The sequence below is a fragment of the Pelmatolapia mariae genome, linkage group LG7 (genome assembly GCF_036321145.2).
Source record: "Pelmatolapia mariae isolate MD_Pm_ZW linkage group LG7, Pm_UMD_F_2, whole genome shotgun sequence".
In the NCBI taxonomy this organism is placed as follows: domain Eukaryota; kingdom Metazoa; phylum Chordata; class Actinopteri; order Cichliformes; family Cichlidae; genus Pelmatolapia; species Pelmatolapia mariae.
The window spans coordinates 16,659,908-16,730,268 of record NC_086233.1 but is presented as its reverse complement, the minus strand read 5'-3'; the positions used below and the strand labels follow the sequence as shown (position 1 = coordinate 16,730,268).

The 70,361-nt window shown below is 40.4% G+C and overlaps 5 protein-coding genes across 8 annotated transcripts; 3 read left to right on the top strand and 2 right to left on the bottom strand.

The window, feature by feature from the left end:
* The first annotated feature begins 9,647 nt into the window (after positions 1-9,647).
* Positions 9,648-14,660, top strand: tor1 (torsin family 1). 2 transcript variants are annotated; one of them, XM_063478153.1, is made up of 5 exons: positions 9,648-9,979; positions 11,513-11,778; positions 11,869-12,044; positions 12,376-12,503; positions 12,584-14,660. In XM_063478153.1, the coding sequence occupies exons 1-5, from the start codon at positions 9,781-9,783 to the stop codon at positions 12,826-12,828; spliced, it is 1,014 nt and encodes a 337-aa protein (XP_063334223.1). In that variant the 5' UTR covers positions 9,648-9,780; the 3' UTR covers positions 12,829-14,660. The 2 variants fall into 2 exon arrangements, with proteins under 2 accessions (XP_063334223.1, XP_063334224.1); XM_063478154.1 differs by lacking the exon at positions 9,648-9,979 and adding an exon at positions 10,266-10,548.
* An 847-nt stretch (positions 14,661-15,507) lies between these two features.
* Positions 15,508-18,507, bottom strand: nsa2 (NSA2 ribosome biogenesis homolog (S. cerevisiae)). The gene is made up of 6 exons (XM_063478155.1): positions 18,369-18,507; positions 16,864-17,051; positions 16,617-16,767; positions 16,300-16,479; positions 15,982-16,174; positions 15,508-15,778 (listed from the first exon to the last, which is right to left on the bottom strand). Exons 1-6 carry the CDS (start codon positions 18,369-18,371, stop codon positions 15,711-15,713), a joined length of 783 nt encoding a protein of 260 aa, XP_063334225.1. The 5' UTR covers positions 18,372-18,507; the 3' UTR covers positions 15,508-15,710.
* Positions 18,508-18,766: 259 nt separating this feature from the next.
* On the top strand, positions 18,767-24,934 carry gfm2 (GTP dependent ribosome recycling factor mitochondrial 2). Of its 2 annotated transcripts, none has more exons than XM_063478148.1 (20): positions 18,767-19,060; positions 19,157-19,241; positions 19,599-19,644; positions 19,726-19,823; positions 19,939-20,064; positions 20,140-20,228; positions 20,321-20,409; positions 20,512-20,572; positions 20,920-21,105; positions 21,198-21,278; positions 21,385-21,533; positions 22,649-22,789; positions 22,909-23,008; positions 23,104-23,290; positions 23,383-23,459; positions 23,541-23,679; positions 23,772-23,957; positions 24,194-24,309; positions 24,391-24,573; positions 24,667-24,934. In XM_063478148.1, the coding sequence occupies exons 1-20, from the start codon at positions 19,019-19,021 to the stop codon at positions 24,793-24,795; spliced, it is 2,310 nt and encodes a 769-aa protein (XP_063334218.1). In that variant the 5' UTR covers positions 18,767-19,018; the 3' UTR covers positions 24,796-24,934. The 2 variants fall into 2 exon arrangements, with proteins under 2 accessions (XP_063334218.1, XP_063334220.1); XM_063478150.1 differs by having other exon boundaries at positions 18,767-19,009; positions 24,667-24,933.
* A 112-nt stretch (positions 24,935-25,046) lies between these two features.
* Positions 25,047-33,730, bottom strand: hexb (hexosaminidase B (beta polypeptide)). Of its 2 annotated transcripts, none has more exons than XM_063478152.1 (14): positions 33,404-33,730; positions 33,113-33,267; positions 30,637-30,702; positions 29,723-29,769; positions 29,488-29,598; positions 29,304-29,405; positions 29,085-29,217; positions 28,818-28,998; positions 28,645-28,731; positions 28,488-28,560; positions 27,535-27,709; positions 26,501-26,591; positions 25,495-25,599; positions 25,047-25,345 (listed from the first exon to the last, which is right to left on the bottom strand). In XM_063478152.1, the coding sequence occupies exons 1-14, from the start codon at positions 33,652-33,654 to the stop codon at positions 25,282-25,284; spliced, it is 1,641 nt and encodes a 546-aa protein (XP_063334222.1). In that variant the 5' UTR covers positions 33,655-33,730; the 3' UTR covers positions 25,047-25,281. The 2 variants fall into 2 exon arrangements, with proteins under 2 accessions (XP_063334222.1, XP_063334221.1); XM_063478151.1 differs by lacking the exon at positions 27,535-27,709 and adding an exon at positions 26,943-27,123.
* Positions 33,731-39,816: 6,086 nt separating this feature from the next.
* On the top strand, positions 39,817-52,293 carry enc1 (ectodermal-neural cortex 1). Its single transcript, XM_063478147.1, has 3 exons — positions 39,817-40,137; positions 44,953-46,768; positions 49,832-52,293. The coding sequence occupies exon 2, from the start codon at positions 44,959-44,961 to the stop codon at positions 46,732-46,734; it is 1,776 nt and encodes a 591-aa protein (XP_063334217.1). The 5' UTR covers positions 39,817-40,137; positions 44,953-44,958; the 3' UTR covers positions 46,735-46,768; positions 49,832-52,293.
* Positions 52,294-70,361: the final 18,068 nt, after the last annotated feature.

The following is a 70,361-nucleotide window of genomic DNA, read 5'->3' as shown; positions in this document are numbered from 1 at the left end:
AGCAAGCATAACTGAATAGACCAGTTACTCTAAAGGTGAAAACAGTCTTTTTGTTCTCAGCAGTCCTCTTGAAGCTCTGAGTTGTTAAGTTTGTATATATGAGCCTAAAGCTCCCAGAAGACTAGATTCATTAAAAGCAATCAAATACATTTATCTGTTTTATCGTTTCCATGTCACATACTGTAGCACTGAAACTTGCTATTGTTTATGTTTTATATGCTTCCAATGTCGTTCCTTGTGTTTTTCTAAGATGGTTATAGCTAAATGATTTATTCGGGCATTTTAAAAATAACAGCACCACCGTTCAGCTCCAGTGCTTCTGCAGATGTTAATGGAGTGAATTGATTGAACCCAGTTTTTGGAGCTGTGTACATCCTGGGATTCAAAGTGAGTAATTTTCTTCCTGTGTGTGATTTTTTTTTTAAATGAAGGTATGCAATGTCCCTTAAATTGAGTTAGAACGTTACATTTATTTCTTTCATTTTTAGTTTTGTTTCTCGTTGGTTTTCTCTTTGGTCGTTCCCATGCACCGTTTACAGGTTTGTTTTAAAACAGTACTAAATTGATGCACGTAGCTCTCCATTCAACCAAGTATGTTTACATTTTTATCAGCTTATTAGTTCCTGGCAGGTTCTCTGGCTCGTTTTCTACATTTGGTCTGTTGTAATCAGCTCCACTGATTACATCTATCCACAGAGGACCTTTCAGCATGACACTGTGGAAAACAACACGGCCACATGTTTTTCACTATACTACAGTACTACACTTTACAAAATAAGATAAACAAACAAACAAAAACAAAACTATGTGGGTCGATGTAGATAAGATATATTTTATTTACGCATATTTTGTAATTTAAAAAGAGCCTAGCAGAAGAGTACTATAGCTCAATATAATAGAAGACAGTATGATAGAAGGTAACAACTACTGTGAAATTGATATACATAAATAAAGTGGAAATATAAATAAAAGAAACCACATCCACATTACAAGGAGCTGCTCAGCCATAGAAACCGATGCCTTATAAAGCATAAAAAATGCATTGTTTAAAATATTTTACCTTTAGAACGGTCCATTTATTTAAATTGTTTATTTTCCTTCTGCAGAGTCACTTGTAGTTTAGATTTTACACACATTTTTTCATCGCTAAGTGACTTTCCATGCACAGCATCAGATAAATGCGTTCATTTGATTTTGCTCTTATTCATTAAAGCAAACAACCTATTGTTCAGATTGTGTACCTCAATTCTTTTGTTCTCTATTATGGCACAATACAAACCATTTCTGTATGCTTTTCGTTTTGTGTTGTCTTACTGGCTAATTTGTAAATCCGAGCAACTAGCTATGCAAAATAAAAAAATAAAAAAAATGTAATATGTTATATAAATACAGAGTCGTACAAATAAATCTTTTTGTTACATTTTTGATTGCTTAATTGACGGCCTTATTTGATGTTTGATATCTGCATGAAGAAAAGAAAACAATGGACTCTCAGGTGTTAATGTTTGATTGTGCTGTTAAAATGTGTTATAAAATGCGTTTATTCTTTATGTGTGTAAACGTAACACAGTGTAAAAAATCAAGGTGTTTATTTTACACATATCACAAATAAAACTAAGAAAGACATTTAGTGGTTTTACTGTTAAATTACATTAGCAAAGACTAACTAGCTCTTCCATCACTCCCTTTCCTTGATCTGAGAGTCCGGGTGCCAGGATCGTTCACCACCTGAAAGAGGAAGGCTGAGGCGGATGTTGGATATGAAATCACTTCCTGCTCGGGGTCTGAATATAGTCGTGATTCGGTAAAGAGAGGATGTTTACATATTGGGCTGCTGGCCTGACACAATAGGAACAACTCAGAGCATCTTTGTGGCATGACGGCAAGCATTGTTGTGCAGAAATGTTCTTTCTCTCTCAGTCTCAGAGTAAAGTCCCACTTAGTCCTTATTGTCCTGCTGCATGCTTGGATATGTGTGTTCCTATTTTGCTGGGAAAAATGTAGCTTTCTGGAGGCTGATGCCTCAGAGGATGAACATTGCCTTTCACTATCTCTGTTTATCTACTTGTAGTGCGCCATGTTTGTCAGAATTTTTCCTTTAGGGTCAACTGTGAGAGGTTTTTGTTTATCTTTAGTGATGTTCATATCTACGCCAGGATAAAGCTAATTTCGGTTTATCATGAAATAATTATTCATTCATTGCAGCTTGAAAATATTTGCAAGCCAACAGAAAACCCAGCTCACTCCTGCAGGGATCCAGAGAATAATGTCACACATATGGTGCAGTAGTACAAACCTGAGAGCAGGTGTTCCATGTTATCTGTGGAGAATTGACTCTGCTCTCCTGGCTCATTCACGTTTCTCTGTGAACTGCTCAGTTTATATATGAACATGAAATGTGGACGGAAGAAGACACACACAGACACAGTTGGTTTGAGTTTGAGTGTTTTGGGTGATTTTTTTTCTCCATATTTTAATGTATCGAGGAAAGCAAAACAAGACCTCAGCAGGTGACTGCCATTCATCACAGGACAAAGGCAAGAGATGTAATCTATAATAACAGTGATGTTAGCATCAGCAAAGGAAGATGTCATGTTAGGTCATTTGATGTTGGCTTTTTTTTTTTTTTTTTAAGGTTTTTTGTTTTTTTTTAAATATGTTATCTGAACTGCTGAAAACATTACAATGTCAAATCTTAAGCAGGTCGACCACTGAAACCAGTGGTTTTAACTGTTAAAAAATCCCAATCCAATTACTCTCTTTCATTTAGTGTACTTGCTAAAAATGTTCAGATTTCATAATTCATTCTTAAAACTGATAATAAAGTGCACTTTCAGTAATGCTTAAGTTTTTTCACATTAAGCAAATCTAATGTTATTACTGCCGTAAATCACCAAAACTATCTTTTCAAACCATCTTTTCATTTATTTTACTTTAGTGTGGACTACTGTAAAGTCAAAGACAAAAAACATACAGGAGATCCTCGGTTATTTAATGTTTTATCTATCGACAAAGGAGGACAGTTTCTGTAACGTCTGTCTTTGTAGGTTGTAAAGTGACGATGACTCAAACGCTTTTGGCAACCAATCTCATGATGCAATCTGTTCTTAAAGATTTAAACGTAACACTTCCTGCTGTAAAATGTACTCACTAATCACCAAATGCTAGCCTGGCTGTGGAGGCCTGTCATGTTCAAGAAAACAGTTTGAGATGATTTGAGTTTTTTGATAGAGTGTGTTATCCTGCTGGAAGGACCCATCAGAAGATGGGTACACCGTGGTCATAAAGGGATGCACAAACACTACTGATTAACTGTCTAAACAGTTTCCAGCTTGTAGTAGAGGGCCAGAAGTGTGCCATAAGAATATCCCCCCATACCACTGCGGTATTAGTTTAGCAGGATGGAGCCATGCTTTCATGTTGTTTATGCCAAATTCTCACCCTACCGTCCAAATGTTAAAGCAGAAAGTAGTTGATCAGTAGTAGCTCATCAGACCAGGCAACATTTTTCCATTCTTCTAGTGCCCATCTTCTGTTAGTCTTTGAGAGTTGTAGCCTCAGTTTAAGCTAACAGTAATGGCACCCAGTGTGCTGTAGCCCATCTGCTTTAAGGTTTGACATGTTGTGTGTTCTGAAATGCTCTTCTGCGTACCTTGGCTGTAATAAAAGGTTATTTGAGCTACTTCTACCGTCCTCACTTCTTTTTTCAGACCATTCTCTGTAAACTCTAGATAATGATGTGGGAAAAATCCCAGGAGATCAGCAGTTTCTGAGTATGCTCGCTCTCTCTTTCTTCACTTTTACTCTCTGCAAAGACATCTAATGGGTCATAAAAGGAGACTTTGGCACAAGTATCTATGATCTGTGCACAGAGTTTGTGTGGCTTAGATTTTTGACTTTTGGCTTATTCTACACTGTTTGCCCATTTTACTTACCAAATTCATCACTGTGTTAAAACTAAATTCAGCTCCCTAAGTAAGGATTAATCGTATTCTTGTAAAATTATTTATTATTTTCGAGATCAGGGTGGATAATCTCAACTTATTTTAAGAGCAAGCAGTGCCATTAATCTTTCCAATAGTAGTGAGTAGAGGTCAGGACCAAGGTATTTGTGCCGGTCCAGGAAAAAGCAGCAAACCCTGCAACAGCACACTAGGAATGAGGAATGTTTAGCCTGTAGAGGGAGCTATAATCTACACAAACTCTCACATACAAGTCTCCAGATAAGCATGTAGTTGATCATTGTGAGCTCCCTCTCCTGCAGCACCACCATCAGGTGGAAGAAACTGCAAAGAGGCAGTCTGCACTCTTTTCAGCATATCAATCAATTTTGTGGAAATTATTTGAAAGAGATGTTTTAATAAATGCTTTGGCATCACCAGCAATACAAAATACAATCCTTCTGAGGATTTTACTTACAATTTAGCCAAAAAGCACGTTCATTAAATTGCATTTTTCCTTGATTAATCAGCAAAAACAGATGATTTTGCTTAACTCTGAGCTCTCATGGAGAACAATAGAATCTTTTGGCAATCAAAATGTGTTACACAGACTTTTAAAATAAACTGTTCTACTTTTGAGTGGATTTATTCCAGTCTCTGATTATCATGATGCAATAAATGCGGCTCTAAGTGCCCACTACACATGACTCATTTTTTTGGTATTCCAGATCCCATGTCTATTTTTGTTTCCCCTTCTGTTTCCCCTCTAGTTTCCATTATCACACACTGCAACATGAAAGCAGTGAACCCCTCGTGGTGGCGGTAAGCCTGATTTTCTCACTGTTCACTTCACAGGAATGTGCTTTCAGCCGGGTTCGATTCTTAAAGTTCAGCCACAGCTATCGCTGTGAGGGGGGTTAAGGCGAGGGTTAGATGAAGTGAAAAGAGAGGGGAGTGGGGGGTCAGTGTGAGGTTGCAGTAGTGCTATTTACAGTGGGATTAGAGGTTGACCCGTCTCCTCTGTTCTCCCCTCTGAAGCTCTGATGCTTTGGGGGACAGAACAACAGCACCCATGAGAAACTGGTGGGAATAAAAGAGGAGAAAGGACTTCTAATCTGTTACTAACTGGTAACAGCAAAGTTATTTTAAAACTAGTCATATATTTTTACTCTGCAAAGTTATTCTTTCCCACTTGATGGCTATTGAGAAGGTGCCCGATTTGTCAAGCGCTGGAGTCAGTAAGGGGAACTCCTGTAGCATAGCAAACATAATGAATACAGTCATAGTTAAAGAAGCCCTATCTAAACTTGGTAAAGTGCTCTCAACCCACCTCCCCCAAGGCCAATCTGCTATTACTTTTAAAGGTATCTTAATCTAAATAGATTTGTTCAGTGGAAGTAGCACAGGTTGACCTCTGGTTAGTTTAGCTTGTTTAGCAATTGTTGCAGTAATAGGAGCACATTTATATCAATTTATGAAAGGCAGCCCTCTCACAGTTGACTACCTTGAAGGACGTTTGCAGCTGATCTACAGAATCAGGGAACTCTTAGTGTTTCCTGTCAAGTTAATTGATAAAAACAAGGAAAGCAGCACAAATATATCGTTGTTACGTGTTAATTTTCCAGCTGTTGTGCTGGTAAACACAAATGATCTATCCACCATAAATCCCACGTGTGGTCCAACTAGACCCCACAGTGGAGCTAGTCCTGGTTTTGCTGGTTAGTTTAACTTTTTGGGATAATTATGTCATTTTTTCTATTTATGCCTATGTATGCACACCCCACAGTGGATTTTAAGTCACATTTTAAAATTTGTCTTAGGGTTTTACAGAGGTATTGCATTTACTGTTTGGGAGTTACACTCGAAATGGCGTAACTGCAGAGCTGCTTGACAGGCAGCTTCAAGGCCACGCGGGGTCTGTTTTCTCATTATTTCATCACAAGCAGATAACAGATCTGGAGAAAGATGTGGAGGTGAATCCAATTGTCAAACTGGAGGCCATTGTTCTGCTTATTTATTTATTTTTTCATTTATTTGTTTTTAAAAAAATATATATAGTGGCTAGTAGTGTCCTACCATTTCTCAAGCATTGCATTGTAGGTTTAAACCATTTCACTTCCTGTCATTTGGGACTTAGTCAAGCCTAATCTGTTCATTATTATAAATACCCTTAATCACTTATGTTTGCACATCTGAAAGCTGCAATAACAATAACGATTCTTAATGTACCAGCAGAGTAAAAACATATTGTGACCATTTTAAAATGAAGCTGCAAAAAATGATCCAGGTTACACTCTTCCCAATCAGGCCTTGCACTAGTTGTCTTAACGTGCTAATAAAAAGTTTATGTCAAGCTGAGGCAGGAGGCGACCTTATAGGACATGAAATTTACATTATCTGCACATTATTATTTAAGCAGGTAAAATCACATCACATAGTCATCACTATGCAGAAATACCAAGAATGGAGTTGTGAACATTGGATCAAATCAAAATTCAGGTTGAAATACTGTCAACAAATTTCTTTTTTTTAAATTATATTTCTTTTTAAAAATAAAGCCAGCCATGTGTGACAGAACTCTTTAGGCTGTAAGTAATGTAGTATGGTGAAAAGTCAGGGCATATTGCTTTCTTTCTCTGATTTAAAAGGGCTTTTAGAGAACAAATACTTCATAAGACCCAACGTCCCTTTTTGCAAATATTCAGGGAAATTATTTTGATCTGTATCAAAATAATTGGGCTTTTTTTAAGCCTGCAAATCTTTGCATGTCATTGCAAAAAGACATAAACAATTCTATCAATCAAGCTGTCGTGTATGTAAATGATCTGTTTGGATCTAATTGTTTGTAAAAATAGTGGCAAATATATGTTAGAATATATATTTATATGATAGGAAAAAAACCCAGTAATGGTGGAAAATAGCTAGTTAACTCATGAATTTCACTTTATGTTATGACATCTAGACACATTTTTCAGACATTTAAAGATAATAAAATAGTTAGGGCTAGGAAGCACCCTAACTGTGGTGTCATCAAATCTTTAGCAAGATTTGAATTCATAATTTAAGCCCATAAACATGTCCTTCGTTGCTTTGTGATATCAGGAAACACAACATCAGAAGAAGGAAACTAAACTGACTGCTTGGAATACGAAAAGACAAACGACTGACAGGGAAGGACAGATGAAAGTATGCAGAACAGAGGTAATCCAGAACTGAGTAACAGAAAAAAAAGTGTAGGATAAAGGAATAATTTTGGAGAGACAGAAAGAGAGAGAGAGAGAGAGAGAGAGAGAGAGAGAGAGAGAGCAAGAGAGAGAGAGAGAGAGCAAGAGAGAGAGAGAGAGAGAGAGAGAGAGAGAGAGAGAGAGACAGAGAGAGAGACAGAGAGAGAGACAGAGATAGAGAGATAGGACAACGAGAGGTTTCAAAAGAAAAGGAAAAAAGAAAAGCACATTTTCCTTAAATTTCCAGAAACTTAGCCAGTTAAAAAAAAAGAAAAGTTAAAACAACATGTTGAGTGTTTTTGTTCCAGCTTCTACTGTTCATACTATTACGAGGTCCTTGTCAGTGTAAGTGATGGTGGAGAAAATCCACAGAGCTGTAGTGCAAATAAGAAACTGGAAAACTAAATCTGGAAAACAACTGGCTTTAAAGTTTCATGATATGTTATTGATTTGACCAAGTCAAAGCAGTGATGCCTCACACAGGTTTAGGATAAACTTTGAAATGGATATTTACACAGAGTGAAAGTTGCTTATATAAACTTTTATTAAAATGGATCTGGAAACCCATCTTTTAACATTTAATGTGAAGAGGTGGCATCAAATTCCTTATCTTTCTGTAGTTCACTGCTCTTCCTGCTCCCAGAATACCTAACAAGCCAATCTAAACATCTATTTAAGCAACATAATTTATATAAATAGAATCATTATTTACAACAGATAAAATACTTAACTTTATTGAACATTATGTCTTTCTCTCCCAAGTCCTTGTTAATAAATAATTTAATATTTATTCTATTTTGACTGTTAATTTGTTGAAGAAAGAATATGTTGGTTTAAAAGATCCATTTCCTACTTAAAAGGAGTAGAACTGGCAACAATCCTTACTGATGAACTAACCTTAGACAGAGATGTAATTGATTGTCTTACCATTATTTGGGCTTATTTTAATTAAAAGGCCAGATAGGTTTAAATTTGTTGTAATTAAACCATTACATAGTCAACCTTTGTTTGATTCAGATGCCTTAGATGGTCATAGACCAATTTCTCACTTTTTTTTAATTGCAAAAATTCACGAGTTGTTTTGAAACAGCTTTGTGATCACATCAATGGTTTATTTGAAGACTTCCAGCCACGGTTTAACATTCTAATTACACGACTGCCTTAACACTGCATTAAATTGATTAATAGACTCAACTGGCCTCTCTCAAATTCTAAATGAGCCCACCCATCATCTTAATCACACTCTCAGTCTTTCATGACACATGGTAGAGAAACGGAACATTTGAAAGTATTTTCTGAAATCCTTCTTCTGTCTAAGAATTTCTTAATAACCTATTATCAGACTTTTCTGAAAACTGTGTGAGATGCTTCTAGTTCATCCAAAACACCACAGCCAGAGCGCTACCCATGACTATCCAGACACTCTGTTTTATAAGATTGTATTTAAAACTTTCTTTTTCCATAAAGTTTTTAGTCAAGGTAGATTAGGTGACCCCTCCTTTAGTTATGCCAGATGCTGTTAAACTGTCTTTTCTCTCCTATAGTTTGTTTTTTGTCCTCTCTATTTCTATGCCCTTCTTTTTCTCCTGCCAGTCTGATCACCATGGTAGTGTGCAGATACTACCATGGTGATCAGACTGGCACTGGAGTGCAGATAAATGCTGAGTGCATAAATGTTGAGGATCAGGATCAAAAAGACATCAGACCACCTTCTTCCTTAGGTCCGCCTGAGGCCTTTGTTTCATTATAGCAGAACCAGAGCTGTCATATTTATACAATTAAAAATAAATATCAGTGCAAAAAAGATTGTTGTATTGTTTCTTTTTTATTTATGTAAAATGTTATATTACGTATACATGAATAGCTTACAATTCATTTTGAAAGTGCCTGAATTAGTAAAAAAAAAGAGAAAAAAAAAAGAGTTTGGATGTTAAACAGATGTTTTTACTGGACAAATGGCTCCGTCAGAAGTTCAGTGAATTTTGCAATAATTTTGAATGGTCTTTCAAAACTGTCATATCCTGATTTAGTCTCCAGCTGAGGTCAGTGATTTTCCTCCATAACTGTTATCCTGTGGGAAATGTTTGTGTTTGGGAATGCTCTCCACCTAAAGACCAGCTTCACAATACACAAGACAACAAAACAATATATAATATATATAAAATATGGCGGCCTCTCCTTGGTCCAATGTGACCTGTGGATATTTGGCTTACTGTAACATATTGTAAATAAAGACCTAATGTGAAACCATGGAGGAGCTTTATGAACACAATTCCAAAGACCATATAGTGTGGAAAAATATTGTAAAACACAAATATTTAAAAAAAGAAAGAAAGAAAGAACGAAAGAACGAAAGAAAGAAAGAAAAAAAGGAGTGCACTGCAACAGTCATTGACTGCAACATCCGGACCTGGGAGAGGCAGAAGCTACGCGCGAATTGTCAATCCTGCCGAAAATAGATAAGGAGAAGAAGACGCAACCTCACCTTTGGACCCATGACAACCGCAGCGCCACCTTCGCCAGCTGACTGTATCGAGTTCACTCACTCCGCTTACAGGCTCCCTGCTTTTGTCTTTTTCCTACTCTGTTTTATGAAGCGGTGACATTTGTGAGAAATGAAGCCGAGTACGCGGCACATCCTGCTGCTGTGGATGCTGGTGTGCTCCGGCACGACGCAGGCGATAGAGCCCATTAGCACCACCATAGCTGTCGGCATGGCTGCGGCTCTCACCGGGATTTTAGCTAGGTATCAGAACCTTTTTTACTATTTCCACGAGTGCTGCCGACCAGAGTGGATTTCTTTCAACAAGACAGGTAGCATACCCACCAAATACACCTGAACCTATTCTGAACTGCACACAAACAACACCCTAACTGTCGCTAACTGCCGCTTTAACGTTAGCTGAGCGGGGGATGTGCTACATGATAAGCTAGCGATACGACTAGTTTATTGGTATAAACATGTATAGTGCTTTTCTTTTATCTTCTTTTCTTGTCTTTTTGCATCTTTAAACTTGATAAACATTGTTTTGCCTGCTGAGCGTAGAGAGACGCATTTGTCACGTGTTCGTGACGAATAAGGAAGTTCCGCGTTGTAGAGCAAGAAGCTAGTTGGTTTACATGTTTAGCGCGGTATCACCGTGGTGCTATGACTATTTTGCCACAGAAAACGACTCATATCCGAAATTAGTTAGTTTTAACGATGAGAGCGAGACACGTATATGTTCTTTTGCATATTTTTTTGACTGTCGGCGTGCTAGTTAACGCATTTGATCCGATCACAACAACAGTGGTTATCGGTATAGGCGCGACTCTGGGGCGGACTATCTACAATTACTTTCGCGAAAGCTGCGATTCCAAATGGATCGCCTTCAATGCGACAGGTGAGCAGGTGCCCCGTGCAGTGTAAACATATTACCTCTGTGCACATGGTTTGTTTGACCTCGATTAAAAGTGCAGGCAGCTGTAACGTTAATTATTTACGTTATCGTACGGCGCCGACGTTACAGTGCTATCGGTGTGGCTTATTTTAACCCTCGAAACTGAAAGCTAACTATCAGAGTAAAAGACTTTTAGATCACCTTTCAGCAGTGAACGTTGTGTAGACCCATCGGGTAACCTGATCTAAGCCAAAGACCGCCATTGCTGCCTCTTTAAATGTGAAAGGACTGAAGGAGCTAACTGTAGATGTGTATAAATGTGCTGTGAATGTTTACATTAACTTTTTATCAGCCTGTAAAATGATGGAGATGTTTGCTTATGTTTGACACCACTGTTCTAGGTAGTCTTGACTGCTCATCTCGTCTGCGTGCAGTGTATGATTAAGAGGGTGTTCTAAATGAAGTTCTTCTAAAAGGCATGACTTTAGCCATTTTTTTATCCTCCAAGCTGGTCAGCATGAGGATCTGGGAGCAGCTTAAAGTACTTTGGTCACATGAACCATAAACCTAGTTGCAGCTGGAGTTTGATTCAGATCTTTTATGGCCATAATACAAATTTAATTATCCATCCGTCTTCACAGCTTATCCAATGGAAAATTGGAGGTTACCCAAGCTGTCAGTGCACTTAATTAAATTTTTTTAAAGTATTTATTTAAATTTTTATCCATTCTGTTTTTTAACCATTTGATCAGTTCCTTTTTCTTGCGCACAAAGTTTGTACTGTCCTGTCAGGTACTTGTTGATATATCTTTCCACTAACTACATGAACATATGAACCTATAAATGGTTTATGATAATGAAGAAGGTGAGACTTTTAGCCGCCCTACTGCTGTGGCTAAGGAATACAAGAAAATTGTTTTAGACTCATACATTTAGCCGTTAATTCCTTTGACATTCTGCTGTGTAGGTCTCCGAAACGACCTGGATACCAAACTCTTTGGGCAGCACATCGCTTCACGCATCATCTTAAAAGCTGTGAGTGGATTCATGAGCAATGAGAACCCGAAGAAGCCCCTGGTGCTCTCCCTGCACGGATGGACGGGCACAGGGAAGAACTTTGTCAGTAAGCTGATTGCTGAAAACATTTACAAGGAGGGAATGGACAGTAGCTTCATTCACGTGTTCACATCCACACTTCACTTTCCACATCAAAGTCAAAGTGCAACCTATAAGGTATGGAGAGCCACGCATTTAGCTTTTGATTGAAACCCAGTGGTCTTGCTCTGTTTGGTCCGATTTATTCTGCTGCCTCTCTCTCCTCAGTCTCAGTTACAGCAGTGGATCAAAGGCAACGTCACAAACTGCGAACGCTCCATGTTCATTTTTGACGAGATGGACAAGATGCATCCCGGCTTGATCGACAGCATCAAGCCCTACCTGGACTACTATGACAAGCTGGACGGGGTTTCTTACCGCAAATCAATCTTCATCTTTCTCAGGTGAAAAGCTGAAAGCATTTCCACAGGACTAAGTTGCTTTAAGCAGGTTCTGTATCTGTGTGGGTGTTGCACAGTGCATGTGAACAGCAATGCTCCTACTCCTCAAAAACACATTTGGAAAGACGTTTCTGAGATGGTAATGGCTAATGGGCTCTCATTGTCTTATTTTTGTTATTAAATCAACTGAATGTGAGCAGTGCTGTTCACAAAAAAATCAGGAGTGTGCTATACTTATACTTATTCTCAACAATGACGTAAATAAAGGTATAAAGGCTGTGAGTGATAACAGACAGTTGAACGCTAAATCTTATGTTTCTAATCTTTGTCATAGCAATGCTGGAGGGGAGAGCATTATACAGACGGCGTTAGATTTCTGGAAACAAGGGCGAGATCGAGAAGAGATTGAGCTCAAAGACCTGGAAACATCGCTCTCTCTGTCAGTGTTCAACAACAACCAAAGTGAGTGTAAATGACACTAATATTTGTGCCATTATCCTTTATAAATGAGTAACTGCTCCACATGGAAATCTTTGTTCCAGGTGGCTTTTATCGTACGAATTTGATAGACAAGAACCTGGTGGACTTCTTCGTCCCTTTCTTGCCTCTGGAGTACCGACACGTCGTCCAGTGCGCCATGGCCGAGATGAAAGCCAGAGACATCAAGCCAGACCAGGACGTGGCAGACATGGTGGCCAGAGATTTGGTGTATTTCCCCAAATCTGAGAGGGTTTTCTCTGTGAAAGGCTGCAAGACGATAGAGAGCAAGCTGGACTACTACACATAATGTCAGCATCTGATGGATGCCGGGCTTGGTCACTATGTGCACTTTTTTTCCCCTGAGGAAAACACTCAGCCAAAAGACTAAAGAGCTGACTCAAGAGGTCTTTGTGACGGTTTCTGTGTCTGGCCTTGTGGTCATGGAGATGATATCAGGAGGCCTTCTGTAGTGTTACATTTCACTCGCACTGAATGAAGGGCTGATGAAGAGCGCAGTGCCAGCTGAATGAAACATTAATAAGAATGAAATACTTTGCATTGCAACTGATCAAGGAGCTTGATGTCTGCTTTTATGTCGCAAGAGTCTCAAAGAGAGTTTTTCCTGAGAGCTTCTTGGTTATTAAGGGTGTCCTTCAGTCAGTGAAACTGTCATTGTGGTGCATTTGTTTTTATGAATGTGTAATGCATCCATATAGATTACTGGAAAACACCTGCCTTACTACTTCATTTTAAATTCTTTTTAGTACTTTTAAAGTTTTTTGTTTTTGTTTTTTTTACCCACTGGTCCACTGTACATGTAATTCAATTAAGTCAAGGGAGGACTTTGTAGGTGAGATCATCACAGTGAAGCTGTTATAGAAAAGGATTACTGTGCAGTCCAAAAAGTAATGACGCAGAATAGTTTTACATGTGTCATATTAAAATTAACATTTGCAAAACATGTGTGCTACTGTTAATATCTTAAATTAGCTTCATGTGATTCATTGCAAATATATATGATAATATATTCTGAATATGTTTGTAATGCATGAATATAATCCTACTTGAAAGGACACCACAGACTTTTTTTTTTTGGCATCACTGCAGCTGCAATTGGGCCCTGCATAAACTCAGGATTTTTATTATTGTTTTTTTTTGGATAATTCAACAATGTGGTTGTATGTGACTGGTTATCTTATTTTGATTTAAAGAAAGTAAAAAAGTGATTCCCCTCATAGCACCAATACTGTCTGGGAGAGATGAAAGGAAGAGCAGGGAGCATGAGAGCATACACTTGTGTTAGCGTGGCACTTTCTACAGGAGGAAATGATCTGCTGGTTCCCCAAAATCTGACACTTTGTTGGGTTTTTTGAAAGCATTTCAAGGATCTTTTTCATTTTCTGCACATCTCTGATTCTGAGATAATTGGTGCTTATGGAAACTTACCTTACCAAGCTTCTTGGCTGTAAACACCACCAGAGTAGCAATGCACAAATAAAATATCCAGTTTTCTTTGTGGGACTGTTTTTTCTGCTCCACATTTGGTTAGAACATAGGCACATGGCAGGACACAGTGGTATACAGATTGTATAAGGAGTATCTGAAAGCCGTGCAGAAACCAATTAAAACAGCTAAATGTTAATTGTTGCAGTACTCGTTATTAAAAAAAGACAAAACGTTAGTGGTTAAGCCGTCTACTTGCAAGGTCTTTATGAAGTCATCATTCCTTAATGAAAGTGGTTTGACTTTTTAAAGCAGGTGGTCTAGGCCATGAGTTGCGTAATAATCAAACAACTTGCAAAACCCGACCGTGCAAAGTCTAAATGAGTGAACCTGAAATAAAGGAGCAACGTGATATACATTGCAGTAAGACCTTGCTCTTGTGCCAATATAAAGTCTAGTAAAATGTGAAGCTAAAAACATATTACAGAGCAAAAATCATTTTTTATTGAAAGAATTAAGCACTGCAAAAGTAAAGTGTGATGTCAACAGTTTGAGGAATATTAACTAAGCTTTATGATGCATATGTGCAACTTTATATAGCAACAGACTTACAAAATTTCAGAGTTCAAAGTATGTGTCCCATTTCGTGAACTAGAGACAGACTAATAGTGAGTTTTGAAATAAATCTTTATTTATGGGCATTATTTTATTTCATGATGAAACAGTATGGTTTGATTTATTTGAGAATAAAGTTGAAATGTGGAGATTAACAGTGTTTTTTCAAGTCAAACAACTTTGTTCTCAAAATACTACTTTGGGTTCTTATCTCAAGGAGAACACTTGTATGTTTTTGTTAATGTAGTCCGTCGATATTTTTGTGACTTTGTCTCTGTACACCACCACAACAGGTTTTAAATCAATCAATGTGAAAACTGAAGTGCTCGCCTTTAACTTAAATTCAAGGGATTTTACAGAAGTATTGCTGTTCTAGAATTGCAGCCATTTTTCTACAAGGTCTCTCATTTCCAGAGGCTCAAAAGCAACTGGACAACTGACTGACAGGCAGTTTCATATTCCGGTAAAGCCTGTCCCTTTGTTTTTCCATGACATTTATGGAATTGATTCTATACACTGAATTTGGATTTGGTATCTTCTAGCTGGAGCTCTTAATATGAGGTCCAAAGAGATGTTAATGCAAAAGAAGGACGTCCTCATGTTTCTATGATGCTTTTCGACAGCAAAGGGATCCTGTTGCTAGTGCTTAATTATTATCTACCATACACTGCTGTAAACTAAGCAGTTTGTAAGACGTTAAAGCGTCATGAACACATGGCACTCATATGTCTGATTATAGCTGTGATCTGGCTTTATGTAACAGTTTAGCCCGTCAGGATCCCACACAGTCCTCCTTTGTTGAACACAGTATCCAAACCCTCAATATTATCAGCAACAACCAGCATCACTGTTTACACAGTGGAAAACATCATGACTACTTTACTATTTTTCATATGTGTGCACAAAAGTATGCAAAAGTCAAAAAGGATCTGGTGTCATTTCAAGTTTATTTATTAAATTTAACACAGTAATTGCCACACTTTTTCCCCTCAGAGTGTCCTTTTTGTTACAAACAATGTTACCAAGCTCAGCACCAACAATCTTCATGAGTCTGCAGATTTCATTGCTTGTTGCATATTTAGGTGGATACACAACAGCTACCAGGCACGGTCAGAAGGTAGGTCCAAAGTCTTATACCAGCAGAACTGCATTAATGCAGCCATCGTTCTCTGGGTTATTTGTCACCTGAGCATATTTACCTAAGGAGTGAAATAGATGACATTTAAATATTTAGCCCTTTTCCACCATTTGTAGCCTCAAATACAGTAAATATACACACTGCTGCACTCATCCAAGAATATGTAACCATTCGTCAACACTGATATTTTGTCATCATTTACCAAGACTGGTGAGTGATCTGACTGTTGCAGCACATGTAAATGAGCTGAGTTTAAAGACTCACCCCAGATAACTTTTCCTCCTTGTGTTACCAGGCCCAGCTCACTGACATTGACTTCTATAACTGTTCCTTTTGTGATGACTCCTAGAGAGGTGTAGAGGGGTGAGGAAGGGTTCTTCTTCACTCCCAGGATCGGAAGACAGAATGTCGCTTTCAGCTCTGGGTGTGTGACGTGAGCCTTCTTAAATCTCAAACCCTGAAAACAGAACAGAAAAATGGCAATAAACAATGAGCATGTGAAGTAAAGGTGTTTCCTTCAAGTGCAGAATATAACGTGTAACACGTGCAAACATTTCAGTCTGTCATCTGCTTCAATCTTACCGTCGGTCTGATGAAACGTTCATACTTTGGAGGTTTACGGGTAAAGCCATCACCCACAAAGCAAACTTTTGTGACCATCCTCTTCCAGGCTTTCTTTTGTCTCTTTCCGGTTCTGATAACTTTAAGCACCTCCGTCTCTCCTTGTGCGCGCACCTTGGGCAGAGGCACTTCCCATTTGCCCTACAGAAATGAATCAAGGTTGAGTTTACAAACAGTGACAATATTTCCACACATCACACATCGCAAAATGAAAGATGGCACTGAAAAAACAAACTGGAAAAGCTGCAGCTGATGAGCAGATATTTGCCGACACTTACGGCCTTCTCTTTCCTCTTCTGTTTGATCATGTTGGAGAGAACTTTGGCACGAGACTGTCCCTCTCTGTCCAGCAGGTAGGCTGGCACTGCTCCCTCGGGGGTCTTATCATCGTTCTTCTGCTTCGTCTTTCTCTGTTCGTGCATTTTGATGCTGCAAAGACACATTAGATATTTGGATGTTTATGGAAGTTGTATTTTTGTATTTGACCTTTTTTTTTTTTTCTTCTTTTTTTTTTTTAAAACTCACGTCTTCTTCATCTGGATCTTCTCTGCGTGTCTCTGTTTGTGGTACAGTTTGGCCTTCAAACCTATCATCTTCTTGGCTTTGTGAGACCGCTCGTGGGCCTCACGGCTCTCCTTCTTCCTTTTCCTTTCATGGTGATCCAAACGGTAGCCATGCCGCTTGCGGTGTAACTCAATGTGCTCGTTCTGGGGCTACAAGAGAAACAAAACAATCATGAAAATCAATTGAACCCAATTAAAACATATAATAAGAGCATGGCTTCTCTCTGACATTTCAAGTAAACTTTACTGCACAGGATTCAGTACACCGTAGCTCCAGCACGAACTACTGATAACAGCCTGTTCAGTGATTTAACTCCACCAACCGTCTAATTCTAAAAAAAAAAAAAAAAATCTATAAAGAGTACTAGAGGCTGTGAAGCAGGCACATCTGAATTTACTGCTGAGCTATACGAGTTTCTCAATGAAGGCAGAGCAGCCTGGTGGTGTTTCTACAGCTCTCTGAACCACTCCACCAAAAATGAGATGTAGAAAGCACAAGGTTAGCAACAAAACAACAACAAAAATAAATAAATCCGTAAAGGCGTCTAGGTCAGCACATATTGTAAAATGAGTGTGTGTTTTCACAGATTCTTATTAAAGGGCAGCAGGCTGGAGATGTTGTCCCACACACCTCTGATCATGGAGGTCAACAATATTTTTCTGATTTAAAATTCATGATTTAAATAAGTCGTAAACAGCTGACTCTGTGACAGCACTGGTTCAGATGGCAGAAACAGAAATGCCAACAAAAATTCAAACCTTCATGGTTTCATCACAGCACAAAAGTTTCATTTAACTTAAACCTCCAAAACACTACGTTGGGCTGTGAAGTTATTTAATTTACATTAAGAAGCTTACATCTACTTGAAATTTAATTAAATATGTTCATCAAATATTAGATCAAAGAAAAGGTATGAAAAGGACCAGAAGGGTAATAAAAAAAAAACACTTTCGTAACTGATTGTTTACATGTAACGTTTACTTTTTCGGACCATCTCACTTGTGGAGATTTCTTTTACAAATTTGGCGCATTAAATGCTAAATTATGAATTTGTTTTACACATAACAGGCAGGTTCGTCCAGATGTAAAACGACAAGGGGAGATTATTTCAACACAGAAACGCATAAGAGGTATGACAGTTTAGATTAACTTCAGTCAGCTTCACTGTCTAAAATACAAAAGCTCTACAAAAACAGAGCGAAATGGCCTTTAGCTTCACCTAACATAGCTCTTCCACAGCTAAATACCCGAAAATGTTCTTAATTTTAACATTAGAGGGAATATAACGCACTCGGTTAAGTAATATCAAAATGTTTTGACACAGTAAGAATCACAGTGCTGTTCAGAGCAGCGGGGCGCGTCACTCAGCCACATGTAATCCAAAGCTAACGCTAGCACAACATGCTAACGCGTTAAACTCCCTGATAAAAGCTAATTAGTGTATTTTAAACGATTTGATTTCTTACCATTTTGTGTGCGCGGAGTTACGTGTTACGATCAACGTGTCGTAGATGCTAACAGTTGGTAAAGACGCAAAGTTTCGGTGGTTTTTTGCTTCAGGCTGGGGTCCTTCTGATGTTGTTTTCCCCGGAGCCGATACTTAGAGGAAAGACGTCATCGTTCTGTAACCACTTGTCCGTTCGTTTCAACTGACCGGCCTCAGCTTAATGTAATACACGGACGGAAAAGGTTTACTGTACACGCTGCGAATAGAAAAACTTACAAAAATGCTATTGTAAATTATGAAAGTATATTAAATGAGCTACAGCCGCAAATATGGACGGAAACAGAATTGATTTGATATCCGGAACTATGTTATGACCTCTAAGGTGTCCCGGGGATGCATTTTGATGTGTACCAAGCGTGACTTTTTTTGAGAGGTATAATATTTTTTCATTTATGTAGGGCTTCTTTCGGTTTTGGGTAAAGTTCAGTAATCTGCTGATTAGAACGACAGTCTTTCGGGTTCTCCTGTTTTAAATGTTGTGCTCCATCCGTAAAGAGTCGGCTGACATTGGTTCGTTCAGTCCTCTTCTGTCTAATGTTCCTCCAGTATGGCTCAAGGCTTCTCTGACTCTGAAGAAAAGGCAGCTCGGATAATAAGCAGGTATTAAAAATGTCTCTCAGGGGATTGCAGACCTTTATCAGGATGATTCGGGTGAGATATAATTTTTTCCCACCCCCCAAAAAATCAGTACTGCCAGTGATTAGGTATATGAACTCTATGATTTGATAACCTGGTTTTGGTCCACAGGGGAGGCGTTTATTCGCTGCGGGACTGCAGTGTTGCAGATGTAGACTAAGCTGTCATGTAAAGAGACATTACAGCCTTCTTCCAGGTAAGTTCTCTTATTGGATTCATTGGTTAGGTGATGATTCGTGTTATATTTAAGATATATTTTCATATGAAGTACAAACACCTGTCATTGTGTGTGTTTTAGTTTGAGATTGTTAAACTTAATTATTGCTCTGCATTTAAAATAGTTTGAGACCTTCTTGCAGAATGTGAAAAAAACTCGTTCAGAAATCTTGGGTGTACCTTTGTAAAGACATCAATAAAAGCAAACTAGGCCTTAACTGTTCTTTCCTGTAATACAACAGTCAAAAACAGTCAGTTGCAGATAAACTAGTCAGTGATAGACTTTAATGTGGTAGCAGTGAAATCCTCATAATTGTGCTTCCTGTTCCTGTCATAGATGATGTCAAATCATTACGGGCTCTCGTCAACCCTGAAATATCCAGGTGAGTAATTTAATTGCATTCTGCATCTGCATTAAAAAGTACCCAGCAGATTCTGAGCCGCATCAATTTGTGTGTCTACAGAATCCGAAACATCGGCATCATGGCCCACATCGATGCAGGCAAGACGACAACCACAGAGAGGATGCTTTACTACGCCGGTTACACAAGGGCATTGGGAGGTGTGCAGGAAAACAGCATGCCGCAGTGATGCTAATTCTTTATTATTAAACTGACTCTGATTCTTTTTTTAAATGTTTTTTTAACAATTTGATTTCATGTCACTGTTGTTTTTAGATGTAGATGACGGGGATACAGTGACAGATTTTATGGCCCAAGAGCGAGAGCGTGGCATCACCATACAGTCAGCAGCAGTAACGTTTGACTGGAAAAGTCATAGAATAAATCTCATAGACACACCAGGTAAGAATAAAGAAATAAGGCAACTTCTAGTAGAAATTTAAAAAAGAACGACACTGAATGACTGCGTCACTACAGGACACGTTGACTTCACGCTTGAGGTGGAGCGGGCACTTCGTGTGCTTGATGGGGCTGTGGCGGTGTTTGACGCGTCGGCTGGCGTTGAGGTTATTTCCCCTTTTCCAAACACCTTCTTTTTTTCATTAAAAAATTGGCTTCAGCCTCTGATCAGTTTTTTTTCTTTTGAAAACGCCAACAGGCTCAGACTCTGACCGTGTGGAGACAAGCAGAGAAGCACCACATCCCCTGTGTTTGTTTCCTCAATAAGATGGACAAGCCGGCAGCAAAGTGAGTGACTCAGTTTAAGTTTTCCCATTTAATGCAAGTTTTGTTTTACTTTTCTGTTGCAGTGTTAAAATGGAGACTCTCTTTCATTTTGTTTTCTTTCAGCTTCAGTTTCTGCATTGAGAGCATAAGGCAGAAATTGAAAGCCAATCCAGTCCTCTTGCAGGTAGGTCTTCAGAAATTTTCAACAGCTCTTTAAGTTCCTGAAAAATTTTTCCGTTTTACTTTTCAGATTTTATTTACACATAGTTTTGAGTCTCCAGCCTCAACTGACATCTACACATCAGCAGCTTTATACATATATATATTTTATATTTCACAGTTAAAGCACTGCACCAGTGTGCATGTAAGCCTACGTTATTAAATGTGATACTAAACTTGGCTAGCACAAAAACAGGTTTAAAACAAAATGTACTTACTGGATGAACTGAACAGAGTGTCTTTTAGTACAACAATACAACACATAAGTATTTAACAGCGATATTTCACAATTTATGAACCCCTGTGTCATAGATTCCTGTTGGCAGTGGAAAAAACTTCACAGGTGTTGTTGACTTGTTAACCAGCCGGAAGCTGATGTGGAAGATTAAATCTATGAGAGATGATGGCAGAGTGTTTGAAGTCAAAGCTCTTGACCGGTCTGATGATCCAGACCTCCTGCAGATGGTTAGCGATGCAAGGGCAGCTTTAATTGAGCAGGTACACGATCAGATTGGAGTAACGTTTTCCAGCATTTCTTAAGGTGCCTCAGATTTTTTCTTTCAGTTTACACGTCTTTTCTCAAATCACAGGTCGCTGATCTGGATGATGAGTTTGCAGAACTGTTGCTTACCGATTTTAGCGACAATTTCGATGCCATTCCCTCTAATAAAGTAAGTCTTGCAAATTGTAGTACCCCAATATGACCTTTTTAAAGTACATCAGTGCTGCTGTTAGTTCTTGTGAATATAGACTTATCAGTGTCGAACACGTCTCCAGCTTCAAGAAGCCGTGCGGCGAGTTACTCTGGCCCGTAAAGGTGTGCCGGTCCTCTGTGGGAGCTCTTTGAGAAACAAAGGTGTTCAGCCTCTTTTAGATGCCATCACTGCCTACCTGCCTGCTCCTAATGAACGACACCATGATGTGGTGTAAGTGAACCTTTCAGCTTACTGCTAACTTAGACTAGACCTGTTATAACACCAAATTAAGAACAAGTATGTTTTTCACCGTTCTTATCATTTTAGATCACATTCTCTAGTGTAGATCAGATTAGGTTTTCATCCACCGCTATGAGGTACCTAACTGTACAGCAGGTGTTATTTGTAAGCTGGAAGGATTGTTTTGTTTTTATTTTTTTTTTAATTTGATATTATTGATTGTTACTGAAATGATTGTTTCTTTATCTGTTGACCAGATTACAACTGAACCTAACTACAGAGAATGCTTGGTGTTGATGGTGTCAGTAGCACTGATTATCTCTTCGTCATGGCTTCTGTTAGCTGGTGGGACATATTAGGAAGCAAGTGAACATTTTGCTCTCAGAGTTGATGTGTTAGAAGCAGGAAAAATGGGAGAGCGTACGGATTTGAGCGAGTCTGACGAAGGCCAAATTGTGATGGCTAGACGACTGTGTCAGAGCATCTCCTAAACTGCAGCTCTTGTGGGGTGTTCCCGAGTTGCAGCGGTCAGAAGAAAGGTGAAAGAGAGGTGTCAGAATACACTGTGTGTTACAGTTTGTTGCATATGGGGATCCGTAATCGCAGACCCGTCAGGGTTTCCATGCTCACCTCTGTCAACCTCTGAAAGGGCCAACAATGGTCATGTTAGCATCAGGAATGGTTGACTTGGCCTCCAAATTCTGAAGATTCAGTCGAGCAGCTGTGGGATGTGCTGGACAAACAAGACTGATACACAGAGGCCCCACCTTGCAAGCTATAGGACTTAAAGATCTGTTGCAAACTTCTTGGCACCAGTCACCACAGCACAGCTTCAGGGGTCTAAAGTCTTGACAGTTCAGGGCTGTTTTAGCAGCAAAAAGGGGACCGACACAAAATTAGACAGTGTGTCATAATGTTAAGTGTGATGGGTGTCATTTTTCACAGTTGGAGTTGGAGGAATGATAAGAACAAAAATTCAAATCATGCTCTAATAGTTACTTGATAATGTTCCATATTAATGTGTGCATTTATTAAAATATGGTTTTACATATACATAAATCATGTTTGTCATCATACCGTAAGCCCTGTTCATTATCATCTCACAGGCGGTGGTACAAAGACGACCTGTGTGCACTGGCCTTCAAGGTTCTCCATGACAAGCAGCGCGGCCCTCTGGTGTTTCTTAGGATCTACTCTGGTACTCTGAAACCACAGACGGCGCTCCACAACATCAACAGGAACAGCACGTATGCAGTTTTCAAACCTCTGATCTCCACAGCAGCTGCAGTGTAACACACTTTCACAGAAGTACTCCATCACAGAGTCATTATTACAACACAGCATGTCCAATCTTGTATATTTGTAGTGAGAGGATGAGCAGGCTGCTGGTGCCATTTGCTGACCAGCATGTAGAAATCTCTTCGATGACAGCGGGAAATATTGCTCTTACTGTGGGACTCAAGCAGGTAGAGCTTCTCTAAATTTCCAATATTTGCTTAAATTAAGATTCCCCCCCCCCAACACCCTCAAATGTTCCTTATGGTTTCTCCTTTCATTTAAGACAGTTACAGGAGACACTATTGTGTCATCGAAGGCGTCAGCAGCAGCCGCGGCCCGTCGAGCCCAAAATGACAGCGAGGTGGGAAAGAGGAGCAGAGAGTGTGCCAGCGTGATCCTGTCAGGAGTGGAGGTCCCTGATCCTGTCTTCTTCTGCACCATAGAACCACCATCTATGTCCAAACAGGCCGGTCAGTTATTTGAGGCGATTATGTGCTAGTGTGTAGCTGTGCTTCACCAACTATGTGCTCACTCACTCACTTATTTATTTTTACCATGAAAGATCTTGAAAATGTGCTCAACTGCCTCCAAAGAGAAGACCCCAGTCTCAAAGTCCGAGTTGATCCAGACTCTGGTCAGGTAATGCATCGGATTAGCCGGGACTTTCTTTGTCCAGTGCTAGAATGAGTCACCGAAACCACCTTCGCTCTCCGTTCTCAGACCATTTTATGTGGAATGGGAGAGCTGCACATCGAGATCATCCACGATCGAATCAGAAGAGAGTACGGCATTGAGACTCACCTCGGGCCGCTGCAGGTTGCTTACAGGGAGACAATTCTCCACGAGGCTTCGGCTTCAGGTACAAACACTTTTCACTTGTTACATTTGGAGGAACAGTTTTCGTCAGCTTCGCGCAGCAGCCGTCAAATTCTTTTTATGAATTTGGTGCAGACACGCTGGACCGGACAGTAGGGGAGAGAAGACATGTCGTAACAGTGGAGCTGGCTGTCAGGCCTGTGGATATCGCCTCAGTGGGTGGTTCATGCGAACTGGCTTTCACGGAAGAATTAGAGGGACAGCTTTCAGCAGAAATGAAAGAGGCAGTGGAGAATGGAGTGCACAGCTCATTTCTTCAAGGTAAATGGACCAAACTCATTTTTTCCCTCTTTCTTAAAGCCTCTGGTAAGCATTCAAGCTTGAGCAGTTTCTTTTGTGAAGTATCATTTTCATGACTTAAAACACACAAAGCACTGGAACGTCCCTTATTTTGGTTAAATATTTTTTTTAATTATATGCTGTATATTTATTACAATTTCATTTTAATCTGTTTTACTGAATTTCCCTCCCTTAATTGCAATAACTCCTTCATTCAGGTCCACTGCTAGGTTACCCATTGCAGAGTGTGTCTACACTGATGCAGTGTGTTACCACAGAACCTGGGACATCACCTGCCATGGTGTCTGCCTGCGTGTCTCGCTGCATGCTGAAGGTAAAAGCATTATTCATAAGCTCTTATTGGTTAGTGCTGGAACTATAAGGCTGAGTCGTGGTTCCGTTTCTTTGGATGCAGGCCCTGCGGCTCGCGGGTGGACAGGTCCTCGAGCCAGTCATGTCGTTAGAAGTGACTGTCGGCGATGACCACCTCAGCTCGGTGCTGGGAGACTTGGCTCAAAGACGAGGAACGGTCAGAGACATCCAGAGCCGTCATGACAACAAGGTGCTCTTAGCAACCGTGCCCCTGGCTGAGATGATGGTGAGAGGACACTCAAATGTTAACAGATTGCTTTTTTGGAGGGTTTAATTTGCTAGTGAGAATTATGATTTAAAAATTTGTGTCCACGTAAAGGGTTATTCCACCGTTCTACGAACACTGACATCTGGCAACGCCACCTTCTCCCTGGAGCTGGATACCTACGAGGCCATGAACCCTCAGGAGCAGAACACACTCCTCAAAAGACTCTCTGGCCTGCTGTGATCCCAGTTCAGTAATGTGACCAGAAGCCTTCTCAAACAGAGAGATGATTTTTTTCCTCCCCCTCAGACAATAATAATTAGTCTGGATCAAATATTTATTCTGTGAATATCTACAGCTGGTTAACAGTGACAAGAAGTTGTGTATGATGTTCTAAAATAAATGTGAAACCAGTCACTTTAAATCCTTGGTTTTTATTTTGTAAACAACCAGAAAAATCATCTGAACTGTTAACTTTTTATTGACAATGAATTCTAGAAACATTCATAAAAAAAGTGCAATCATAACAGTAACACCCTTGACATTAAATGTGATTTAAAAGTTCTGTGGAGCAAATCTAAAAAAAGGACGATGTGTTTCAGAGCTCATCGGTACAGTGATCTAGGCAGTTCAGCATTTTAGTTTCATATAGTTGAAGAATAGTCAAAAGAATATGAATTTCTTCCCTTTCCATTTCCCCATTTCATTTGCTGTGTCTGGTCTTCATTTTCAGACACCCTTGTACTCATGTGGACAGTAGCTGGAAAACAGCGGCTCAGCTGGGATGCCGCGCCTAATGTAGGACAAAATTATTTAGTAGTGGAACAACACCTTAATGCAAAATACCTAAATGAATCTCCTCTTAACAACAAGGCACCTGTTACCTGATAAAAGTAGCAAGTAGATACAAATTAGTGGCACAAAGGCTCCTCTGATACTTACTCTACCATACGGCAGCGGTGCAGCGACAGTCTGTTGAAGGCATCGCCGATGTCGGTCACGTTTTTGGCGCTCCACAGCCGCTCTGCCACGGCACTGGCACGAGGCCTGGAAGTAATAACAAGAAGCAGAAGTTTTGGTTGTCTGGAGTATTCGGGTTAACTCAATGCCAAGGAGGAAAGCAATCAGCAGTGATCTTAGAGAAGCAATTGTTGCTGCCCATTAATTTGGGAGGCTTATATGGACATTTTGAAAGTCTCAAATCAGAAAAAGACTGAACAAGTATGGGTTTGTTTGGAAGACTTGCCAGGAGAAAGCCTCTCCTCTAAAACATGGCAGCACATATTAGGTTTTGGGGATAATATCCTTTGAACAGATGAGACCAAAACAGAAGTCTTTGGCCAAATTGGTGGAAATCGAACACAGCATTGGCACAAACACCTCTTACCAACTGCCAAGCACAGTGGTGGAGGGGTGATGATTCAGGTTGTACCGAGTCAACCATGAACTCCTCTGAATACTAAAGTATTGTAGAAGCAAATGTGAGATTGGCTGTCAGACAGCTAAAGCTTGGATCAAATTCAGAAAAACTATAACAGAATGGCTGAAAGAGAAAAAAGTAATGCTGTATTGGCACAGTCAAAGTCCAGACCACGCTCTCGACCTCAAATCTGATTGAAATACTCCACAGCATTAGATAAATACTTCAAGAGAGCTGTGTTCATGCAAATAGCTCTCAAAGGTTCCTGAAAACCTCAATAAACTGAACATTGTAAACAACAGAGGGCCAAAATTCCTCCACAATGTTGTGAGAGAGAAAACAATTACCGAATGATAAAGTGCACTTCATTTTCCATACACTGCTTCTGCATTTTTGCTTAGTTATTAAATAAAAGAGTGTAATATGTCATGTGTTGTTGAGCTCGGGTAGCATTTACCTCATTTAGAACTGAATAATATGCATATTGTCTGTTAATCACCTATTAAAATGCACCTATATCAGGCTTACCAAAGTCTGGGTGTGAGGTTTGTAGCGTCCACATACTCTCCCCACAAGCAGGCCTCTCCACCAATCACCAGCTTTTTCTGCTCATCAGTTCCTGTTTTAAAATTTAGCATTTGATCGGGTCAGGGAAATTCAACAATGACACATTCGAAAAAACGAAAAGGGACAACAGTGATGAATAAAATAATTTAATTATCTAAATTATATATGACAGTAAAATATTAATTTATTTTTCTGCTCGTTACTGAACAGGCTTACACCAATTTGCACGGGAGTGACATTCCTGAAACTTGAGATCTAGGCCAAAAGTTGACTACAGTGTGACCCTGACAACAACAAAGCAATAAAATATTATCACATGAACGGAGTCAAGTTCTGACAGGTTGTAAATATGAATCGGAAATGACCTTAAAAAAATATATGAATCATTAATGCAGACACAAACCCTTAAAGTCCTGTGGGTCGGCCTTGTAAAAGCCCTGCCAGTCCTGCCCGTAGGAGATACGGTTCAGGTACCAGGGAGTGGACAGCAGGGTCTGGTACCCTGATGCAGTAACGCTTGCCATCTCATTCTGGTATTGTTCCTGGTTTCCCTTCCAAACGTGGATTAGTGTGTCTGCTTTCAGCTACACAGCACACACATACACAGATATCTCAGTAATGAGAACATAAGAGGAAAGTACGGAGAGGAACTAAGACAAAGCTTTTTCCAGCTTTATAGAGAACCAAACCTTACACATTTCGACCAGTCATGCACAAATGTACCCAACATTGTTTACTCATGACTTCCTTCTCAGTTTTTGCAGTATCATTTCAAATATGCGATTCAAATATGCGATAGTGGTGAAAACAGCAGCACATTAAAAGGAACAACATCTGAAACCACCAACCACACTGCCCCATGTTCAGTCTGTTGGCCTTTTGTCACAGCTGTGCAATTTTCAAGTGTACAAGTGTAAGCCTGTTGGAAGTAACAAAAAAATTGAGTTCATATCAATATATATTCAAAATATGACCAATTCTTGTTTAAAACTGACCTTCAAAGTTGAGTGGTTCAACTTTGTAGTACTTCTGCCAATCCTGCCCGTAGCTAATATAATCTAGGTACCATGGAGCAGAGAGGATGGTGGTGTAGCCTGCTGCCGTGACCTTGCTCATCTCCTTATCAGTTCCGCCACCAATCCACACATGCACTACCGTGTCAGGCTTTAGCTGGAATGGTTACAAATCAAACTTGTTCGCTTGAGTTAAATCGTTACATGAAGGTTGACTGTGACTAAAGAAATGATTAGAGGACATGACTGGTGTAACATCGTTTTGCTTTGTTGCCAAGAGTTAGATCAGAATCTCAAGACTAATTTTATGTCTGTCTCTAAGTTAGCATTAAAAGCTAGTAAGCTAAGCTTACTACAAAGTCTTGAAATGGGTAAAATGCTGTTACAGCCTACATCATAAAATCCCAAAGTCTAATAAGCAGACTTTAAATCTTTTAAGCCATTGACTCTCAAACTTTAGTAGCCAGGACCCCATACAGGCAAGACAAGCTTCTTAATGATGCAAATTGAGCTAGTTTGGTCTTAGCATCATTTCACAGTATTGATTATTTGAATATTTCTCTATGATTGCCAGCTAGCTAATATTAACAAGCTTCCTGAGAAAAGTGACTAATTTCATGACAGTTTAACACAATTATACAGTACTGTGCAGAAGTCTGGAGTCACCTTTCCTTTCAGGCTCATGAGAAATATATATATGTATCATGGTAATTATAGCCCCAGTAACTGGCTACTAGTGCGAGCCTATAATTTAGCATTTAGACAATTGAGTATTTATCTAACTTTCAGCAAGAAAGTAAAAAAGCATAATTTATAAATCTTTTTCCAATTAGTCCTTCACTAACTAAATTAAAAACTTCAAATTAAATCAAAGTTAAATTGATGATTAAGCATTCAACATTCAAATTGATTTAGCTAACGTTTCAAGACCTTACCTTAACACCATTGTCAAAGACCTCCTGCCAGATCAGGTAGCCCTTCTTGTTAGAGGTCACAATATCCAAGAGTCTGTTGGATCAAGAAAGCATATAAGGAAACTTTTTTTTCATTTCAACTATTAAATAGCAATCAGAGGTTTGGTGGGAAACACACTTTTGGATGTAGAATGATTCCAGTTTGCTGTAGTCTTCTCCAAAATGTTGCTGCTCCATGAACTTCTGAATGTCTGGGTTGGACTTCCTGCAGGACAAAACCAGCAGCTAATATCTTTTGCCTGACCTCTGAGGCTAAAAGTAATTTTTCTGACTATGCGTGCACAGTCTCACCAGCATGTGAAGTCCACCTCATCACCTCCCAGGTGAACGTAGCCATCAGGGAACACGGTGCTGATCTCCGTGAAGAACTGAGTCATGAATTCATACGTGGTGTTCAGGATGGGATTCACTGGTCCGAAAGAGCCAGAGGGTTTGGACCCAGAGTAACAGGGTGTGAGAAGATCTTTTTGGCCTGATGGGAAGTGATATGGAGTAAAGATCAAGACATCTTCAAATAAAAAAAATTGTTAAAACTAAAAAGTTGTCTAAAAACCTCACCTTTGCCCCAAGACTGTGTGTGTCCTGGAGTGTCAAACTCCGGTATGACACGAATGCCTCTTAGACGAGCAAACTCGATTACCATCTTCACATCGGCTGGTGTATACACGTGGGTGTATGGGTGGTAAGCTCCCTGCGAACAGTGGATCACAGCACTCTTAATAAAAAGCACCCTGCTCCTCTCTGGTGAAGTTTAAAACCAACAAACTTTGTACCGACCTTCTCGCTGAGCTGTGGGAAGGTTCGGCTTAAGTAAGGGAAGGCCTGCTCGTCGACAATGTGCCAGTGGAAAACATTGAATTTGTTCATTGCCATTGTTTCCTGTATGAATGAACCAGGAGAGAAAGTAATTTAGAAAGTCTGTTAAATGATTGAAAGGTAAAAAAAATGTAAAAAGTCATACCAAACTGGCCAAAATGACTTTAATGGGAAGGAAGTGCCGAGAGCTGTCCAGTAAGATGCCTCTGTGTTTAAACCTGGGGAAGTCATTGATTACTGTTGCATTGATACTTTTCTGAAAAAGATGCAAAGTTGGAAAAAAAAAGAACTTCAATTCAAATCTAGCTCACAAAAAGTTCTTTAAGGATTAACATGGCAGAAGACAAAAAACAGAACACAGCCAAATGTCTTTAACTTACAGCTCCATATTCATCTTCAAACACCAACTGGCTAAAGGTTTCCAGGCCTAGAAAAAAACAATACAGCACTCCAAAATAAACACATGATACAGTTCTTGGAAAACGTTACATTTAGTTTTATGGCAGTGTAATCTGAAAACAGCAAAGGATAATATGACCTAAGTTCAACAACAACAAGTTGTGTTGAGGTGCGTCCTGTGTAAAAGCTCAGCTGATTCCAAACCTTCTTTGGCATTAACATCAGCACAAAAACTGTGCACTAGGAACTTTGTGGTCTGGGTTTCCAAGGCTGAGCAGCACCTGTAGGTGGCCCAGTACTTTTGCACAAAGAGTCTATGAAGCTACAACTATAGTTAGCTTAGCATTAAAGTTATAAACAGGAAGCTGTGGCTCTGGAAGCAGAGTGGCTCATCTACCAATTGGAAGGTTGTGGTTTGATGTTCCCAGTGTGTTCATAGGATTTTGAGTGTGTGTAGGATGTGTAGGACTTTGGGTGAGTGCAGTAAAAAGCACTTTGAGAGCTCAACTAGAGCAGAAAAGCACCATACAAGTATGAGTCCATTTAGCATTTGCAAACACGGAAGACATGAGCAGACTATTACTGTACAGCTGAATAAATGAGATGCAACATGATCATTTATAAGCCTGAGAGCTGCTGGAAGGCATTGTTCACCGTTTCTAGCTAATCAGGGCCTTGATTTGATAGCTCTCATCTCGTCTCTCAGCCAGTAATCGAATAAGGACATTTCTCAAAAAACAAACAAGATAAACAAAAACTATTTATATCAGCTATTTAATTAAAAAAAAAAAAAAGACAAAGAAATCTTGATAGAATTTCTTGTTTTCTTATTACTAAACAGAAAAGGGGAAATAAGAAATTATTTGACAAAGAAAGTAAATGCTGTAAATCCTACCGTGCAGAGCTCCCCAGACCTTAGGTGCCTTCAGGACAGCAACTGGCTGACTCACTGTCAGTTCATCTGTAAGAAACAACCACCTGTTTACTGCATATTCATTTTCAGCATGTCAAAACTTGGCCGATTGTTGTGGAGGTGTTCAGGTCAGGGTACGGAAATGGTCAAGTCAAGGCCTTAAGGAAGGATTTGAACATTTGGTGTAGATTAACTGGGTTATTCTAGTATTTGCTCTCCAGGTGATCACTAATTCCACTGGAAAGTCTTCAGTGTGACCACTAAAACCAGCCAAAAATGCTCTAGTGCACTGAAATTAGCCTGCATTTCCGATGTAAATAAATGTATCATCAATGAAATATTAGTCAGAGTATTCACAGAAAAATGAATGTTATAACTTTCTTTGAATGAAAACAATTAAGCAATAATAATCTACTGCGACAGTAAAAAGCGTTTAATTGCCACTGCAAATTAAGGCAGAGCTGGTTATTATTGCTTTAGACAAGGTTTGGCACAGTGGTTCAAAACAAAGTGAGAGGGCTGTGAGATGATAAATGAAAAAGGAGATAAAAAGTACAGTGTAGTGTGTTTAATAAGGCTTTAACTATTATGAGTTCATAAAAACAAATTTCAATTCATTTCATTTGTAAATCAAATAAAATGCAAGTTGGTGGTACTAAAGTCACCTAAAGTTTTGTAAGAAGTCTCATGTCAAAAATGTAATTTAATGAGATTTTAATCTCTTTAAAACATCACAATATAAACCTTTTTTTTCTTCAGTCTGATTTCTAAATGTACTTCTAAGTCAAGTGTTAAAGTCTCTGTATGACTGGATCAGTCTCTCATTGGTGTGGAGGCGTGACAGTTGGTATGAGGTATTTGTGCTGATGAACTGCGTTCGAAATTTGGAGTTGTAAATTATGACCAAACATCACCCCTTGGGCATTGTTCCAGAAGTGTTATGATTCATCTTATGCACATTTTAAAACCTCTCCAAACAACCCGTTTGGAGAGGTTGATTATAATTGTACTATCATGGATTTTAACATTTAATATGCTAACTGAGGCCTGTAGTGTCTGAAATGCTTTTGCTCTGACCTTGGGGTGAGTTTCCTGGGATGTTAAATGCCCAAACCTGTGCCTTTAGAGAGGTGCCCACAGTGGCCAATGATCAATTAATCAACCTCGGCACCTGGCTGCCACTTAACCTTTTAATTCCTATGGGAGCTGTAAGGGTGTACTTAGTTTTTCCACATGTTTGCATAGTATAAAAATTTGTTTTCAGGTGGCAATAGTTACAGTAAAGTTAGCAACACTTTATACATAATCAATATAAAACAGCTGTACAAATTATAAAATGAGTGGCATACAATTTTTGGTCCATATTTTCATTCATTCGTTTTCACTTTCATTGCACATCTTTTTCGTTTGGTTTGCTTTGTAAAATCATAAAGTGGGAAGTACCCTGAAAGGCTGGAACATACATGTAATCAGTGTTGGGTGTAACGCGTTACTGTAATTAAATTACTTTTCCACTGAAAAAGTAGAGTAGCTAATTACTGTTCACAATTACTCACAATGTACTTGCGTTACATTGTAAAATAATTAAACTCGCTGAACATCATTATTTAATTTCAATAATTTATCTTCTAAACGTAGAAGTAAACTCTGCCGCTTTAACATCGCTGTAGTGCAGCTGCACGTCATTTCGCCCCAGTTTGCTGCGTGGTTGTATTCTAAAGCGGAAGATGTCGGACTCGGCTGAAGCGTGTGGCTGTTTTTTAAAATGGACATATTCCCGTCTCTTCACTTTTCTGAAACAAGCAGACAAGAAAATTACAGTAATATGTAAGCTATGTCCTGGGGAGAAAAACTATCGGCTGCTGTTAATAGCACGAGTAATCTACTGAAGCGCCTGACACGAGAGCATAGACGAACACTTCTGAGTGATCCTTGTTCATCATCCATGGATAACACCGCGGCAACTCCTGCTAAGCAGGCAAAACTTGATTTTACTTCAGCAGCACAGAAAGCGTCTGAAGGTGAGCTTAAAAAAATGATTGCAGGCTACATTATGGAAGATCTGCTACCGCTGCGTACTGTAGAGTCTACGTCTTTAAAAAAATTATTTATTATTAAAATTGTTTAATTTCTATTGTTTTCCCACTCAAGGTTTATAGGGATTTTAAGAAGTATTTAGTTAAATTACTTATTTAGTAATTAAGTTACTTTTCTGACACAGTAATTAAATAAGTATTTTAAATACAATATTGACTAAGTAATTAGTAATTAGTAATTAATTACTTTTTTTAAAGTAACTTACCCAACACTGCATGTAATAGAGTAAAAAGTACAGCATTTCCCCTCTGTGACGCAAGGCAGTTTAGTAACAGCTAGTTACATGGAATAGCTGAGGAAGAGGCACCTGATTGGATACCGCCGTTAAACATGACATGAACGAGGAAGAGAAGGTACTCACATGACTCGTCAGAAGTCACACTGGGGTATCCGTCACATTCAGAGTCAGGTGATGTGATCCACACTTGCAGCTCGATCAGATCAGAGGGATCTGATCGCCTGCTGTTTTTGCTCCACCACTGCTTTTTAGCGCTGCCGAACATGTACTCATAATACCTGCAGAGACACACAGCACGAGGGTGGAAACTGGCCCCTGAACGCAACACGGGCTGAGGTGTTGCCACATATATAAATAATGTGCAGCGGTTTAAATAAATAAATATAAAAACAGCTCATAAACACAGCTGCTCACCTCCTGTATGCGCTCTGTAGGAGACTGCAGCTCGGTCCAGCGGACGACGTTTTGGCATCAACAATCCTGAAGCTGCTACTGCTTAACTTGAATGAAACCTCTGAAATCTGCACTTTCTGCGGCAGAGGCCACAGGGAGCCGTACTTTGACGCCTCGAAAACGGGCTCGGCCTCAACATAGTCGTCGATATTGTTGTGCTGCAGGCCCTGGCAGAAGCTAAGGACCAGCAACAGCGACACGAACTTCAGCATTGCTGTTTTGTTGACAAGTTACAGTCAAGTCACAAGACCTTGCGACAGCAGCACTTTTATTTTGCGAGAGGGGCGGGACTTCCATGCGGAAGTCAAATTTAAAACAAATTTAAAGAGAAACTACAAACTTGCCTGCTCTCTTGAAAAGTACAATGTATCGTATATTTACTCAGCCAAATCATCGAGTCAGATCCAGTATGAATGAAATGTTATTAAAGTTGAAGCTGATTTACTAATGCTAAACTATTACGTGTCAAAGTACTCAGTGCAAAGTAAGAAAACGCGTGACAAAAATGATGATATAGTATATGATAAAATTATTAAAACTTTTGCATCCATACTGATTGCTTCAATCGACCGTCTATTCAAATTTAATGACCTTGTTGACCTTAAAACAGTCCACGTTTGGTACAGATCAAGACAATCCACCGTGGGGTAACTATCTGATCCCCTTCTGAATTTATACTTTGCTCACTTGTAAAGAAATGAACAATCGCTAATTGTAATTGTAGTTTCATTTTATTGGCAACAGGCAGAATATCGACCACACATCCAGAAATAATCCACACATTACGTAAAAGTTATACGTTAATTTGTATTTCATTGAGTGAAATAAGTATTTGATACCCTGCATACCGGCTGTCTGCCCATGTGTAACACATATGACAATCAGTCAACCAATCAATAGATACTCGTGTGTATAGTGTGTGTATAAAGCACGCTATTCCAACCTCTCCACCACTATGGGCAAGACCAAAGATCTGTCTGGGACAAGACTGTAGACCTGCACAAGGCTGTAATGGGCTACAAAACAATCAGCATGAAGCTTGGTGAGAAAATGATAGCTGTTTGTGTGATTATTCAGAAATGGAAGACATACAAAATGACCATGAATCACCTTTGGTGTGGAGCTCCATGCAAGATTTTGCTTCATGGGGTGAAGATCATCATGGGAAAGGTGGGGATCAGCCCAAAATTACAAGGGAGGAGTTTGTTAATGATCTGAATCCAGCTGGTACCACAATCACAGAGAACACCATTGGTAACTCAGTAAGGACTGAATGGATGTAATGGATTGAAATCCTGCAGTGCTCATATGGTCCCTGTACACGAAGACAGGTGTACAGGCCCATCTTAAGTTTGCCAGTGAACTTTAAATGATTCAGTGAAGGATTGTGAGGAAATGCTGTGGTCACTCGACGCCCCATGTTTAGAGGAAGAGAAATGCTGAGCATAATCTAAAGAACACCCTCCCCACAGTCAAGCATGGAGGTAGAAACATCATGCTTTTGGGTAGTTTTTCTAATAAGGATACAGGATGACTTCACCACTCAGCCAGAACACCGAAGCTGGATCACGGATATGTCTTCCAGCACGACGGTGACCCAAAACATGTCATAAAATCAACAAAGGATTGGCTAAAGAAGAAGCACATTGATGTTATCAGTTTAGTTTCCAGGATATTCTAGTTTATTCTGCCAGAATAGGCAGGCCTTCACGGCAGCTGCGTTTTTAATGGTTTCTCTGCTTTTACTTTTGTATTGTGTAAGTCAAAAGCACACTATATTATTGTGACATCAGGTTACTGACTTGGCCTTTTAACAATATTCCATTTTTTTTTCTTTCTTTGACTTAAAAAAGAAGGTTCTTTCACACTATGTTTTGGGATAGCACCTAAATGTACAGTATGCTTTGCATCACGAACCTACCTTTCTGTTTAAAAAGAAAGACACCAAACTTTGACCAGTATGTAAATTATACCTTATTATTCTATTATCTAGAGTATGTGAATGTGTTTACAGCCTAAAGTGAAGTGTGTGAATTTACATACAACTTGCCATCGGGTATATTTGCTTACTCATTTCTAACTGACGTGCTTGGCCGCTAAAGTTAGTGCTAAACAAGAACAACAGGTTTTACTGTGTATCTTTGACAGCCCACATGACAGAGTAATCTAAAAAACTGTAACATAACTAGTTCTTTGCATGCTTATCCTTGGAGTCATTTTTGACCAGGACATGTCCTTCAACGCACATATTAAACAAATATGTAAGACTGCTTTCTTCCATTTGCGCAACATCTCTAAAGTTAGAAATATCCTGTCTCAGAGTGACGCTGAAAAACTAGTTCATGCATTTATTACTTCTAGGCTGGACTACTGTAATTCATTATTATCAGGATGTCCTAAAAACTCGCTGAAAAGCCTTCAGCTGATCCAAAATGTTGCAGCAAGAGTACTGACAGGGACTAGAAAGAGAGAGCATATTTCTCCTGTACTAGCTTCCCTTCATTGGCTTCCTGTTAAATCCAGAATTGAATTCAAAATCCTGCTCCTCACATACAAGGTCTTAAATAATCAGGCCCCATCTTGTCTTAATGACCTTGTAGTACCATATCAACCCATTAGAGCACTTCACTCTCACACTGCAGGCTTACTTGTTGTTCCTAAAGTATTTTATAGTAGAATGGGAGGGAGAGCCTTCAGTTTTCAGGCCCCTCTTCTGTGGAACCAGCTTCCAGTTTGGATTCGAGAGACAGACACTATCTCTACGTTTAAGATTAGGCTTAAAACTTTCCTTTTTGCTAAAGCATATAGTTAGGGCTGGATCAGGTGACCCTGAATCCTCCCTTAGTTATGCTGCAATAGACGTAGGCTGCCGGGGGATTCCCATGATGCATTGAGTTTTTCCTTTCCAGTCACCTTTCTCACTCAGTATGTGTTAATAGACCTCTCTGCATTGAATCATATCTGTTATTAATCTCTGTCTCTCTTCCACAGCATGTCTTTATCCTGTTTTCCTTCTCTCACCCCAACCGGTTGCAGCAGATGGCCGCCCCTCCCTGAGCCTGGTTCTGCTGGAGGTTTCTTCCTGTTAAAAGGGAGTTTTTCCTTCCCACTGTCGCCAAAGTGCTTGCTCATAGGGGGTCATATGATTGTTGGGTTTTTCTCTGTACCTATGAAGCGCCTTGAGGCAACTTTTGTTGTGATTTGGCGCTATATAAATAAAATTGAATTGAATTGAATTATTCGTCCATTATTTACTTTTAATCACAAGAACCCCAAACTGAAAGAATAATGATGACAATAATGACAAAAATATAGGCAGACACTTTGGGTAAAACAGAATTAGCTGATTACAGTCTAAGCGCTTCAAATAGCTAGCATGTATTTGCATTGTCATTTGGTCATTTTAACTCATCACTGATGCTGCCTTTCAAAATCTACTAACCACAGTGTTATTAGGCTGTGTGAGGCCAATACAAATGTTTTTTTGTTTCTCATGTCATATAAAGTATTTTATGCCATTGGATTGATGGCTTTGCTCCTGAATATGGCACATCATTTTGTTATCTATATATGAATAGACAAATAACAGTATAATCCCTGCTTAAAAGAAATTGGTGTATAGTATTCAGAATACCATTTTACTACAATTAGAATAGACAAATAAATCTACCAAACACCACATGGACTTGATCAATACACTACGTAGTTGAATATCTACCACTTGTAACCACTTGTATAATGGCATACCAATAATTAGAGGCATCCCATTATACAACATAGCATACCACTTTGTCTATCCATGAAGCCAGATATGACACAACAATTAGTTAAACTGCAGTTGTCTTAAAGACATAAACACCTGGATGGCCTCTAATTTTCTGCTACTAAATTCACATAAAACTGAGGTTATTGTACTCAGCCCTAAAAATTGTAGAAATATGGTATTTAACCGGATACTTACTCTGGATCGCATTACTGTGGCCTCCAGTAGCACTGTGAGGAACCTTGGCGTCATTTTTGACCAGGATATGTCCTTTAATGGACATATTAAACAAATACGTGGTACTGCTTTTTTTGTATTAAGTAGTATTACCGTTATATCTCTGAAATTAGGAACATCCCATCTCAAAATGACGCTGAAAAACTAGTTCAGGCATTTATTACTTCTAGGCTGGACTATTGTAATTTATTATTAATCAGGATATCCTAAAAACTCCATGAAAAGCCTTCAGTTGATCCAAAATCAAGAGTACTGGCAGGGACTAGAAAGAGAGAGCATATTTCGCCTATATTGGCTTCCCTTCATTGGCTCCCTGTTAAATCCAGAATCAAATTCAAAATCCTGCTCCACATATAAAGTCTTGAATAATCAGGCCCCATCTTATCTTAATGACCTAATAGTGCTGTATCACCTCATTAGGGCACTTTGCTCTCAGACTGCAGGCCTACTTGTGGTTCCTAGAGTATTTAAAAGTAGAATGGGAGTCAGAGCCTTCAGCTTTCAGGGCTCTCTTCTGTAGAACCAGCTTCCAATTTTGTATTTGGGAGACAGACATCCTCTCTACTTTGAAAATGTTAGGACTGGATCTGGTGAGCCTGAATCCTTCCATAGTTACGCTGCAATAGCTGCTGGGGGATTCCCATGATGCACTGAGGATTTCTTCTTCAGTCACCTTTTCCACTCACCATGTCTTTATACACCTCTCTGCATTGAATCATTAGTTATTATTAATCTCTCACAGCAAGAGGATTCTGCGTTGGAATCCACTGGGGTACCAGGAATTCTCTCCAGGTCCTCCAGTTTCCACCCATGCTAGCATATGTGTCCAAGGTGTACCCACCTTTCACTCTATGGCATCTGGGACAGGCTCCACCTTGAAGTTTCATATAAAGTAGTATTACCTAATGGTGATTTGTTAGCGTATGTATTGTCAACTTATAGAAAGTACAGTAAAGGGATATCACATTAGCTTGGACCTCTGACCTCTTCTTCAAGGTCATATAAGGTCAAATTTTCATAAAAGTGTTGAGAATGAGCTGCTTAGTTAGGAATATACTGTAATATAAAGTTATTCAGCTATCCATTATCTACTCCTATATAATGTTGGTATAATAAAGAAAACATCTGTCACGCTACATTTATCTGATTTTTACTGCACTACAAACTTTTTACAAGTGAGCAAAGAAACAACACAAAAACCTGTTTTTCTGCTAGTCTGCTGTTGACAATAATTAATTATTTGACAATAATAATTATTGGCAAATAAATTAAATTTATTTGCCAATAAATATTTGGCAACAATTATGCTGCCAAATAAAATAGCATCCTGCACATAACAGGGCTACTTGCATTACTTTGCCCACTAGGTGTCTCTCTTGCCATACACACAGTCCATGTTAGAGCGCAAAGACGTTTCTCTTCAACACTTTTCAGAGTGTACTTCCCCGGTGAACAGTGTGCTGCGTTATCCTCAGCATAAGCCGATTGTTCGGTTTTCATCAACAGTCGATGGGAAAGGGAACTGGGTGTGAGTTCTCAACAGCTCTGTGGCCACCACACTGCACATCAAAAACAAACAAACCAAACAGCAACATCAAAGCCTCGAGGGTCCTCTGAAGAGTTCAGTCACAGCCAAATGCACCGTCAACGAGCACCGCAGATGTGACTCACACAAGATGCTCACGGATAAAATTGGACTTCCCGTTCCCAGCTCTCCCCCCTTTTACTAAAAACCACAGAGACCTTTGTAATCCTATAGGACCTAAAACTGGCTCAATGTGACTCAGTCAGACTTTGTAGTATTTCCTATATGTTATTGTTTCAGAATGTCTTGGAGTGGCTGTTTAAAGTCTTGAGTCCACAAAGCACAACACCGGAACAATACCTTTAATTTTCTCTTGGCTCTTCTGTCACAATGCTGGGTGGATCCTGTTTGGTCTTCTGAGGAACCACTAAACCATTACGTGGACTGCTGCGACGCAATCTACCATCAGATCCTGCACACCGTATCAGCATTTTACTAAAGCATTTGCATTTCAAACCAAGTTAAGCACCGCTCCTATTCACGCAGCCTGCTTAGTAGTTACTTTGTAGAATATATATATATATATATGTCTTTCAGATACGTTAATCATATGACTCCTCTAATGCATACTTTATTAAGGGTCTGAACGGTCAGAAAGTCCTTTAAAAAAGAAAAAAGAAAACTTTAACTGAACTCATCTTTAGGGATTACTTGGTAATTATCTTACACAGTGGGATGGTATGGTACATGTTCTCTTTCCTTCACTCGGTTTCGTGCGCGAGGTTACGGTCCTCCCAGTTCCCACTGTGGACACACCCACTTGTTTCAGTGAGAGAGAAGTGGGAGCGCAGGAGGAGGAGGAGGACACATAGGCTTCAGTCACACAGCAGCAGCAGCTTTAGAGGAACTCATCCAAACATCTCCGCTCATCCTTCGCATCACAGCGACCATCTATTGATACCCGGCTGTCCAGAGGTCCATAGAAGCCTCGGTAAACTCCCTGTAACTCACAATAGGCGTGGATCTCGACTTAGTATTCCGTGACCTTTCGGATATAAATCCCACGGAGTTGCACTCCCCGAGCGTAAGGCTTGCATCGTGGCTCTTGTAGAAGTGGCATGTTCGAGGGAAACTCCGGGCACAATTGAACTCCTGCTTTCACCCAAAGAGGTAAAACAAAACAAAGCATAATAATAATAATGATTATAATAATGATGACAATAATGCTAAACCACCTCACTGCATCATGTTAAAGCGTGTGGCTCGATTGTTAGATAGTAACTACGAATGCATCCCCCTTCTGCTCTCACGATGACGGAAAGCTCCAGGCTGGAGCATTAGGAAGCGCAACAATGTTTACATTCGCTGATCACGTTCAGGTTCATTTTATTGATTTATTGATTTATCGATAGCTGATCTCCCCTCGGTCGTCTGCGTTCATGTCCTCAGCTGTTTCCTTGCACATTCGTGCATGCTGGGGATGTTTTGCTTGTTTAAAATGCGACGTCAGGTGTGACACGCTCTTCTCGACGTTACAAAGCCATGATTTTAATTTATTTAATTAGGTTTTTTTTTTCAATTGCACGGCGTTTGTTTGTGCATTTAGACTTGAGATCGTACATTTCGATTCCGACCAACACTGAAGAAGCAGGCGAACACATCTATAGCTCATTGCTCTTTCCTCTTGTTTTGCATCTTGCTTCAATTACCGCCCCCCACTCACCGAGTGGCAGATGTACAGAACGAGGTCCACATAAGCTCCGGTGTTTACTTTTGAAGTGACTCCCCTCCCATCCCTCTTCTTGAGTCCATGGTTGACTGTGAACACCTGGCAATGATTTTTAAACAGGCTGTAGTCAGCCAGGCCCTGGCTCGAGTCCAGTGGCTGCATGTGCATGTCCTTTAACTGTGTGCTTTCTGAGTGAGGCGTGTAGTGTGGGCTTTCTGGGCTGTGTGCTTGGTGTGTGGATATGATTTCTGTGAGGGATGGGATGAGGAAGACATCTCTCTCTCTCTCTCTCTCTCTCTCTCTCAGCCACCCAGCCAACCACACATTTTGGCACTGCTGGCATTTCTTCCTGTCTGGACCCTTTGGTGTACTGACTGTGGTATTATAATAGAGGGTAATCAGGGAAGTCCTCCAGAGCAGCATGGAAACCTCAATGCTGATAAGCTGTGACAAATTATTATTTTAGTCTAGTTGTTTGTATTAACTTGTGCAACAGAGATATTTGCTTTATTTATTTATTAATGACAAGCTGTCACATATTTTAATGGTCATCAAATGGTTTGTGTTTGAAATTAGGCTGCATTATCTGCACATTTGTGGTAAATTGGGCACCACCTTTGCAACTGTGAGTCTTTCTCTCCACTGTCCTTAAAAATAAACTATAAAAATGACCGTTTTGTAAAAGAAATAGAAATATTAATGGCACAGCAGAACTTCTCAGTACTCACAGCAATGTCTTTTGTTCTTTCTGACCAACAGTACAAAACCTTCAGGAATTTTCTCACCAATTTGGTTTGAATGGAGGCAGGGTGGGGACTTAAACTACTTGAGGTTGAACCTCTTTGTAGGTTATGTTAATAAGGTTTCATTAACCTAAAATTCTTTGCTACTTTGCTTTGTCATAAAGCTATGAATAAGTAGGAGGAAGAATGTTGCGTAAAGAATAAACAGTCAGAAACATCAGATAATCAGATAAATTATGGTATGAAAAACTTGAGTCACCAAAGAGGGAAGTGCAGCTCTTGCTAATTTTTCCCCAACATGTTATGTAAATGTTATCATTTGCTTATTATTATTATTATTATTTTTTTTCACTTTGAAATTGATTATATTTTCCTATATTCTCATGGGAAATGCACAAAATCCACCTTGTGCAGATTGCGTCTGCAGATGTGAAGATATGTCCAGGAGTTTGTTCTCATTTAGAGCAGGAGTAAGACAGCCTGCATTAGTTCATAGCCGAAAAGGGTTTGTCAGTTTAATCCTAGCTTTGAAATAGTTTTCCTTTTGCATTCCGCTTGTAACTTCCATGTAATTTACAGTTTCCAGACAGCTGTCAGGAATTTTTACAGACTTGTCACACTCGTGATGTTTGAATCCGCCCTGTGCCTGTGGATGATGAGATTAAAGTAATGAAAGGTAAAGCAAATTTAAACAGTGATACGAGTTATCTAATTTCCTCTGTAATCAGTGCTTAAGATCAAAACAAGAGAAACGTGCTTATGTTTCAGAGGTTAGTCTAAGTTTAAGCTTATAATCAGGAAGCAAATCCAACACTTTTAAGCGTAAGTGCAGTCTTCAATTATTCTTTCTCGTTGCATTGTCTAAGATTTGTATAAAACTTTTTTTTGTTTTGTTTTATTTATTTCTATTTTGAATCTAGCCGTGCTTGTATATGTCACAGATGGGTTTTGGGACCAGCTGCTTGAGCTGGTAATCCAGGCTTTACCCTTTAATATGCAAATAGTTGAGGCATGTGGTTTACTGCTCTTTTCATTGTTCACCTTTCCCGCACTCCCCAGTATGCGGGCGTGAGTGAGCACTTTCGTTTGACAACAGGGAAAATGAAGATTGTGCAAACAGATCACCTTTGGTAATTTTGCGGGCCAGCAGTGTTTTTTGGAGGAATGAGTGCGTTGCAGTGAGATTAAAATGGAAAAGCTCTGTTGTGCTTTGCTATTTTATTGCCACTAAATGATATGTTTGGCAAAAGAACAGAGACGGTTAGCAGCTCAGCTAAGTGTCTATCATTTACTGGTAGACTATAATTAGCTTGTAATCATTTTGCTACCTAGTATGAAGCTAAATTATTGGACTAACTGAAGTGTTTATCTGCCAGCTCCAGTGCCTGAGAGTACCAATGGTTCTATTTATTAATATGCCAATGATTAACAAGTGTGAAACCTCTTCATTTTAGCGCCTGACATATAAGGATCACATATTTAAATCGAGTCACTTAGAAACCCTGAGCTGCAATGTGTCCGTGTGTGTGTGTAGCATGTGACGTGTGCAGGGAGATTAGGTGAGGATGTTCTCCTTACAGATGAGCCAGAGGCCATGAGTTGACAGGTTGCCAGTTTTGTCACTGCAGGAATGCAGTAAATCCTGTTCAACCGGTGGCGGTTGGTTTTGGGTTTCATTAACTTGTGATAAATAAGATTCTTCCTCTTTATACAAAGACGTGGAAAGGCTGTGCACAGGCATCGCCGTCCTTTGAGCTGTGCGCTGACATCCCTGTGCGAACATGTTCAAAGGGACAAAGCCCAGAATCATTAGGATTCATCCTCTGAGCACCCTGAATGCCAAAAAAATAAAATCAAAATTCATAGCTGTACATTCAGTATGCATTGAGATATTAAGCCCAAGGTATGAGTGCCACTGCTCACCAGAAATCCCCACTGGACTTGCATTTATACCTGCAGGGATTGGGCTTGATTTCCTATTCATGAGACTGCATTCTGAGGATTTTGGAACAGATGATGCAACTTAGGGAAAATGGAAACTGTCCTTAGCTCTCTGTAGCTTTCTTTTTTTGAAGAGGAATCATTTATGACAGCAAGGAACTTTTGAACTCTTTCACTCTTGAAGTGAAAATCCTATCATTCGAACATCAAATGCTCACCACCTGTAGGTTTGTAAAACATTTGCTTGCTGACAGAGCTTGACCCCTTTCAGCTACAATAGATTTTGCTTTAGGAGAGCCTTTGAAATGCAGAAAAGTGTAAATATTTATATATGTATGTATGTATGTATGTATGTATATATATATATGTATATATATATATATGTGACTTCCTTTAAGCGTTGAACCTCCATAGACATTCAGTTTTTATTAAACGTCTACATCTGTTTTATACCTAGCATATAAATGGAGGTCTGTTTCTTCTTCTGAAGCATTTTATTGATGTTTTTTTTTTCTTATTGAGCCATCAGAACTTTTTAATCATTATAATTCACAGCAGCTGTCAGGTTGTGGAGCTATTTGCAGTCAAGAATGAAATTACAAAACCATTAGAAACAAGCCCAGTCCTGTTTTTGTACTAAAACCTACCCTTACTACTAAGATTAACCAGCCTTCTATCAAATTCTATCAAGACCGATAGACTTAGGGGCAGGCTGACAACTTAAAATGTCTGTCAGCTGTGGATTTACTGGGTCAGACAGGGACTTGGTCCCTCTGTAAATAGAGTGCACAAGGCACTTGACATGTCTAGAAATTGGTTGGAATAAAAGCGAGCTGTGAGCGAGCACAGGGCGAAGACAGTGAAGATGGGAGCTGTGATTTTCTGGGAGGAGAGTGTGCATTTCTCAGAGGCTTAAAAGAGCCCCACTGTCTCTTTCTTTTTCCCTTTTCATGAAGAATCCTCTGCAAAGGGAAACTTCATTGTTAATCGTGGCATCTCTGAAAGAGGAGGATTAGCATTGCTCAGAGCTGCAAGGCCTTGCAGTCTCTGCAAGAAGACAATTGTTATCTACTCGACCTTCAGAACCCTCAGATTTATGCTGTTTTGTAATTTGTAATCACTTGATCTCTTTCTGAATATCTTGATCTCTTGGGAAGGATTGAGATTCCTCCTCCAAAAATACATTTTACGTTTTTCTTTTAATCTCATTGTGGATATCAGTGCCCAACAATGTAATATTTCAGCATCAACATCACCACATAGTGCATTCACTGTATTCACTTCACTAAACCTACATTTTTATGACTAATTGTACAGGACAAACAGTTTGTTTGCACTGTAAAGCTCCTGATTAATAGCTATTACATGCCCCATTTTTCAACATAAATTGCATCTAGCTTTAAATTTTAGTGGATGTGTTTAAAAGGTTAAGATACACCATATTACAGACTATTTGAAGACGGAAGATACACGTTGTGGGAAATGCTGAATTGGTGAATAATAATTATGTGTAGTGGGCTTCAAATGTGCAGTGCATTGATGAGAGATTTTTCTTTATCGCTTTCATTTTAGGATTCAATGAAAATGTCCGTGTGCGTCCATGAGAACCGAAAATCGCGAGCCAGCACCGGCTCCATGAACATCTACCTTTTTCACAAGTCCTCCTATGCCGACAGCGTCCTTATGCACCTCAACTCGCTGCGGCAGCAAAGGCTTTTCACTGACGTCTTGCTCCATGCTGGCAGCCGCTCCTTTCCCTGCCACCGCGCAGTGCTGGCTGCCTGCAGTCGCTACTTTGAGGCCATGTTCAGCGGTGGCCTGAGGGAGAGTCAGGCCAGTGAGGTTGACTTCCGTGATTCAATCCACCCGGAGGTTTTGGAGCTCCTGCTGGATTACGCTTATTCATCACGGGTGGTCATCAATGAGGAGAATGCAGAGTCGTTGTTGGAGGCTGGGGACATGTTGGAGTTTCAGGACATCCGGGATGCCTGCGCAGAATTCTTAGAGAGAAACCTTCACCCATCCAACTGCCTTGGCATGCTTCTGTTGTCAGACGCCCATCAGTGTACCAAGCTGTCAGAGCTCTCCTGGGGCATGTGCCTCAGCAACTTTCCTGCTATTTGCAAGACGGAGGACTTCCTCCAACTGCCCAAAGATATGGTGGTGCAGCTTTTATCGCATGAGGAGCTAGAGACAGAAGACGAGAGACTGGTTTACGAAGCTGCTCTTAACTGGATCAACTACGACTTGGAAAGGAGGCACTGCCATCTCCCGGAGCTCCTGAGAACGGTTCGCCTTGCGCTATTGCCTGCCATCTTTTTAATGGAGAACGTCTCTACCGAAGAGCTAATTAACTCCCAGGCCAAGAGCAAGGAGCTGGTGGATGAAGCTATTCGCTGTAAGCTGAAAATCCTGCAGAACGATGGCGTTGTTAACAGCCCATGTGCTCGACCAAGAAAAACCAGCCATGCCCTGTTTCTTCTGGGTGGCCAGACTTTCATGTGTGACAAGTTGTACCTCGTGGACCAGAAAGCCAAAGAGATCATCCCAAAGGCTGACATCCCCAGTCCACGGAAGGAGTTTAGTGCCTGTGCAATTGGATGTAAGGTGTACATCACTGGTGGTAGAGGCTCAGAAAATGGCGTGTCCAAAGATGTTTGGGTCTATGACACTGTCCACGAGGAATGGTCAAAGGCGGCACCCATGCTGATTGCCAGGTTCGGCCACGGGTCTGCAGAGCTGAAACACTGTCTCTACGTCGTAGGTGGTCACACCGCAGCGACAGGCTGCCTTCCAGCTTCTCCATCAGTGTCTCTCAAACAGGTGGAGCAGTTTGACCCCGTGGCAAACAAGTGGACAATGGTAGCTCCTCTGAGAGAGGGTGTGAGCAACGCAGCAGTAGTTAGCGTCAAACTCAAACTCTTTGCTTTCGGAGGAACCAGCGTCACCCACGACAAGCTGCCCAAGGTGCAGTGCTACGATCCGCAGGAGAACCGATGGACCGTGCCTGCATCCTGCCCTCAGCCATGGCGCTACACAGCCGCCGCTGTCCTGGGAAACCAGATCTTCGTCATGGGCGGAGACACAGAGTTCTCAGCATGCTCGGCATACAAGTTCAGCAGCGAGAGCTACCAGTGGACAAAAGTGGGTGATGTGACTGCCAAGAGGATGAGCTGCCAGGCTGTGGCATCAGGGAACAAACTCTATGTGGTGGGTGGGTACTTTGGCACACAGAGGTGTAAAACTCTGGACTGCTATGACCCCACACTGGATGCGTGGAACAGCATAACTACAGTGCCATACTCACTCATTCCTACTGCTTTCGTCAGCACCTGGAAACATCTACCTGCTTGAGTTCAGAACCCTCTACATGCACCCTTTCCATTAGGTAAGATTGTGCTCCTGATACCTTTGATTTTACGTGCCTTGTGGAGTACTGGTATTATGCGATATATGAGAACAGTTGTATGAAGCAGGTTTTTTTTGTTTCAGTTAGAGCTGTAAAAAAATCCAATAAATTGCCTCAAGAAACTGGAAATGTAACTAGAAACCCTCAGCAGTACACTTCCCTTCTGTTTGAGACTAGCACCTCGAGGCTATGTTAGCCACTGCTATAACACACCTGATTCTTTGACAGCTCTGTCAGCATTCGTGTTTGATCTAGGGCAGTCCAAGGGTCGGGTTTTCCCAAGGGAAATCATACAATTTGATCCTTTTTTAAGAACCCTCCATCACAAATCTGACAGTGCTACACTAGAGCGATTCTTTGAAGCACTCTTTGAAGGGTTTGACAGTTTTTGGTAGTATAAACACTCAGTATTGAATTGCATTATTAATGTTTTACTCCTGTATAGATGTATGTCTATGTGAATTGCATTTAGAGTTTGAAGTATCATGATTTTAAAGTTAAAAAGAATTCAGGCCTGTAACGTGATGCAATTTTTTGCTCTGTTAGGCTGTTAGATTTTCACAATAAGAGTTACACTGGCAAGATAAGTGGAGTGGAGGGCAGACCAGTGGGGGATTGATAGGGCTTGTGTGCTTTAGTTAAGTGAGTTATGCGGCTGCGGGGATGGGCCGAAGGACAGAGAGGGTAATTGAAAGAGAATAGGATACTTTTATTGCTCCTGTGGGGGAAATCTCTCTAAGAGGGAAAAAGGGGTCTGCCAATTAGACAAGCTCCACACCAGCAGGCTGCAACACCCCAGCGCGGATAATCCACTCTCAGTTGCCTTCCTTTGATGAGGTTATGGTCTTTACACTGGGTGAGAGGGAGGTGGCCGGCGACTCACGCAGTGTCGGAAACCATTCTTCATCAGCTACAAGATGAGGCGACTGCAAGAAGTGTCAGCGAGGGACATGAGGAGTCATTGTAAAGCTAGACGGCGTGAGACCTACCCCTCAGCCCACTCAAACATACACCATCCTTCATAGTAGTGGCCTCGCTCTGAAAATTTACGGTCTCTTCCGGTTCCGTCTGTGCCTTCCTGGTCTTATTTTTAACTACGGTCTCCAGCTCTGATGGTAAATAGGCTGGACGTATGTGGAGCATGGGTAGTGAGCTGGCAAACCTGATCTTTCTGCGCACTGCAGGCTGGAGGGTCATGATCACATCACATCAGACAATCACTGCAACCTACTCCGATGCCCACGCACACATAGCCTTGCAGACAGTCTTTCATTTTTCTCTATTTTTTTTCTGAAATGGCTAGCAGGTATGAATGCAAAGTACTGACATACACAGACGGTGTCCCACTTGATAATCCCAGGAAACTGCTCGGAGTGGCATCACTGCTATAAGGCTGTGATGTTCCTCTTCTTTACTGGATGAAATATTTTGCATTGTTTCTTTTTTTGTGACTTGTCTCTGAAAGAGAGACTGAAGGCCTGAACTATCTGTAAGCCAGCGCAATAAAATGCTCAGTGAAGTGAATAATCCTGCCACTAATTTAATAGAGAATTTGTTTTTTTTCTGTCTGCCTGTCATGGCAACTGACAGTCTACTCAATGAACCCGGTGAAAAGATGAAATGTGGAGGAATGGAAAAGAAGGCTGACTGTTTAGGAATAAAAGGAGAATGAAGGATGTTAGACCTCACAGGAGGAGATTGTAGCTGTGAGGGGAAAAACGAAGTTTGCAGTCTTTTTCTCCCAGGGGAAAATTCCTAACTCCTCTTTGAGTTCTCCTTTTTTATTTTCTCAGAAAGCTGTTAGCAGGGAAAAATGGTTGAGGAATTACCACCAAAATGACTAATGTGAGGCATAACAGAATCATTTTAGACCTCAGTCTTTGTATGGGTGAAGCCAATATAATGGTTGGTGGGTTTTGTTAGCATCAGATGAAGCCACGCTAGCTTTTTCTCAATTTTCCACAGTTAGCTGCTAAGCTAAACTAAGATAAGCTAAGCTAAGCTAATAATCCCATCTTTTAGAACATGTCAGAGTAATCAGGCTTCAAACAACAAACTATTGACATAAAAGTAAACAAATGGAGATCACACAGTATCCACTGCTTTAAATACTCTAGCAAATCTGTGTTAATCTCTGGACTAAAACAAAACTCAGGACTCCAGTTTTCAGACTACTAATAATTTTGAACAGAAATCCAGTACTTAAATAGGTTTCTGGATCTGAAGGTACACAACAGCACTACCCATACGGGGAGAGTGTAACACAGACATATACTCATATGCACTTCACTTACCTCTTTTCACTCTATGTGTTTATGCACTACTTTGCATTTAATCACGAGTTATTATTATTAGTTTCTTCTTGTTAAAAAGGGAGTTTTTCCTTCCCACTGTTGCCAAGTGCTTGCTCACAGAGGGTTGTCTGACTGTTGTGGTTTTCTCTGTATTATTGTAGTGTCTTATCTTACAGTATATAGCACCTCGAGGCGACTATTGTTGTGGTTTGGCGCAATGTATAAATAAAATGGAATTTAATTAAACTGAATATACTGCTAACAGAAAGCAACTTGTAACCAACATGTGAGGCACGCTCACTCAAATGACACCAAACACTACACTTCTCTCACTGTGGTTCCCAGCAATACATTCACTGAGTTTGAATTAGATTCAGTGATTCTGCAGTAAAATACAACCTGTGGACTGTTCATACTCCTAAATTGTTGTTTAGATCATGTGCATCACTCATGTCTGTTGTGATTATTAAGTGAATTCAACACAATCCAATACTGCTCATGTAAACACAAATACACGTCTCCAAAAAGCTGACTCAACAGCAGGGATACAGTCCACTAGACAGGAGTTTGGTTTTATTTTGTGCACCCTGACTCTTTAGATAGAAAAAAAATCTTTTATTCCTAATCCATCTTCTGTACTGTTTTGAATAATTAAAAAGTCACCTTTAAACTGTTTAGCACTGTTTGCTTTCAGGCATTTTCACCTTATTAGCCTGCCTAATGAGTCTTTCTTTTCTCTCTCCCTTAGATTTCCCTGTTTTGCATCATCTACTGGTCTCCCAACTGTGAAGAAGCGCACATTCTTTTTCTCCAAAAGAGACACTGAGCAGTGATGTACAGACGCCCGCATTCATTTTGATGTTGCAAAAAGGCAAAAAAAGAAAGAAGAAAAAAAATCAGAGGCATGGACAGATGGACGCTTTCACTAGAACGATGCCATCTCTCGTTTTGTGAGATGGAAGCTGAGGCGTACAGTAAAAAGAAGTTCACGCAAACAAACCAAACAAACTGCTGCTTGGCACAAACTCCCACTATGCGTGGGGCATTTTACACTTGTGCTTTCATGCTGCCACTGGCGTGCTGAAAACATATCACACTACCTGCATTTCTTTCCCCCCGTTCAGTCATGAAATGCTTGTGAAGACTTTATTGTTGTTTTTAAATATTAAGAGAAAAAGAAGAAAAAAATGTATAGCATGACAGATGCCCTGTTTAGATTGCTGGAGGTGGAACACGATGATAGGTTAAAGTTTGACTGAACATAGATGATTTATAAAAGGCAGAATGAAGGAGCAAACACCCCCTCAGTCCTCTAATAAGCTCTTCTGTTTGTATCTTCTTTTGCGTCGTTTCAGACTTGTGCGTCTAACAGCTGTGACACAGAAACAAACCAGGCAGTGACAGGGCACTGCCTGGTTTGTGAGGTTTTGATGGCCAACACCAGCTGAGTTGGAAGAGGTTGGAGGGGTAGATCTGTGCATGGCCAAGGAGTGGGATGGGGTGAAGGTGCCTTGAGGTCATGACCTTACATGTTTGCATGTGACGCTCGCTGAACCAACCCACTGTACACAGGGCTGGGCGGATTTCGGCAGGCTCGGAAGGAACGCCGTAACACTTCATGCTGTAAAAGACTGGCTTTGCTTCTGACAAAAGCAGCGGCTCGCTCACCTGAGTCGTAGCTGAACCCTTTTTTGAGCATGTTCGTGGTGATTCGCTAAGAAAACAAACAAAAGATAACAAAAAAACTGGCATGGACTCTCGTCACCTTAAACGCAAACTGAGAAGTTATCAGTTTCTTCTTAAACTTGCTGCAATGTAGTCTTAATTTATATGGCAATGAATACTCTTGTTATGTTAAGATGTTTTAATCGTATTTATTTTCTTCTCTGCCTGTGTTCATTATGTGAATGTATGTTGGGGTTATGTTGTGCATGGCCGGTTGTTGTGTTTTAATTTCATCGCAGTTGGGGCGGGCGACTGTATTTTGGACAGTCCAGTTTTTTGCGTGAGGTACTTGGTTCTTTTAAGAGGAAACCTCTCCCAGGGTTTCATGGTTGCAAGAGGAAGAATGACTCACACTACGGATGATGTAAAGCAGTCATTAGCAAGACTATAGAGTCCCTTACACTTTAGAAGACTGAACGGCTTTGAAAGAAATGTTGTTTTAATTCTCTTTAAGCTCTAATCTGGGTCCAAACTTGCCTTAAATCAGCCTAAATAAGAGACCAAATGAAGTGGGTTAGATGAACCATAAAACAGAAAAGGCTGGGAGATCGGTGCAGTATATGACCCAGTACCAACAAGGGAGAGTAACCCTGACATGGCTAAGATTGTGACAGCTGGAGGACTGTCACATGTGCTAACTTGGCTTCTCATGAGTCTTTGTAATCATTAGGTTAAGAACTCCAGTAAGCTGTGCATTGTTAAGGGCAGACACCACAGTGCTTTTCACCATAGTGTCATTCATACACATTAAAAAAAAGAAAAAAAAAGAGGTATCCGAAGACCAAAACATGTCTCATTAAACACTTTCATATGAAACACTTGGTAAGATTAATCAGTGTTTTTCGTCTGTGTCTGTCTGTGTGACCTGAACATTGGCGTTTTACAGTTGAATATTAATGGTATCATTGAATTTCAATGTAAGAGGTAATGTTTTGGTGGAATATGTATGTAATTTTTTTTTAAACTTCCATGTGCAGTCAAATTAAATCAACAGGGGATTAACAGCCTAGTAAATTCTGCTTCAGCGCCCCAAGCCACCCAAAAGTTCCCTTTTATTGGCAATTTCAGGACAAACCATTGTGGCTCCATAAGTTTGACCTCATCCAACCACTGAACACGGAGCCTCCGGCCCCGCCAATCAGACGGGAGTACTTCTTTCCCTGTAGAACACAAGTTTCCCTGGCAACAAGAGAGTAATGAATGCCCCTTCAATTTGCAACTAATTGCTGAGTGGCATTTCCCATTTCAGCTCTTTGCCCTCCTTCTTTATCCTCTTGTTTTATCTGGAAATCCAGCCGGCTCAGAATCGGGTGCAGTATCTTGCTTTCATGTGTTGATGTAAATTAAGCCACCGTCGGTGTGCATCAGTTCCTTTCGTCATGTAAGAGTTTTAATTTCTATTTTTATGGCATTATTTTGTACATGTGATTTTTTTCACAATGTGAAATTCATGGCTAAATAAACATGAGAGTTTTTTCCTCTTGACTGTAAAGTGTTGTGTCTTTCTTCTCAGTGCCAAAAACCATTTGTCCATCGGCTTGTTTTAACGCGGTGGTGGTGGTGTGTATTTTAAAGGGCGCAAGGCAGCTTCAGCACAGCATAGGAGACTTTCTGCACTGCTGCATGTTTCACATATTTCGGCAGCTTTGGGGTGAACGCAGCAGCCAGAGTGTCCTGAGGTATTTAAGGCAGTATATCATGCGTACGGCTTTTGTTCTGTGGAGGAGGGACTGAAATCATCTTATCTGTGCCCCTGGCTTCTGAGCTTCCTGCACAAGAACAGCCAGATACTTTCCCTTTCTCTGTCAAGTCACCTTGGCAACAGCAACCTTTTTTTTTTCCTGCCAACTGTGGGGGCTGGAAGACATCATGAAATCTTAAAAAGCACCTCCCCAGCCCTGACTCCCCCTCTCACTTTTTACACCCCCTCCCCCTCCTCTATCTTCCAATGAAATGCACTGCAAAGCAGCCCGCTAGTAGTGAAGTCCTTGCTGCTTTAGGACGTCCCCAGGTTTGTAACAAGTTTTAACATCCCATCAGCCCACGACCACAGAGCGCACTGCCACCGGCTGAGTTCCTCCAGCTCCAAGGAGTCCAGCTCTGCTGACTCTGTTTACATTCTTCGCCCTGACACAACTCCTGACCGGTGACATGTGGTTGAGAAACACCAGTTCTACTGGATCCCCGACCCTCATGCAAGCAAAAACACGCTGGAGGGGAGGGGGAAGGGATGGTGGCTTGAGAAATAAACAAGTGTTTTTTCTGACTGTGTCAGCATGTGCTGAGATGTTGTGAAAAAACAAAAAAAGCTGTGAAAAATCGTACCGGCACCATTTTCACTTTTCTTACAAGAATGTTTTTCTCAAGCACTCTGAGATCCGGGGGAAAAAAACAACATCAAGCTGACACTGAAGGTTAAATGCAGGGGCTTTGTGTGTGGGAGGCCCCTCTGTGCCTCAACAGTCCCTTCATTAATCAAGACAGGAAGTTGGGCTTCCTGTCCGCCAGGATGTCGGCCTTACCCCCCACCTCCCTGCGCCTCCCAGACCATACCGATGGTGGATCGACCCTTTAACACTGTGAATCCTTTGGGTGCTGTAAGCTTATGCAGAACTTGGCTTGAACAGACTAAAAGTCTAGGATTTTGTGTGGGCAGTCTGTATGTGTGGCCGAGTGTGATAAAAACAATGTACCTACATGTCACCGTCGCCTGGCAACGCAGGCATTAGGCTTGACTCAGTAATGTGCACACGCACACGCGCACACAGACAAAAACATTTCAGATGTTTTTCCAGTAAAATATAAAAACTGCACATTTGTTACACGTATCTTTACCATCACTCTGTGTTTTGTAAATGTCAGCAGATGATCTGGAACATGAATGAAAGATGAATGAAAAAGTATCAAAGGTCTTATTTATTTATTTATTTATTTATTTATACAAATTTTGAGATGGGGCACAAAAATGTTCCTGAACAATTAAATATAATTACGTGGCTACGTACCTGGTATCATTGTATTTCATTCATTTTGCATTAGAAGGCCAAAACAAACAGTGCATAAGTCTCACAGTACTGGTTTGTCTGGGGTACTCAACTCCAAGATCTTTGGTTCCTATAGAAAATACAAATACATATACAGATATTTAGTTTCATTTTATTGTTGGATTCTTCCATTTCTCAGAACTGATGGGCACTGTAGTTTTTAACTTTACTGCTACTCAAGCATGAGTCAGAGTGCATTTTATGTCGGTGACTTTTTTCAGTTGTTTACGAGTACACATGTGATGCACTGATGAGTATTTCCAGCAGTGGCACTGTGTATGTGAGATGGCCCCAGAATGAGGGCAAACATTTGGCAAATGATGTTTTTAATTGCCTTTGGAAACAATAAAGCTTCATGGTACAAAGAAATTACAGCATACAATATCAGATTAGTACTATGCTCACAGTAGGGGGAAGGATTCTGAGAGTTAAATGGGCATATTCTCTTCAATCTAAAGCCATAAATACAATATCAGGATGACATGCCACAGAGCGGCAGTGTCAGGCATAGGGGGCCAGAATCGTCCCGGCAAAGACTCAATTAGCCCAGTGGATGGCTTTGGAAAATACGAAGGATTTCTATACTACATGAAAGCAATAAATTGATCTAAAATTTATTACTAGCACAGAGGAAGCATACTAAAAAAGAGGACTTTTTCTGTAAATTAACGAAACCCTAATATTTTTTTGATTTTATAACTACAGGACACTCTGTGCTACGAGAACTTTGTGTGCAATTTTACACACACACATTATCATGTCATTTCACTGGTCCAGCCCACTTAAGATCAAAGTGGGCCCACGAGTTAAAAATGAGTTCAGCTTCCCTGCCATAGAATAAAAACACTAATAGTTAAGCATGCTGGACAAGACATATTTTAAAATGAAAGTATTAAAGGACCTATAAGTATTCACCATAGTTTTTAATCTAAAATTGTGGGCCACAATACTGCAGAACTACACAAAAAATTATTATTGAAAGTAAGCGAAACTCGGGAAATAGTTGAGCCACAGTTAGTTATTCATGTTGATTTTCCAGTCCTGGACACCAAACATAACACGCTACACAGATCCACAACCTGAAACCTTTCCCTGAGTATTTCGGAGGATTTCATCAGCTGAGCGGAGTCTTGATGCATGCTCAATCATCCAGGTAAGTAAATCTCCAAAAGTTGATCCTGTTCATCTGGACGTAGCATTTTGTGGGAGAAACGTTTCGTCACTCATCCAAGTGACTTCTTCAGTCTCAGCTGACTGCAGGTTTCCCCAAATCTTATAAACAGTACATTTGCATAATGACTGAAACCAGCCCACTGAAGGAACAATGGGCTGGGAGGCGTCCTACGTCCAGATAAACAGAATCAACTATTGGAGACAGCTGAGCGGAGGTTCAGGTACATGGACACAAAGCTGGAAGCTTCTTTTGTTTTGCCCACCCACGAAATTTTCATGCCATTCAGGGTGGAGCTTGTTCAAACCACCCCAGACAGACACTGTGATCATGCCAGGAATGTTTTCGAAATGAGAGAGCCTTCCACTGGGCTGTGCTCGCTCTGACCTATGAGTTACATCAGCATTCAGGCAGGCAGCTGAAGACCAATCTGCCTCAGGCAAGGGGACTGTGTCAGGGGCCAGTGTGCCACTGTCACATGTCCCAAAATGAAGCTTATAGCAGAAAAGAAAATCCACATGATAAAGTTAATCTTTCACTTAAAAATTTAAAAAGTTTTCAAAGTACCCTCTAAAATAACTTCATAGCACAAGTACACCAGGTTTCCTTTAGAAATGTTATGTTACATTTTCTAGATTGCTTGAAAATGCAATGGCGACATTGAAATGTTTTGGTATTTCTTTTGAACCTTGTTGTTTTCTGTGTCCTTCAGTGAAGTTTAATTTACTTTCAAAAGCCCTTCAGCAGATGCTGCTTATCTAGACCACAAAGCAGACTCAGGAGATAACATAACGGGCAGGAAAAAAAAAAGAAAAATGATAAACTGCTAAAGAAAAGGCTATGCAAGGCTCAGATCACAGAAGACTTTCAAAACCTTCCTCTAACCTTTATCAAGGCTTCCTTTTAACTGCAGACAGGAATGTCTGCAGAGATGTTCTATGGTTTTGGCTTCATTGTCGTTTGTCTCTAGTAATTCAAATTTCCATTACATGTTTGTTTTTGCTTTTTTTTTTTTTTTTTTTTTTTTTTTAACGAGTTTATTCCAGTTCATTTAAAACACCTTTGTTCGTTTTATTTATCCTCCACAGCATGGCTCTTGCATTGTTGTGAGAAAGCTGAATGAAAATGGATGGGCAGTAAATAAGTCTGAGGAAATCTCTCCTAATCCACAATGACTCTGTTTCTTATTCTTTTATTTATTTATCTTTGCCCTGTGCCTTTGTCTCTTGCTTGTGTCATTAATGTAGCCTCCCCCAAGGATAATCCCACTGACCCCGTCCTTCAAATTTTGTGGGTATCCCTGGAAAGACATCCTGCTGATTATGGTGCTTTGCAGCCACAAGCCAATTTACTGCTTTACATCACCTGAAGTGAGATGAGGACATTAAGAAAAGTGCTTTAATTAAAAGAACACAAGGGAGCTACTAATGCATGACTGACCTTGGCTTTGTTCACCTCTCAGTCCAAGTGCAAATTTAGACAGCAAACTTAGTTTGTTAAAGTATTGCTTCATAAAAAAAGAAGGGAAGGTGCCTGTTGTTGTTGTGCCTGTCAATAAATGTAACACGTGAGGTGAGCACCATGACTCACAGGAAGAAGAAGTTGTTGTTAATGACTTGTTCAATAAAGTAGTGTTCAGCAAGAGCTTTTCTGCTCCTGGTTTTGTTTGATTTTGGAAGACTTTAGGACTAGGCTACTATTAAATGTGTTAATTAGTGAGCTTCAGAGGTGCTGTCTGTGTTTTTATTTTATTTTATTTTATGGACAGAGGCAGGCTAGCATTTTCATCTTGTTTTCTATCTTTGTGCTAAGTTCAGTTACTGACTACCAGCTAGCTTATCTTATCTTAGCACAGCACAGCACAGCACAGCACAGCACAGCACATCCATTCATCCATCCATTGTCTTAGCCCCAGAAATGGTTAATGGATTGTCACTTATATATATGAGGACTCAAAGCATGTTCTTCATACAAGTGTGCACCTTGACTAGTAGTCGCACTTACACTCTGATGGATGCATCGGGGGGAAACTCGCCCCAAACTGGTTGAGGATGGAACCACTGAACATCTGATTGGTAGAGACAGTGAGTCCCACCTTCATATAGTGCCTCTCTGTGTAAAAACTGACACAGACAACCACTCACCCACCACATTTGCGCCTGTAGCCAGTTCAGAATCAACAATTAGTTCCGATATCTGACTTGAAGGATGCCCCATTTATACACTGATTTATACACAATACACACAATTATTAATCAGGTTTATGGTTATGCTTGGTTTATAGTTTTGCCTACACATTCATATGACTTTCAGTGGTTTTAAGTCCCTACTGTTGGCTGCTTAGTGAAAATGCACATAACTTACACCAAGTCTTTAAACAAATTGTTACGGCTGGTACGTTAAGTGACAATGTTAACATATAGCAGGTTTAATATTTCCAGTCATTTGAACATAAATCACTGGACAAAAAATAAGAATTCACCTGGAGGGGGCATAAATTGTTAAATCTATTGACTGAGACATTTTACTCAATAACATAAATGTCAACCTCGTGGTGCTGCAAAGGGAAAGGTCAGGGGATCCATGAATCCATTTTTTAACCGCTTATCCAACTTCGGGGTCATGAGGTGTCAGTTGCCGGAGCTTATTTGAGTGCAAAAGGCTGGACATGAAAGGGCCAGCACAGAGAGAACAACGACCACACGCTCACCCATCCACACCTACAGCCTATTAGAATCACTTATTAACTTAACATGCACATCTTTGAACTGTGGAGGGAAAGGCCAAACCTATTCTGTGACACGACAATGCTAAGCAGTCCATTTGGATCCCCTAAATGGCACATATACATTTTGATTCAGGAGTTGCTAGGATTTTTCAATGTGGACACACCAACTAATCAATATTTGGCAATGTCTTAACAGGACCTATCCTCCGTACAATATCATTTTCCAGTCCAAGACTTCCACCAGCTGACATTCCTGCACGTGATGAAATAAAATCACCTTTTCTAGACTTTCCAAATGTTATTGGATCGAGTGGTTTGTGATGCTACAGAAGATTCATCATTTCACAGCTGCTGCTGTTCCAATGACTGTGTACGGGAGAAAATGCCTTCTGGGACAGAGCACATGTATCATGTGTAATGACACACTCACTTGCATCTCCCATAGGAGCTTGAGAACAACTGAGCAACCAATCTACCGGAATCTTATCTGAATTGTCACTGAGACACCATACCTCTTGACAGAAGCACCCGTGACCCTTCTTAAATCCTCCTCTGCTGGATCTTAAACACATCACGCTGCTTCAAAGCTGTGAGACAGAAGCAATTTAGATGGCGTAGATGGTGAAAACACAAGGCTCTTTAGTTATGGTTTAATGGTTTTGAAAAGGACACAATCAGAAGTTGTACTTAGGTGAGGCTGTAGATAAGACTGTGCTTCTACCACAGCTCAATAACTGCATGTTGCAAGTGTCATGAATACCTACACTCCTTTTTTTCTGACAGCTGCAGATTTACGAGCCTACGAATCAAAACACCACTTCACCCTCTGGTTATGCTGGCGCTTTATCAGGCCTTTTTATGTTGATAAGATGTGTTTGGGAGTCATTAGTACATACTTATTAACCGCTCAGGGATGCTTTTAAGGCCACTTAGCTTACTTCAGCTTTCTCAGGCTTATCTCAGTGCTGAAAACCACAGAAAGATGAAATGCCGAACTACTTCATAAGATGTAATAACAGTTTGGGGTGAGTTACTGCAGGCAGCGTGCTCCTAACATTGTTTATGTCATCTTTGAAATGGGGTTGGTGGGTCTTTTAATCAGTGTGGCTCAAAGGCATTTGCCCTGCAATTTCTGCTGTTATATGGATTTTCACTCGGGTGTGGTTTGAGGTTGGGAAAGGAAGGGGTGGGGGGGGGGAGTAGTTGAAGAAGGGCCTGGTGGTTTAGGTGGGTTGATGGGGTAAAAGCACTTAACTTTAAAGTAGCATAGCTCAGGCTGAAGTCTGTAAACATTATTCCCTTGTGACGTGAATGAGAAGCCAAAACAATCAATTAACTCTTGCCTTCTAATTAAGGGAGGGAACAGGGGCGGTGGGGTCTAAATGTGCCCTGTTTGCGTCTTCCACTCCTCGTCAGCTGCCCTTTTCAAACAGACAACATTAGGCACAAGTATGGTGGCATGTCACTGTTGACCTATATCAATCTGACAAGATGTATATCTGCAGAAATCATTCAGAATAATCAGTTATGGGGGCGCTTCATGGCTTAATGGTAAAGAGCACATGCCACAAAACCACTAGCTTGACCTTTGCTGTATGTCTCTATCCTTTCCTACAGTTTCTGTCTGTACCTCCAGTATCACTGTCAATACAGGTTAAAGTTAAAAAAAGCTATTTTGAAAGCAGACTTTGAATGTGGCATGGTTGTTGGTGCAGGAAGGGTTCATCTGAGTGTTTCAGGAACTGCTGATCTGCATAATTGTTTAGTGTTTACATAGAATAGTCAGAAAGAGAAATATCCAGTGATCTGGGCAAAAATGCCTTATTGATGTCGAGGACAGAGGAGAATGGACAGACTGCTTTGAACTGATAGGAAAGCTACAGTAACTCAATTAACCACTCTTTACAACAAAAGTATGCAGAATACCATCTCTGAATGCTCTTCAGTAGCAGAAGACCCACAGGTGCCACTCCTGTCAGCTTACAACAAGGCTGTGTGGTGCCAGGCGAATGGCACCATTAGACAAAGTTACACCAAATGAACGTCACATCCACTGTCACAAGATGCCATTTGTGCCGGTCGTGCACCTTTCAACCATGTCAGTTTTTAACACAGTTTCAATGACACATCAGTACAGAGATTCACAGATTATACAGAGGGAGATGATGTGGAAGAATTTTTTAACTTGCAACACCTACTGTTCAGGAGAATATTGCAGTGGCTACTTAACGCCGAGCATGAATAAATGTTGCTGTGTTGACATTACTGGCATGCAAAGTGACTACTGTGGTATACTGCGGCCTTAAAGCTATTGCATGATGCTATCACAAGGAATTATTACCAGCAAGATGTATGTTACAAAGTGGCTGGTGAGTGAACGTCATACTTTAAATAAATCACTTGCATCCTCTTTTAGGGACAAAAGCAACACCCCATGACATAATTGATTACATTTTAGTAGGAAGACTGAGTATAAGGTAATATATGGTTAGGTTTGGGTTAAGAGGTTAGGGTACAATGGCATGTTTAGAGGTAAAATTAATTAGCTCTTTAATTTAGGCCTCTCAATCCAAAATGGTGCAAATCCCTCGTTTCACTTTTAAGAATATTTTGAATTTTCTGTTTACCTCTGCATTTAAAGTGAAGTAAGATTGGCATAAAATCAAAAAGTAGCTCAAAACTGTTTACTCTCAGCCACTTAAAACAGTGCACCTCTAGCTTTCCTGATGAACCAAACGACTGGAATTCCGCAATCTTCAAGGACGGACATGATTTGAACTCATTATTACCCACCGTTCTCTGGGGACAGACTTTCCCTGATCCTTTGAAACTACCTGTCAGATAAAGGTCAGCGCTGCTTTTACTCTGACAGGCATGTCTGTACAAACAACTCCGGGCTAAGACCTAAATCTGCAAACCAAAACAACCTGACTAAGAAGGAAAAATACATATATATCAAGACAACAATGAAAAGAAAACATAGCTGAAGGAAAAGAAAGCAGTGTTTACTGAGGTATGCTCACAATGAGCTTGATAAATGAATGTTTGCTGATGTAAGGTAGCCTAGCCGCAGCTAATGAATGAGCGTGAGCGGTGTGCAGAGCTGCAATTTCTCAGGCATTTTTATAAGCACTTGAAGTCAGACTGCAGGTTTGAAGCATTTCTCATCAATTAGGAAAGTCTCCTTAATTAAATGCCACGCTTACAGATGGAGCAGAGGTGAGGCTGGGACAGCCGTGGGTGTTGGAGGTGGTCGCAGGGGGGGGATCTGGAAACCCACAGAGTTTGTAATTAGCAGAGTAATGCAGGACGTCTGACAGCTGGTTAGGATTTTGACTGTTTTATCCGTTGCTTGGCTTCCCTCGTGGCAGGTTGTTATCTGAGCCTTAGAGGGATTTCATTGGCTTCCACTGGCCCCCCTGATGAGGGCTATGAAGCTTTATCTCAGGGCCCCAACAGTGGGGGACACCTAAACTTTTAGTCTTAATCGCACAAAAGGATTCCTCGCTTGACTCGGGCATGTGGTCCCTATTGGGGTATCAACAAGCACGCGTGAAGATGAAAGCCTGCCTCTGTTTCCCGTTCCGAATGTGCTCTGCGCACGCCAACCCCGCCGATGAGTGTCCGCTTTTGTTCTGCACCGGACCACACACGCACACATGAACATAAACACTGCAAACTGCACATGTGCCCGAGCACACTTCCAAACACCCACAGACACACTCTGCTAGCCACAGTCGCTCACACACCCAGTCCCCAATGCCCCAATGTGCTGTGAAAACTTTTCAAAACACCCAAAGCTCAGCATCAGAAACGATGAAAAGCGTCTGGCATTTCGGAGGAGCTTTATCACACGGCTTTACTGACAGCTTTAGTGGCCACATCAAACTTTGCTTTGGGTCGGCTCCTTAAACATGTTTCCCTCTCCAGCATTTTGCTTCATTTCGTCTAAGCAAAGGAGATAAAGGGAGACGGGCAGAAAAGGACCAACATGAAAAAGCCATCTTTTCAGAGCAGAGCAATGGCAACAACATAAACTTAAAGCACTGGATTGATCTTTAGAGGACTAAGTGTCCCATTTTCATCACAATTTCTTTTTTAAATCCCACTTTTAAACGTACACACTGGATGTATTTGACAATATATGTGTGATCGGGCTTAATCACATTGGCCGAGCAGATGTGTATTTCAGCAAAGTAGATCAACATATGGAATATGTTAGGAGAAATTACTGGCTTAAGCAGGGTAAGCTGCTCTTTGCCAGCAACCTGTTTATAGTCTGGAAGCGCGGCCACAACAATGCACGACGGCAAGCAGAACCACGGGGCTGAAAGGAGCAAGATGAAACATTTAGTTAGCATAACCTTGCAGAAAATGTCACACTCTGAATACAACCCATCTCGAATCCTTTCACAGGATTTAATCGCTGCTCCTTTATGAATAATGAGCCTGTGCTGTTTTTAGAAGATTTCGGCGATTGGGAGAGACATGGACAGCGGTGCTGTGGTCCATGTGGAGCTTTTAAGGTACAGTTGCTGGCAAAATTACGAGCTAAATAACAATTTTGGAGCAGAGCAGATCCAAACATGAGCCCTCTATGGATTAGCCACAGTCCACTTTTTGTTCGAACAGTAATTATAATTGGCCTATGCCAGCTACCACTCAATCCTCAGACCTTGTCATCTTAATCTCCACTAATCCTCCTTTGTGTTTGCAGAAATTAGTTCTTGAAGTGGCCTCAATCTAGGTCAATCCTTTGGGCACTTTGGAAAGAGTCTGACGGGGGTTTTGTAGATGTGTGTGTGTGTGTGTGTGTGTGTGCGCGTGTGTGTCCCTGTGACAGATTTGATGTGAGGTTGGAAGAAGGGAGGATGGAGCTGGGGTGCAGTGGTGGGCACTGAGTTGGGCAAACACCTATTATCGCCATTTTAATTGGAGATTAGTGTGAGGATTTAGCTGTAGTCTGTAGGGAGGCAGACAGCAATGGGTGCTGGCAGCACTCTCTGTGGGCATGACTTTGCGCTCTCTATATAAGCCTGCAAATCTGTTTATGCTCAATGTGGAGGAAAATGTCTCTTTGGGGAATAGTGAGAAGACTCTTCCTTGCTTTTTTGTTTTCCCTCGTTCTTTCCTCTGAGAAGAAAAATAACTTAAATGTGATGGAGTGAAGTGACAATTTCAATTATAGTGCCAAATGAGTTTGCCCTTCGACAACGAGAGAAGCAATATTCTTTCAATGGATTCCCGAGACAGTGATGGAAATGGGCCATGCTGTATCATGTGCAGAAAAATAACACTGAATGTAAAATAGACGACACAATGAGGTTAGAATAGTTTGTAGGTGGCAACACATGATAGGAGTACAACCTAATATATTCTGGCTTTTGATTAATAATTTAAGATATAAATTATTGTCTCCAACACCTCACCCCAACCTGTCACGACAGACAGAGGTTTCTTCCTGTTAAAACTGAGTTTTTCTTTCCCACTGTCTCCAAGTGCTTGCTCACAGGGGGTCATCTGATTGTTGGGGTTTTCTCTATATCATTGTAGGGTCTTTACCTTACAGTATAAAGCACCTTAAAGCAACTTTTGTTGTGATTTGGGGTGGCTGTAGCTCAGGCGGTAGAGCAGGTCATCACCTATCGGAAGGTTGGTGGTTCAATTCCTGGCTTCCCCTAGTCTGCATGCCAAATATCCTTAGGCAAGATACTAAACTGATGGTTGTTCTGTGGAGAGCTCTTTTGGCCAACACTGTTTTATGGTTTCAAAACTATGCTATGGTTAAAGCAACAAGAAAGATATTAAGATTAATATAAGGCTAGATTTGGTGTGTAATGGTGGACACATGGTACCATGGTTGTGTTGGGTTGTGTGTATTTGGCTATGCGGAGTGAAGCATTATGGAATGCAACCTAAGCAGATGTGGTTGCGTGTAGTCCCCCAAAAGGCCCACAGTGTGTAGCCTGACAGGGATGACACAACCTGAATGCTGACTGGTTAAAAACTGGGCCTCAAAAGGAAAGGGAGCATCAGCGGAGTTCACCACAGCATGAAAAGCGCAGATAATGCAAAGGATAGTTTGCATTGTTTCAAACAGCCTGTGCCACTTTAGCACGTTGTATGTTATAACTTACCTTCTCTTCTGACTGATGAACCAACAACAGCACATGGAAGAAGAGTCCACAGACCATTTGTTCCACATATTTCTGACACTGCCCCTTGCTTGTAGACAACAGTGCAAAGAATGTATGCATAGGCTCTTTGTAAGAGCAACAGGTCCATAATTGGAAAACAGGCTTTATAAAGAATGTTATTTTCATTCTGCATAGATACCATTATATGAAATCCAAACATATTCAAAGTCTCAAGAAAGTAACACTACACCATCTTCTGCTGGAGCATTCACTGATTGACCCTGTGTGCCTACATAAAAGCTTTACCTTACATTTAACTCCGTGTTAGAAGCAGCCCTGCAAACCCCTACTGAAGTTATTTACTGACCTGTCGACCAGCCCAGTGACAGGAGCTAAGCCTTAATTATACTCTTTTAAACCTTGATCATACTCTGTTGCGGACACGGACAGCTGGAGACACCATGGTCAAGTAATCATTCCTGTTATACTTCTTTTAAGTTGGTTTGAAGTCAGCCGCCTGAGGTGCATGCATAGTTGGTGTTTAATTACATGAAATCTCCATGGACAAGTCTGCACCGTAGCAAAAAACTAGCAGATGAAAAAAACTGGACGGATGCTCACATTCTGAAATGAAATCTGTGTCACTTGGACCTAAGTAAACTTGGAGATACGGAAAGGCAAGGCCTCAGGAAGGGTTCACATGTAGGTGTTGCTTCAGTGACAGGTGTGCTTGACATTTGAAGATATTATCACAGCGATAACAGTCACTGTAATGCTGAAATTATCATTCAGCAGTGATAGTGTGCTGACAGTCCATGGGCAGCGCATCTACTTGAGAGCGTCTGTTATCGATGGTACAAAGTATGCAGTACAATTGGTGTATGATCTACTCTTGCTTGCACTGCTGCCAGCTGTGAACCGTTATAACATACAAGAGTGTTATAAACAATGAACAGTGTCCACTGCAATCAGTCACTTGTTTTCATGCTATATCCTTTGATCTTTGATGTTGGTTCATTCGATCTCAAATCAACATGGGCCTTTTGCTCGAGCCTTTTGCTTCATATTTTAAAGTATGAAAAAAAAAGTCCAGTACTCCTGCAAAGTCCTATATTTGAGTACAAACTAATAAGAAACTGCATGCTATTACTACATACTTGTATTGTCACTAGCTGTCTTTTGCAATGTGAAGTTTCTCATTAGTGTAAAATACTGGATTCTGTAGGACAGCATGAATTATTAACTAGCCAATACTCAGAGATTTTTTTTGATCTGTCCAAAATTACAGATTCTGGTTTATTTTGATGAAGAGAACCACCAGTGAAAAATTTAGGCTTTCATCTTTTAATAGTTTTTGAGATATTCCTGTTAAAACATTACCTCATCCACATCTAGTAACGTGCACCTACTGCAAACGTCTGCTGTATGTATGGAAATCTGCATGCAAATGTACACACATCAGTTTGCATATTCAGATAAAACAGGATAAGTACTCAACATAGTGATCAACTTCTCCTTTATTTGATGTCAGCTGACAGGCTGAAATAATAATATGATTAGACTGACTAGTGGCAGCAGTGGATCACTTAAATAAATGCGGTTTAATTGACTGGTCCTTCCAAATATAAGCGTTTCTCAGCTCTTCAGCACAAACAAACTGAAGGAGCAGATTGGTTCAATACAGCAACACATGACGTCACCTTTTTTTCAAGGTAAACAGGATGGAAGATCGCTGAAGCCTGAAATGTGTGCCTGTGAATGTGGCCTTGCCGAAATAGTAAGTACAACACACTTCACACTGAAATCAGGTACACTAGGTCAAAAAAGGCGAGGGGCAAATAAGCAAACTTTCCTTTTTAAAAAAATAAACATTTCAAACAATAACCCCAATTGTTCAAAAGTTTAAAAGCAAAGGGTGCAAAAGCACAGCCTCTTCTTAAGTCAAGTCAGCATATTCAGATTGGTGAACGGACATGACAAATCGGAAATGTCCTCAGGGGTTTCCCTGTGCTGAGCCTGATGAGTAATAACCACAATTTTAGATTTAATTCTAAATTCTGCTGGCAGCCAGAGCTAGAATAATGGCTTTCTGTTGCTTTATTCTTTGTGTCTTGTCATGTTTCAAAAGCATGGCATAATTGTCCTCGATTTTTTTCATGCCAACAGAGAAATCCAGAGACGAGTCAAATGTGACAAAGTGCAAGGAGCGGATTTGTTTTGTGACTCAAAACAAATCCATTTGCACAGCAAATGATTAATATATTCGGTGATAAAACATGAGCGTGAAAAGCCTTTGTACAAGAAATCTTTGAGGGAGAAGAGAACTATCATTATCAAGGTGAGTTTTAGAAACAAGAATGCCATCGCTATTAAGATTACAATGCTGAGAGAAACTGCAGTGTATTTCTACTTACATTTCATTTAAGGCACAATTGAATTTTACTACCTCTTGGATTCACACCTTCAGATTTATCACCAAGTTCTATATCTATAAAACAAACAAGCTATAGGTCGTAGTCAAAGTTACTTTTAGTCAGCATCAGATTAAACTGTCATTCAGAAGACTGAATCACACATTCGTAAACCATAAACTCTTCAATATTTAAAAAACCACACCTCCAACAAACAAAGGATCAAGATTTAAGTAGCTCTAAACGGTCAATAGTGCTGAGACTGAGCACAAACAGGCTGAATCAGCAGCCATAGTGCAGGTGCTCATTGATAAGAGTTTTACGATTACGGTTATCTCATACAGCACAGCACCTTCAGGTGTTACCTTCTGACTACTGTCATATGTCTCCACAGAAAAGTGGACCGTGTTTAATCTTGGGTGTTTAAACTGCAGGAAAGTGTACTGCCATAAAATATGCAGGGGTATAACCTTGGCCAGAGTGTGTTGGAGTGTGATAACACATATGGCCCTCAGCGCTAATAGGCAGAAGAGCTGAGGGGGATCTAACATGATATACTGCAGCTTAACGCGGTTAATGTGCTTGAAAGAATGTCTTGTTATCTTGCTTATTTTGCTTGTTTCCCACAAATTTATCTTCTCCAGCGCTATATCCGCCACCCTGCCTCTCATTTCTCACTGTCCGCCCAACCATTTCTTCCTCAGCTGTAATTTTCCTCATGTGCGATATGTTTAAGCTGGCTGAAGATCACAGAATGAGAAAACCCTCCACTCCGCCTTCACACCCCACTTTAGCGGGCCAAATTAAAGACTATTGTAAATGTGTTTAATTAATAACACTATTGTATGTGTGCTATAAATATGTAGCTACAGCTAGCTTAGCTAATTAGCTTAGTTAGCATCAAGGGAATAAAGTGGGGAGGTACAGCTAGCTTGCTGGATAAGCTATTGGAGATAAAACAGAGAGTTAAAAACTTCAAATTTCTCCCAGGATACAAAACTGCTTAAAAATGTTCTTTACATGAAAAGGCCATGAGCTGCCACTTGCTGCCCTCTTGTAAAGGACATTGTCTTGACAGTATTTGAGGTAATTCAGTATTTGAGGCTGGAAGATGAAGACATCTCTGGTAGAACACTTCCCTTTATTTCTCATCATTTAAAAAAAAAAAAAAAAAATCAATTCAGGTGGGGATGGGAGGCAAAGATTTTGTAAACTCATGTGAAAATCTGCTTAGCTGTTGTTAAATGCGTTAGTTCATCTGCAAATAATCATGCTTTGAATTTTTCGTGTCTCCCTGCAGTCACTGTTTAGCAGTTCACAGTGAAACTAAATATGGGTAAATGATGAGCAAATATCTGTATTTTACCCTGTCCTCCTCAGATTCGGATGTGGTCCCTATTTCTTTCTGCATTTAAATCTCAAGAGACACTGGCCCACTTTTCAACTTTAAACTCATCTCGACTTTTCTGTGAAAGCAGCAGCAGGAAATCTCCATCTATTACATTACATGCAGGGAGCACAACCCCCCTACTCCCTTATGACTAATCAGCTGGAACAATTCTTCCCAAAGCACTGCATACCATCCTCTCCCACACAGACTGTAAACTCTTGACCTCACCTCACACCGTTTGCAAATCACCAGTTTTACCCTGAAAAAATAAATGAAAAAAACAAACAAACAAACAAACAAAAAACTATCATGCTGAAATAATTACTGGGCTAATTAAATACCTCAATCTTTCAGAAAAAGAAATGAAGTGTTAACTGAATGTATTTTCAAACTGATAGAAACTGACATGAATAATAAAAAGTATTGCAAGGTTGTTTTTTCAGGTATAAGGTCAATTAGAAGGAAAAATTAATATAAAAAAGTAGACAAAACACCTGTTTTTAATTCCATTATATTTTGCTAGGATAATGGGAAATAAGTGCTAAGATTTATTGTAACATGTGCAAACATACTTGGTTGTATGTTTGCACATAAAATCTGTTTCCAAGTATTTTCATTCCAGTCTTCTGTAATTTGGCACACCTCAGCCTGTTCTTCCTGTTACCCTTCCATAAGAATATCTTCTTGACAGCTACCCTTCCACTAAGACCATTTCTGATTAGCTTCAGTGAGGAGTAGATGTATCAGCTGAAGGGCCAGATGCATCTCTCAGGTCCTGTGTCACGCCTTTGATGGATATTTTCCTGTTTCTTAAGGACATGTCTTTCAGATACTGCTCATCTGCTGTAGATGGGTAGCCTATAACACATGGGAAAAACATGACAGCAAGGATGACAAAATACCTTATTACTGTAATCATAGTAGCCAGTCATATTCTAAGCTCTCCTCTCCTCTCCTCTCGTGTCCTCTCCTCTCGTGTCCTCTCGTCTCCTCTCCTCTCCATTAGCAAGCTCTAAGTAATGCTGACCTGCTAATAAGTCACCACTTTGGTCCTCTTTGGCACTGGCTATGCAGTGGACCATTAGTGATAGAGCTGCTTCACTGTCTTCCAGATCACTCAAGGTCACTGTTCAATACTTATATGGCTGTTCCCTCAGGCAGCTCATTTACTGTGAGGTTTTTCCTTTCCTGTATCTGAGCACAGAGAGAAATTATTTTTTTGTGTCATCGGATGTCCTGGAGCCAAAACCTGAAGGCTGTAATCCTCATAGGTTTTTATCATCAGGTTGTGAAACCATTTTAAAACACTATGACTCATATGTTACACCAAAATGAAAGCCACTTTCTGTGAAGTCACACTGGAATTCTAATTGACCTTGAAATCAGAGCCTTTCCTATTTTGCTTCTGCTGGAGAAATGAACACATTACGCTGTACACAGTACATTTCATCTGACCAGCTTGCCTTTATTCAGGCATGAGCACTGACTGAACTAAAACTGAAGCTCATGGAAGCTAATATAAACTAACATATTGCTTCACTTAGAATCAACACTTTTCATCACAAATATGTTGAATGTAATGCATTTAGGCACATAACAATAAATACATTTAGCTCCTGTCATCAATGCTGAAACCTGAAAAAATATTTAGCAGTATTTTAAGTATTAACATATCAATGGTTGCATTAAAAACCACAAATATCTTTGTTAAAGCCCTCTTCCTAGAGTGTCACAAAGCAGGTCACATTTCAAGATTTAACGCTCCTTTTTTGGCATCATGCAAGCATAACAAGATTAAGGTTGCTGAAAGAGGCCACAGCCATCGGGGAGTAAAGTTTCCAAGGTCTTCAACAGTGCTTAGGTAGGTGATGGGTGGTCAAAGTAGCATCCACAGGGATGGCAGGACCCAGTGTTTCCCAGCAGACTGCCTTCTCCAGCTTGCCTTCTTCCCATGGTTCATCCTGGTGCCTGCTGTTCCCTAGGTAAGAAATGCACACGTACCTGCCATCCATGTGATGTGAAAGCAAATACGATTAATCGGACCAGTCCACCTTCTTCCATTGCTGTGGTCCAGTTCTGATGCTCATGTGGCCATTGTTGGCACCTTTGGTGATTGACAGAGGCCAGCGTGACACCCTGACTTGTCTGCAGCTATTCAGCCCCATACGCAACATACTGCAATGCTCTGTGTATTCTGATCTTTACCTTTACCTCACTATGTTATTAGAACCAGAGTAAAATTTATACAGTTAAAATGATTCTGAATTATTTATAATTACATAGTAACTATCCTTGCTGCGGATGGCTCTTGTACTGGCTGTACTAGTATAAGCAGTTGTTTCTACTTTCCAGGCTCTTAAGCTGGATCTAGCATGGCACACTTTCTCTACCACACTTCGATTACAGTCATTTTGTTGTTTGAGCTACCATCTAACTGGCCTGACGGATTTAAATATGCATCACATTCAGGATACTTTCCTGAACATGTTGGACAAATCACAGGAATGATGGTACACAACTGACCCAAATATAAATCAGTTTTTATCTGTTACACACAGTCACCTGCCAATGTGCCTCAGGCTGCTGGCTTGTCCAGTCTTGGAAATACCAGCAGTCACGTCTAATGCAAATCAGCTTGTGTAGTTGCTTCTGAAAGGGCCACGTAAGACCAC

What these genes read in the sequence shown, in the direction of transcription:
- gfm2 (XM_063478148.1), top strand. Translation starts at nt 19,019, where the DNA reads ATGTCTCTCAGGGGATTGCAGACCTTTATCAGGATGATTCGG. An exon ending in CCTTTATCAGGATGATTCGG is followed by an intron (nt 19,061 to 19,156) that starts GTGAGATATAAT and finishes TTTGGTCCACAG; the next exon opens with GGGAGGCGTTTATTCGCTGC. An exon ending in TGTCTCGCTGCATGCTGAAG is followed by an intron (nt 24,310 to 24,390) that starts GTAAAAGCATTA and finishes CTTTGGATGCAG; the next exon opens with GCCCTGCGGCTCGCGGGTGG.
- nsa2 (XM_063478155.1), bottom strand. An exon ending in AAGATCCAGATGAAGAAGAC is followed by an intron (nt 16,768 to 16,863) that starts GTGAGTTTTAAA and finishes GTGTCTTTGCAG; the next exon opens with CATCAAAATGCACGAACAGA. An exon ending in AGAAGAGGAAAGAGAAGGCC is followed by an intron (nt 16,480 to 16,616) that starts GTAAGTGTCGGC and finishes TCATTTCTGTAG; the next exon opens with GGCAAATGGGAAGTGCCTCT.
- hexb (XM_063478151.1), bottom strand. Translation starts at nt 33,654, where the DNA reads ATGCTGAAGTTCGTGTCGCTGTTGCTGGTCCTTAGCTTCTGCCAGGGC. An exon ending in GAATCATTCTACATCCAAAA is followed by an intron (nt 28,561 to 28,644) that starts GTGTGTTTCCCA and finishes TTGATCCAACAG; the next exon opens with ACTCTTGGATATTGTGACCT. An exon ending in CGACCCACAGGACTTTAAGG is followed by an intron (nt 26,592 to 26,942) that starts GTTTGTGTCTGC and finishes ATTTTAAAACAG; the next exon opens with GAACTGATGAGCAGAAAAAG.
- enc1 (XM_063478147.1), top strand. Translation starts at nt 44,959, where the DNA reads ATGAAAATGTCCGTGTGCGTCCATGAGAACCGAAAATCGCGAGCCAGC.
- tor1 (XM_063478153.1), top strand. Translation starts at nt 9,781, where the DNA reads ATGAAGCCGAGTACGCGGCACATCCTGCTGCTGTGGATGCTGGTGTGC. An exon ending in GATTTCTTTCAACAAGACAG is followed by an intron (nt 9,980 to 11,512) that starts GTAGCATACCCA and finishes TCTGCTGTGTAG; the next exon opens with GTCTCCGAAACGACCTGGAT. An exon ending in AGTGTTCAACAACAACCAAA is followed by an intron (nt 12,504 to 12,583) that starts GTGAGTGTAAAT and finishes TCTTTGTTCCAG; the next exon opens with GTGGCTTTTATCGTACGAAT.